Here is a 72089-nt window from a genome sequence, read left to right as displayed (position 1 = left end):
ATGAACACCTCTAAAAGTTTTTTCTTCAACTGTAAAATTTTCCAAAGTGGAGATTGCTGACTTTGCTTCTAGGGATCTCATCTGTAGCCTTTCCATAGATGAAATCTAACTGCCATTTCAACACGTTGGCAAATTACATTTTGGAAAATATTTAGCCGCCTTGACTATTCCTACTTTAGCTGAAACCGTAGAGTGTTTAGAGCAGATGTCCAGTTAGCCTCTACCGTCTCTGCAATTTCGTTACTGAAGATAATGCCCAATATCTTGCAGTGGTTTACAATTGGAATCCTGGAGCTGTCAAATATTTGTCGATTTTCATTTGAACCTGATGGCAATAATAAGGATTTGTTATAATTCACTTTTGCACCTGACACCTTACGGAAGGCCTCTAGAGTCTCCTTTGCATTATTAGCATCTTCGTCACTGGTCAACAGTAGGTAATGTCATCCGCGTATACGCGTACTGTGAAGCATTCGTTGTTAATAGTCCGGTTAATGAATTTGTCAAACTTTGAACCAGGGGTTCTATTGTTAAAACAAAAAGTGTCACGGATAATGGGCATCCTTGTCTAATTGTTTATTGAACATTTTGCTGAGAGAAATACATTAATCGTATCTTGTGAGGATGCCTTCTGGTATATGCACGTATTGTTTCTATGATACTATTTGGAAACCGAAACTTTTTTAAACTTTCCAAAGATAAGAGTGTGCTATCCTATCAAATGCTTTGCTGAGGTGAGTGCTATCCAGTGCTCCTGAAACACTCTCACACATTGAATGATATATAATGACATCTCGAATTGCCAGTAGATTATGTAATATGTTTTTCCCAGGTACAGTGCAAACCTGTCCATTATTAATTAATGAAGGGAGGATCGTTCTGATTCTGTTCGCTAATATCTTGGCCAGTAGCTTATAGTCCGTATTTAATATTGTAATAGGTCTATAGTCACTGGTTTACATGCACCTGGAGAGTTTGGGAATTACGATGATAATTCCCTCTGTAAATGAATCACGTATCGTGTGACTGAAGGCATAATTAATAAATTGTGTCAGGTCTTTACCGATAATGTTCCAGAATGTCTTATACCATTCACACGGGATCCCATCATAGCCTGGCGTCTTATTTGGCGCAGTATAGTCTAACGCTTGCTTCACTTCTTCTTCGGAAATATTATTAGTAAGGTGCACGATATCCTCTCCTTCTAGATGACTCTGGAGATAATGAAGGTGCCTATCAATATCGAACTCTGAGATGCTTTCTTCTGCAAACATTTCACGGAAATATCTCTCACTTTCTGCAAGAAGTTGTTCCTTAGTATTGAACATAGTCCCATTTCCATTATCCCATCGATTTATAAATTGCTTATTTGCTAATGTTCTGATCTTGGCAATGTGATAGAGAGAGATTTTCTCTCTTTCTTTTGATGTAGTTGTTCTAAGCTGCTTTCCGTAATCCCTAAAATAATTATCTTAATAGAGTTTAATGCAGAAGAGATATTTTTGGCCTTGCTGTTCCTCGTAATGCAAATCAAACATAACTCTGTCATAAAATTCAATTTTCCTACTTGTATCCTGATTGTGTTCATACGCTATTGTTCTTCCTAGCGATCTAATTGCTGGTTTAAGTTTGTATGTCCACCAGTCCATAATGCTACTGTAACGATTTTGCGCTAATTTGCATTGGTGATAGCACTCTGTGAAACGTTTGATATCCTTAATATTTTTGAAAACAGACCTATTCATCTCCCATATTCCTTTCCCAATGAAGCATCTTTCACTCCTTGTTGTCTTCATCAGTAGTAGAACGCTATGGTCATCGCTGAAGGCCACTGGAATCACCTTACAGCTATCGAGGTGCTGTACTTTTGACCTCGATACGTACATCCTATCCATCCTGGATTTAGAGTTTCCACGGCAACATGTAAATTCGACATGTGATCCGTGTAGCTGCCGCCAAACATCCTTGAGCTGCATGGACTGTGTAAGTGTCTGAAGGCCTGGACAAATATTAAAAGTACCTGTTTGGTCTCATGGGTGCAGAGTGCATTTGAAATCACTTACTAGAACTATTGAAAGGGTGTCACTAAATGGGGCACGATTTCGTTGGTAAATAATAGGTTTCGTCCCTGTTTGTACTGTATATACGTTTATGAGTCTTGTGTTATTATCGGTGGCAGACAGAAACCTTCCCGCAGTGTCCATGATGACATCGGTGAGCTGAATTCCTTTCCTGTATACCATTGCAATTCCTCGGAAGTTATCACCTACGTTCGTCATATAGTCATATAACAAATGGAAGTTTGTATCATTAACTTCTTGGAGGAGTAAGATATCCATATCATATTCCGTCACGAACAGACTAAGCAGGGCTTGGGTTGTAACATTTCTTGCTCCATTAATATTAAGGGTGGCGTAAGTTGTGAGAAGACGAACCATGAAAAGACAGAGAGGGAGAGACTAAGGCCAAGATGCTATATTCATTTTGCGTAGGCGGTTATTGATAGGCACGACAGTTAGTGGTTAGTGCAGAGTCAGTTCGGTAAAGATGATTTAGCATTAGACCCTTTCCACTCGGCGTTCTTTCTTGTGTGTATACGTGGGTCCCTTTGGTTTTAGGAAGTGTGTGACAGTTGACTGTCCTCAAAGCTTTTGGCCACCGTGGATGACGTACTGTGTGATTTATGTTTTGCATTCTACGCGAATACACTCTGTTTTTCTGTTCCATTACACCCTTCGTTTTCCATACCGTCCTCTGCCACGTCAGTATCTATTAGTTCCCTGTCGGGTGTATCTGCACTGTCCAAACATTCATTTTCCGTCTTAGAGGGAAGGATCAAGGATTAAGATGATTCTTGGTGCATCTAGCACGTAATTCACGGACTCCTGGGCAGGTGTGGAGCTTTCTGTGCCCAAGGATATGGTAGGGACGTCTTTAATTTCACTGATTTGTTTACAGATTTCATGAGGAAGGGATTTGGAAATGCTAGGTTCCAACTCAGTCTTCAGACGTTTATTCTGACTACGTGACCGTAGAAAATTCTTTCCTATCAATAACCGGGTTGTGTGCTGCATTTTCGGCATTGTGTGTATCTGCCCACTCAACACACGATGACTGTTCTTTAGTTCGATTCCAGAGACAGTCCAGTAATTCACATATTCGCATGCAGTGAACAACTAAAGAGCAACAACTCAGCAGTAATTCGACAGCAGGGCGATACTCACAACAGCGAATATTAACACAATTTACCCTCACTCTCTCTCATTGGCTCACTGTGATCCTTAGTCCACAGAAATACACAAACACACAGTACTTTCAGGTAGTACACGTCTCCCGTTTCGTCGTCTCCAGCCCACCTATACACTGGATTCTCCGACACCACAACAACAGCTTCTCGTTCAGACCCCGGTGTGACACTAGCGACAGCCTCTGTCGTCTCAGCAAGTCACCGAACCCCAACACACTGAGTCTCACACTGATTTCACCACGGAATCCAACACTGACCCCGAATCCAGCACCAACTCCGACTCCACCACGGAACCCAAACACTGACTATAGCTCCACCATGGAACCCAAATCTGACCGACTGTCCGCGGCTAGCCTCCCTTTTTATAGCTCGGCTGATTTGAGCCATAATTTTCGCGAGGTGGCTAGAAGCAGAATATTCCCGTTGAATCTCCAAGAAACTCACAGGTAAGCCGGCCGACGAGCCAGCCCCACCCCACAACCCGGCTGGGAGATCCCCGGTCGTCTGAGTCACTAGTCCCTCCCTGGAAGTACCGAGAGGGGCTACCACACGAAAGGGATGACACGTAACAATATCGACGTGTTAAACCACCCTATGCATAGTGTTTTATATCACCATATACCCCATGGTATGGGATAGAACAAGTTTGTTTCTTTCATCGATCTGTCTTGGTCTGATATTTGGTTTCGACAATATGAACGTGATATAAGCGATGCTAATAACATTCCAGTAGGTTTGGCAGACTGAAGTGTAACACCACCTCCTTGGTGAGGAAAGTAATAGGAAAGTATCAGTACCTCCCTAGCACGGCTCTAGGCTAGCGCGCCGGTCTCTCACCGCTGGATACCGTCGTTCAAATCCCGGTCACTCCATGTGAGACTTGTGCTGGACAAAGCGGAGGTGGGAAAGAATTTTCTCCGGGTACTCCGGTTTTCCCAGTCATCTTTCATTCCAGCAACACTCTCCATTAGTCTTTCATTTCATCTATCAGCCATTTATCATTGCCCCAGAGGAGTGCGACAGGCTTCGGCAGCCGGTACATTTCCTATCCTCGCCGCTAGATGAGGCTTCATTCATTCCATTCCTGACCCGGTAGAATGACTGGAAACAGGCTGTGGATTTTTCATGCTTTTAAAGGTTAATCATTTCCAAGTAGCAATTGAATTTCGTAGATAATTCAGTCTTAGATTGCCGTTGAATTAAAGTCATAAAACCTATGCTTTTTTCTTTCTTTCAGGGACAAATAGTTTGCCTGCGGTGAACATTGCCTGAGGAAAGACGGGGCTTGTACACCAAAAGGAAGGAAAGGGAAAGCTTGTACTGGGCTTAGAAGTTATTTCCGGTGTATGACGTCTGTAAGACCTCGAAAAACATAACTCTCTGGATCTTCCGGAATCACGTCACTAGAAGCATAGTCGTTCACAGCTCGTACCTGGATACCTAGACTTGATGATGATGATGATGATGATGATGATGATGCTTGTAGTTTAAAGGGGCCTAACATCGAGGTCATCGGCCCCGATACCTAGACTTACTGAAATTTAAACTTTTATTTATTTTCCTATATTAAAGGACTTACCTCTCCCATCTCCAGTCTTAGAAGCCATACAGGTCGAATTTAAAACTATACATAACTGAAGAACATAATCTTTGTTCATAAACATCCCACCAGAATGCGGTATTTGTAATAGTTGTCCAGTTTTCACACAATATACTCCTTATGCACAGTTAGTACTTCACTGTTATACGTACCACAAGTACAGATTATATCAATAAGCAGTGTCTCCATCTCCAACTTGTACGACTTGCCACACTACGCTGGACATTGAATCAACAAACATTGTGTTCTGAGAAAAAGCCATGCACAAATAATTCACTGAAATCCAAAATGAATCAACATTTTCTGGCAAATGGTTGTAGTCGTGCATCCATCCTTTGATCCATACATGTTCCATAAAAATGACTACCTAGCAGACAACAGTAGATGTAGAATATCGTCGCTCGACCGGTAAAAGGTTGTATTCCACAAAGCTCTTCCTATCAATTATTCTCCTTAAGACTGGTCACGCCTCCCAGCCACGTATGGATATGCAGTCCATCAGAACAAATTTTGTTGTGTTCATTTTCCTATGCCCATGTCTAAAGGAAAATGAACCTTACAGTACCGTACTGTAGGAATGTACGTTTGCATTACGTATTTACGCACTCCTAGTGTACAATGCATGTAAGGTTCATTTTCGTTTAATCGTCGACATAGGAAAACGAACACAACGGACATTGTTCTGATGGACTGCGTATCCATATGTGGCTGGGAGGCGTGACCAGTCTTAAGGAGAATAATGGATAGGAAGAGTATTGTGGAATCAACTTTTCACCTGTTTTTTTTTGTATTGCTATTACTAGCCGAGTGCAGCCCTTGTAAGGCAGACCCTCTGATGAGGGTGGGCGGCATCTGCCATGTGTAGGCAACTGCGTGTTATTGTGGTGGAGGATAGTGTTATGTGTGGTGTGTGAGTTGCAGGGATGTTGGGGACAGCACAAACACCCAGCCCCCGGGCCACTGGAATTAACCAATGAAGGTTAAAATCCCCGACCCGGCTGGGAATCGAACCCGGGACCCTCTGAACCGAAGGCCAGTACGCTGACCATTCAGCCAACGAGTCGGACGTTTTACCGTTGAAGCGACGATATTAATTGGCAAGTGAGGCCGCCTGGCATCGTCTTTCTGAAATTTGATCTGGGAACTTCCCAATATAGCACAGATACTCACTAGAGGTGATTTTCTGACTATTCCATAGCATCACAGTACATAACAACCTTCAATTCTTGTGATACGTCTTATGTGAATACAGTCATATTGGCGTCGTTACTGCACGTCATCTGCCCACTCAAAGAGAAGCGTGATTCATCGGAAACCACAGTATTCTGCCATTCCAATTTCCAGTCACGTCGTAGTTGGCACGCTTATGATGATATGAACCTTGAAGGGTTACGAACACGTGCCGTACTATAATGCACGGCGGGGGACAATTGCAGAAGTCATTGGATGACTTGTTACTGTTCGGACACCTATGTGGGCTATGGAAAGCATATTCCCACATGCAATGAAAGAAATTTATATCTCAGAACTCTTCAATCGGTAAAAAGAAGTAAATAATCTCACAACAAATCAGAAAATTGCACAATAAACAAAGGAAATTCATGTAAATTGTATATAGACTTATAAAACGTTGATTTCTTACCGTATTCTCACTTCATAAATCTTGTTCACAACAGGCGTTACGCTGGCACAATATCGCTCTTCAGACGTTTCCCAAAGAAGCTAAAGATTCCAAGGAGATCAGAATAGTTCCACAGTTATTCCCAAGAGTGCAGCACACATCAATACATGGGAAATAAACTCCCAGCGCCCAGAAATGACAAAAAAGCGAGGTGGGAAAATAATTCCCACCACCTTATAATGGATTAAAGGCATCAATAAGTTTCCAGTGGACTATCATTCCAACTCTAATGTATGGATGACTGCCCTGATTTTCAAAGAATGTCTACTGAAATGGGATAATAGGTTGAGCCGTAAAATAGTTTTGCTGGTTGACAACTGTGCAGCACACATTGTGATTTGTGAGCTCAAGAACATCAATGTGGTTTTCTTACCGGTGAATACGACTTCATTAATTCAACCATGCGATCAAGGAATCATTCGCACCATGAAAGCGAATTATGGCGATGAATTTATTTATTTATTTATTTATTTATTGTGAACATAACAGGTCATTAGTCCCAATTACAATGTTCACGACAATTGTTACTTACATGTTAAAAATACATATTAAGAACAAAAACCACTACCTAGTTAGAGTAATCCTAAAGCTAATTACTCTGACACACAAGTCACATTACTAAAATAAAAAAATAATAATTATGGTTAATATAACTAATAATACATTACATTACTAATACATTCTAATTAAAATCAGTATAATATTTAAAACAATTATTTTAACAGGATTTCCACTTGGAATGTAATACATTTAAAAAACAAGGTTTACAACATTTATACTAGTTTATACTATTTTTCCTTTTTTTAATCTTCATAATCTATTAAATTATGTTCAGAAGTACAGTGTTACATGTCGAAATGAATGTAGCTTCAGCCATACTAAAAATATCAACATAAGGATGAATATTGTTGTAGAGCCTCATTGCTCTGTTAATTGGGGACAGGAATCTTAGAAAACATAGAGGACTCACATAAAACTAATGCCAATGCCCTTGCCAAAACAACCAGCCTTCTCGATGCCCTGCATGGGATAATGTCTGAGCACATACAATAAGGAACTGTTTCCGGATGGGGGATTTTTAAGAGAGTTACCAGAATTAGACGAGGATGTCGAACTTTGTCCAACAGACTTAACGGAAGATGAATTTCAGGAATGGATGAACATTGATGAGGGCATCATTACTGATGCGAAACAGACAAAGACGACATTTATGTGAGGCAGTTACTTCCGCAGAATTAGATATGAGAGGTGAGGAACACGGAGCAGAAGATAGCAATGCTGATGATGTTGCCGAAACTTCCCGAACAACAACGAATGTTGAAATGCGACAGGCGCTAGTTATTAATGGACTTTTGAGAGACAACCAGAAGCAAACAGCGATTAGAGACTATTTTACATAGCTGAAAACAGTTAATGGTATTGCAGTGCTGTGTACCGGTATCTGCTTATCAATTTTTATTTTTTCGGCTACTATTATCAGTCGGTTAATGTTATCAAATAAATTATCTGCGTCCAAGAGTGATCATAATAAGCGGCGGCATCCACTGTATATCAAATTTTACGGACTCGTGGAAGGGTTATATAAAATTTATTTCAGGTCATATTAAAATACTGAAAGATTTTAACATATAGCAGCTCAGTAGCGGCGATTGGGGATTACAAGTGTGGTGGGGAGGGAGGAATTGTACAGACAACAAACATTACCCGGGTTTGTGGGGTATAGTGGTCGGGTAGAGGGGCTGGGGTATATACATTAAAACTGAAAAAAACTACAAAATGGTAAGTTTTTATTTAATACTATAAATTAAACCTTTCGCCAAAGGAACAATATTACGCGTGTATTACAATTAAATAGAAGTACGGCATTATTATACAGTTCAAATCATTTAGAATTTGACTACTCTCTTAGAAGCTAACAGACACTAAAGAGACTGCCAGACTGACGAATACACGCGGCAAGCGGATGAATCATACCTCAGTGTCCATGACCTTGGCAAAAAAAATACCCCTGTTACCTTCCTCACAGCACATGCTAAGTCTCCACTACTTGCTGTGGCGCTATACAAATTGGTTAGCCCCGAAGAACGACATTTTGTGCGTATTTTTGCAAAAAAATGTTGTTAACAATTTTTTTTTTTTTTTGTGCAAGTTGCTTTACGTCGCACCGACACAGATAGGTATTATGGCAACGATGGGACAGGAAAGGGATAGAAGTGGGAAGGAAGCGTCCGTGGCCTTAATTAAGGTACAGCCCCAGCATTTGCTTGGTGTGAAAATAGGAAACCACCGAAAACCATCTTCACCGCTGCCGACAGTGGGATTCGAACCCACTATCTCCCGAATACTGGATACTGGTCGCACTTAAGCGACTGCAGCTATCCAGCTCGGTTGTTAATAATTAAGGAGAATAAACGGAAGAATTATTTGATGACAACAGGGTTTGAACAAATTGCTTTTTTTAAAATAATTACTATAATTCCTAGTTTTAGCCAGCTGAAACGGAATTAAAATGTAATATTTCCTTCACAAAGTGGGGGCAAGGGCGTCGGCCCCTTCCCAATCGCCGCTACTGTAGAGAGTCATAAAAATATAAAACCTAATCTAAAATAATATGTTTAGAAAATAATAAAACAACGTCTTCTTTTGGAGAAAATCTGGTGAATGCAGTTTATCTCTCACACTCATTACTTCTTATGGTGTCTTCATCACGCAGACGTCGAAGAAGTAAAATTTCCGTGTCAGATGTGCTTTGCTCCTCGAAATAATGAAATAACGATTCACTTAGAAATGGCAAGTCCAATCCACAGAAAGAAATCCGGGCAGCTACTGCGTGCCATTTAATCTCTATAACCCATATTTTCTTGTGAAGTCCACCCCATGTAATGGCTACAGAGAGTACTGGTTGATGACTGACGGGTGAATTGACGCTTCAAAAGCTGCTACCTGGAGTTAAGTAAGAATGTTCACATACAAGTCACCTGGAACGTTGTTATGTATTACAGTATGTTCCAAACTTTACTGCCCTAGAAATACCACTTGACCTGATAAAGGACAGAATTACATAATTTACCCACTGTAAGAAAATATGAAATTTCAGATGTCGACTTGTACAGAACGCCAAGTTACCGAAAGTCGAGTTTTCGGAAATCTGCCCTAAGAGGGCTACCGTTCTTAACACCTACACTCCCCTCAAAAACCAACTGTGAAAGTCCTGGGTGTTTTAAGATATGTCCAATCATTCTACCTCTTCTTCTGGTCAAATTTAGCCTAATCAATCTCCTCTCACCAATTCGATTCGGTATCTCTTAATTCGTGATTGTATCTACCCACCTCACCTTCAGCATTCTTCTGTAACACCGCATTTCATTTCAAAATCTTCTATTCTCTTTCTTTCTGAGCTAGTTATCGTCCATGTTTCACTTCCACACAAAGCCAGGCTCCAGACGAAAGTCTTCAAACACATCTTTCTCATTCCTATATCAATGTTTGAAGTGAACAAATTTATTTTCTTAAGAAAGCTCTTCCTTGCTTGTGCTAATCTGCATTTTATGTCCTCCTTACTTCTACCATCGTTAGTTATTTTACTACTCAAGTAACAATACTCATTTACTTCCTTTATTACTCCATTTCCTAATTTAATATTTACCGCATCACCTGAATTTGTTCGACGGCAATCCATTACTTTTGTTTTGGACTTATTTATTTTCATCTCGTACTTCTTATCCAGGACTCCATCCATACCATTCAGGAATTTCTCTAGACCTTCTGCAGTATCAGATAAAATAACGATATTATCGGCAAATCTCAGGGTTTTGATTTCCTCTCCTTGGATTGTGATTCCCTTTCCAAATACCTCTTTGGTTTCCTTTAGCGCCTGTTTTATGTAAACACTGGAAAGGAGGGGGGGGGTGGGCAAAACGCAGCCTTGCCTCACTCCTTTCTGGTTTGCTGCTTCCTTTTCAAAGTCCTCGATTCTTATCACTACAGACTAATTCTTATACAGATTTTAGATAATTCCTCGTTCTCGATATCCGATTCCAATCACTTCCAGAATCTCAAAATAGCTTGGTCCAATCAACAGTATCGAATGCCTTTTCTAGATCTACGAACGCCCTGTACGTGGGCTTGTCTTTTTTAATTCGGTCTTCTAAGATCAGACGTACAGTCAGGATTGCTTCACGCGTTCCCACATTTCTTCTGAAGCCAAATTGATCTTCTCCCAACTCAGTTTCAAATTGTCTTTCCATTCTCCTGTAAATAATACGTGATATAATTTTCCAGGCGTGAGATACTAAACTAATGGTGGGGTAGTTTTCATACTTGTCAGCACCGGCTTTCTTGGGAATAGCCATAACAACATTCTGCCTAATATCAGATGATAACCTCTCCATGCTGGTATCTCCTAACGCAGTCAGTATTTCTGAGGGTATGTCATCGTTTCTCGGTGCCTTGTTCCTACTTAGACCTCTCAACGCTCAGTAGAATTCTGACCTTAAAATTGGGTCTCCCATGTCATCACCATCACAGCCTCTTCTTGTTCCAGAACCCTACCATCTACTTCTTTACCTTGATACAACTATTGGATATGTTCCTGCCACCTTTCTGCTTTGTTTTCTTTCCCTAGAAGTGGTTTTTCCATCTGAGCTCTTGTTATTCACACACCTAGTTTTCCTTTCTCCGATGGTTTACTTAATTTTCCTGTATGCAACATCCACCTTTCCTAGGACCATACAACCTTCAATATCTTTTCACTTCTCCTTCAAGCACTCTTCCTTAGCTGTCCTGTACTTTCCATCTACTTCATTCTTTATCCACCTGCATTCGTTTAATAATAATAATAATAATAATAATAATAATAATAATAATAATAATAATAATAATAATAATAATAATAATAATAATAATAATAATATTGGGTTTACGTCTCGCTTACTAAATTTACTATTTAGGAGACGCGAATATCCCTGAATTTTTTTCCCATAGAAGTTCCTTTACGTAAATATACCAACACGAAGCTGGCGTATTGAGTATATTTGAGCCGGTATCGAACCTACCACCTTGGGCTCAGAGAGCCAGCGCTCTACCATCTGAACGACTCAACTCCGTAGTAGTCACGTAGTCCTTGTTACGAAATTAGATTTTGACGAAGGCTAAATCATCTATGAGATTATCTTGACGTTGTTTCTTGAGACTGTTGAAATTGTTTATTTAATTCGACAAATGATTGCTTGTAATCTCCACGTGTTTGATAATTTTGCTTGTTTTCATTGGAGAATGCTGGGCAGAAACTCCTAAAACCACGGCATGCCTCCCTTCATCTCTAAGATATGAGTGTGAGGAAACTCTCGTTATCTTCTCCACGGTTGTAATTAAGACTAATCTACAGATGGCTCCTGTGATACGCCGTACACATTGTCTTACAGTAGTTGAGAGATTTTTAGCACGAAAGTACAGTCACACAGGCTAACTAGACCGTACGAGAACAGTAGAAACGACATTTTTACTACAGAAGTATGGTTTGGAAACTTTCTGCGATAATAATGCAGTAATCCTGAGAAATTGTGTAATTTATGTTCGATAATGAAATTCTGCAGATAACATTTGCAAGGTATTGTTTGATGAAGGACCCTCTGAAGGATTTGAAGATAAGTTTAACCACTTGCATATAGCTACATCACAATGGACGTCTCTTTTCTCTTAGAGAACTCCTATGGTCAACTTCTTCACATGATTATCAGCTGCTGCAATGTGTTGCAGAAGAAAACATTTAACAAGGATTATTCAATGTTATACTGTCTTAATATAGGTAGGTTTGTGTACAGTGGATGTACGGTTTGTCTGATTGGAAGATAAACTGATATTTAGAAGCTTGCCCTTGCACTGGACAAATACATTGTATCAAAATGATGAATGATAGTTTGAGAAAGTCTAGAGATACCATCCCACCGTTCAGGCACCTGTCCCAACCCTGAACAAGTTTCTGTATACCCTCCACCATGAAGGACGCTGCTCGCTGGTTGAACTATTCTTCCGCAGCATCAGAAACAGCTTCATCATTGCTGAAACGCTTAAACATCAGAGCTTGTATCAGTAGATCGAAAAGATGAATGTATTTAGGCTATAATCCCCCTGTGGGTGGTGGCCATATAATAACACACACGGTATCCACTGCCTGTCGTACGAGACGACTAAGAGGATTCCCAGAAGCTCTCAACTTAGGATTGTGGGTTGGTGACCATAGGACCCTGGCATTGCTTCTGCTTACTTGTGCCAGGCTCCTCACTTCCATCCTATCCAACCTCCCTTGGTCAACCGTTGTTCTTTTCCGACCCCGACGCTATTAGGTCTCCGAGGTCTAGGGAATCTTTCAACTTTCTTGTTGGCGCTTTCGTTGGCCGATATCATCATTTTTCGAAGTGTCGGACCTCTTCTATGTTTTCCCTCTGGTTAGTGTTACTAGAGGATGGTTGCCTAGTTGTACTTCTTAAAACATTAATCACCGCCACCACTTTAGACTATAAGGTGGGCCATCCATAAGACCACAGCCAGGACAGATCCGACTGTCAGTTGTTGCGTTGGCAGCATGCTGACGTGCGTTACTGTGGAGCACGGGCGAGTACACTTCGTGACAGTTTTTCTCGCCGAAACACCTTCTTTGTGTATATTTAATAGAATCACGCCGCGTGGTACACATTTGGACATAACCATTAAACACTAATATTTCTTCAACGTTTTCCTCTATTTAACGACGCGTGTCTCAGACTGACCAAGTTCTGTGCTACATCAAATCATACGCAGTGCTGTCTCCTCTTGGCTGTCTCGTCAATTATTTGCAGTGTTGTCAGCTCTATCTGCTTCAATTGGAAAACCCTTAGAATTGTAGTATCTCCAACGTAGGCGAAACAAAACGACTGGCTTCTACCAGACTCAAAGAACACGTCCGTCACACCAAGAACCGATACACGAAAATATAAACAGTGACTACACCAGGGCCCACGAGAGTTAGGGTCCGGCGTTTAGAGCTAGTGGTGAGAAAAATTTGACTAACGATGCTCGAATGGCCTGTTTCCATGGCAACGATCCCAACGATGCCATCACCACAACTGCTGTATTAAACTCCTTAAATTGTTTAAACGTACCAGGTGCTTCACGTCGCAGAGCCATCTCGTGGCGTTTCAGCAAATTCATTTTCCGGTTAGCCTGCAGCTCCTGCAAGCTGACAATGTCTCCGATTTTACGTTGTTGCGTGCAGCCGTTTCGTTCATGACAAAAGCTCCTACAGTTGACCAAGGCATACAAACCATTCTATGGCAAAGTACGTATTTGAAGCACCCTGGTACAACTACGGAGGCCCTGCTTATGATTCCCGGCCTTAATTTCTTCCTGATCCCAGTGCTCACTATGCTAAAGCTACTGTTCCGCCTCAGGTGAATTTGCCACTTGTACAGAAGGAGATAATAGCTTGGCTCAGTCCGGAGTTGGTATTTTAACCGGTTCTCCAAAAAAGAAATTTACTAAGATATTATATTAGAAGATTCACCTACGCTTTGCATCTAACAGACTGCCTGGTGTTTACCGATCAAATTGGTTCACCATCTCATTTCATGCAGCAAAAGCTATAAATCTTCCTTCAACTTTTCAAGTTATCCAAGATCAAGGTGAAATATTTAACTTTCATCCCTGAAATGTTTGAATGATGTAGGCTATTTAATGCTGTTTAAAATGTCCGTCAAATGTATTAATTTATCTCATGTTCGTCAATATTTTCTTTCTTCCTTTCTTTCTTTCTTTCTTTCTTTCTTTCTTTCTTTCTTTTCTTTCTTTCATTTTTCTTTCTCTGTCTTAATCCATTTACACTCCAGAGTTGGATTTTCCCTCGGACTCAGCGAGGGATTCCATCTCTACCGCCTCAAGAGCAGTGTCCTGAAGCGTGAGACTTTGGGTCGGAGGGATACAGCTGGGAAGGAGGACCAGTACCTCACTCAGGTGGCTTCGCCTGCTATGCTCAACAGTGGCCTTGTGGGGGATGAGAAGATCGGAAGGGATAGATAAGGAAGAGGGCAGGAAGCGTCCGTGGCCTTAAGTTAGGTAACATCCAAGCATTCGCCTGGAGGATAAGTGGGAAACCACGGAAAACCACTTCGAGGTGGGAATCGAACCTCCTCTCTACTCAGTTGACATCTCGAGGCTGAGTGGTCCCCGTTCGAGCATTCGTATCACTTTACAAATTTCGTGGCAGAGCCGGGAATCGTACTCGGGCCTCCGGGGGTGGCAGCTGATTACGCTAACCACTACACCACAGAGGTGTACTCGTCAGTATTTAATGTAGATAATTTCTAGAAAGAATCGTCCCTACACGCGATGGAAAGAATGTTTTTTCACCGGGATTTAAGACTATGATCGTCGGATTTATTTCCTTTAAAATCAATTTTAGGGCAACATTGGCAGTATTATTTATAATCACAGCACTAACACTCCTTCCATTTATCCATAGCCATTATGAGTTTGGAAATTACTTATATTTATCCCAGGCTGCGAACGTATTTCGAAGATATAAGTTGACCCCGAAGATGAAAACTGTTGGTCGATACTGGCCTGGGTGAAAGGTGGATCACTCAGTATGAAGGTGAAGAACTAATAGAAGAAATCGAGATATCAACTTTAGACCTGTAATCTTGATTAAACTGTCAGTCCTCTTATCCAAAACTTCGGAGATCACCAATGTGTTGTAAGGGAGAAAATATACTTGTACAATAACGTTGAGTGAGTTAGCCAGCTATCGAACCTAGGAGGCAAAGTGAAAGGCTCTCGAGATACTTGATCTTATTGGACCGATAACTATCGTCTCCACACTGCCGGATATTGTAATGAAAACCTTTCGATTCTCTTCTCTCTTCAAGCGGAAATCAACCCCACCTTCATGTTCTTCCATTCAGACATTTTAAAAGAACGAACTAAGTCTATGCAATAGCCAATGCTTTCTAATAGACTTCACTGTCACATATTCGTTGGAAAGTTGTATCATATTCCGTGTACACGCAGTGCATTTTCTAGTGTATGAAAGTAAACTTCTAGCCGTGGTGCTATGTACTACAATTAGAAAACTTCAATATATATATTATTGATTTAAGCCCACTAAGGAGCGCTGATGACTAGTTCTTCCTCGATGCTCTTCTTCGTTCCCAATATCTCTTGAGCTCTGCTGATAATTTCTCCTCTCTTTTGAAAGGGGCTTCCGACTTCTAGGGACTCTAGGTGGTGGGGTCCAAGACTGTACCATAGCACTAAATTTAGAACGATCTTCTATATCAATGTCTGAAATCCCAGCCGAATCCAAGTCCTTCTGTACTTCATTAAGCCACAAGTTTCCAGTCTTGTAGCTTTCAACCAAAGAGAATTTGGAATTTGTAATGATGCGCCGAGATTTCCGACACCACATATCTTCGAAAGGATATTATTTTCGCATCACCATAAAGTAGTTTGATTTCCCGAAGTATGTGGTATTCCTCCCGTTTTGCAAGATAAATTTCTGAGCCGTAAGCGCTGGTCAGCTAAATTTGGGTTGAAAGGTATTGGCTCAACGCTTAGACTGTGTGTGGTGGATATAAGGATCGGTCAATTATGAGCCAAGATCTGCAATGCAACACTTCATGAAATTCTGCTGAAACTGGAACTGTGTGGGCTACTCTCGAACTTCATGAATGAGTGACAGCAAGGAATCCAAGAACGGGTTTATTTTCTTCTTTTCCAGTGAATTTGCTGCGGGTCACTCTAACGTGACACTTCTCTGTCTGCTTACTTGCTGTTTATAATTTAGAATAATAATAATAATAATAATAATAATAATAATAATAATAATAATAATAATAATAATAATAATAATAATAATAATAATAATAATAATAATAATTGCTTGTAATCAAGGATTAGTCCAGTGTTTCCACTAAGAATTTAGGACCAGGGATTGCTAGTTCCTGGAACGTAATTTGTGCAGCCGTACCTACTAGGTAAACAGACGCTGACCACTTTGCCGCTCGATCCGTCAGACGCGAAGTGGATTTCATTTTTGGTTCTTCCGCTCTCTCTGCCATTGACCACAGTTCTATTCACCTCGGTTGATCTGCGAGTGCTTATTTGACTAGGTCTTATTCTCTCCCTCCTGTCCTGTATATCTACAGAAAACTTCCCCTATTAGCCATTGGGACGCGTCGTGTCGGGGTTGAGAGCCCCATCACAGTGTTTCACGCAGGGTTATGCTTAGCTCGTACTTAGTTCGGAACCAAATCCCCACGTGAACTGAACAGGTAATAATATAGTATGCTGTCCAGTATAGAAGTGCCACATTGCCGGTCTTAAAGATGGCTGACAATAGTGGCCGGCTGTGTGACCTAGAAAACGCTGAGAATATAAATAATCTACTACAATAAATCTCATCTTCAAAAGTTCGGCACGAAAAAGGTAAAGGAAACTAACATAAAAGAAGAATGGGAAAAGGAAAAGGCTGACATCTGGCAACAGTTCCATGGTAAGCTCTTTACGAGAGCTAAAGAGACGATTCCACTGAAGAAAAGTACGAAACACCCATGGTGGGACTCTGCACGTGAAGAAGCACTGGAAAAGCGAAAGAGAGCTTTTCAGAAATATAACTGTAAGAAGTCACTCGAGACTCAACAACACTATCTTCATACAAGGAAGGAAGTGTCAAAAGTAATCAGACAAACGAAGAGGAGATAAGTGAATGACCAATTGGATTCTATAGAAAAATATTTCCGAGATCACAATATCGAGACTTCTACAGGACTTTCGCAGGAAGAATTTGAGGATACCCACGGAACTTATGCTTCCGAAAACAAGACGGAAAACTCGCGCTGTCTAACCAGGATAATTGTAAGGAGCTGGGTCGATATTCCTCTGAATTATTAAATTGCCAGGAGCCAACATTACTATGGCCCAAAGAAACTCCTGTACACGTAGGCCCTGAACCTCCATCACCTACCAAAGAAGAAATCCAGAGACACATCTCCAGACTCAAAAATAATAGGGCGTCTGGAGAAGATGTTATAGTTGCAGAACTCATAAAGAACATATGCCCAAATACACTTCAGGAGCTCACACTAATTATCATGGACATCTGGAAAAAGGAAAACTACCTGAAGAATGGAAATGTGCACTTATCCATCCGTTACACAAGAAAGGTGACTGAACGGATGTAAGTAACTACAGAGGGATTTCTCTCGTTCAAGTCACCTACACGATTCTCTCCGCGTGTCTTCTTCAAAGAGTATAAGAACAGCTTGAACACAAAATAGGAAAATATCAAGCCGGTTTCCGACTTGAGCGTTCTTGTGCTGAACACATGTTTAACTTAAAAACGATATTGAAGTATAGAGCAACCCGAAGCTCTCCGATTATTTGTAGTTTCGTCGATTTCAAGAAAGCATACGATTCGGTCGATCGACAGTCTAACATCTTAGAAGAACAAGGACTCGATCCAAAGACATTAAGACTCATCAAGGAAACATTCACTGTCACGAAGTCAAAAGTGAAAATCATGGGTGAAGTATCGGAGCCCTTGGCCATTAAGACCGGCCTGCGACAGAGTGACGGATTGTCACAACTGCTTTTCAACCTTGTCCTACATAAAGTCATTCGAGAATGGCAGAAGAAATTGAAATCTAAAAAGCACTGGAAACCCATTCAACTTGGACGAAAGAACGATGACATAAAGGTCAGTTGTTTAGCCTCAACAGACGATCTAGTGATACTAACAGACAGTGACATTTCAGCGATCAAACAGATTGAAGTCCTCAAGGAATGCGCCGAGAAAACTGGACTACAAATCTCATTCGAGAACACCAAGTTTATTTGCACTAAATTCGACATTCATGAATTACAAACAAAATATGGGCAGATCAAACGAGTCCCATACTTTAAATATCTCGATGAGATCCTAGAACCAACAGGGTTGGAAAAGGAAGCACAGACAGTCCGATTACAAAAACTCAAAAGAGCATATTGGAGAACCAGCGACATCTACAACAAGAAATGCATGTCCATACATACTAAAATCAAACATTATAATATGGTGATTAAACCTGAAGTGCTTTATGCAAGTGAAATCTTGGTACTTAATAATAACGGTGATCTAGAAAACATCTTGAAGGAGGAAAGGAAGATCTTGAGGAAAATTCCGGACCCAGAGAAAAAAGAAGGGTATAGACTCAAATCACGCAAAGCTACGGAAAGACTGTCCAACCTTGCCGCAGACATCAGGAAACGAAGACTGAAATTCTATGGACACGTTCACAGACTATCGTCTTCAAGGCTAACCCACAAGATTTTGACATATACTGAAAAACTGAAGAACGTACTATGGATACAAGATGTTAAAAATGATCTGGAAAAGGCCCACATAGAAACATCAGAAATACTGGACAGAAACATTTTCCGTCAGAAGATAAATAGATGGGTAATAAAGCCAGAGAATGAAGTCCCTAAATGATAGGGGACTAAGTGGTCAGAGGAAAGAAAACAGGCACACAGTGAAAGAATGAAAGCAGTATGGTCTGTTAGAAAGGCGAATCATAAATGTAATGCGTGATCCAACAGGGTCCATACGCAAGTAATAATAATAATAATAATAATAATAATAATAATAATAATAATAATAATAATAATAATAATAATAATAATAATAATAATGGAATTTTGGTGCTAATGGTTCTGAATCTAGCCTTCTTGTGAAATCTAAATGCCGATAAGAGTGAAGAGTGATAACATACATGTTCATTATAGCCCTACATATGAGTGTATGCACGTATTCCCCCCGTCGATGGGGACAATAGAATACATTACCGGTATCCCCTTAGGTTGGGAGCGTGGGTTGATGGCCATGGAGTCCCTTCTGAGCATGGGATTGTTTCCACGTAGTTGTGAAGGTCTTCTATCTTTCCTACCTGACCTCTCTTGGTCAACTCTTGTTCTCTTCCGATTTCGGCGGTATTAAGTCCGCAAGTCCTAGGGATTCTTCCATTTATCCGCTTTCCGTTGCCAAACATTATTTGGCCGATTCGGACCTCTTCCATTTTCCCTCCACCATATGTTTGTTTGTTGGCCGATTCGTTCTGTTTCTTTGCTTTTTCTTATGAGTCCTCAACTCTAAGATTAGTTGTATCTCCAACAGTTCTACCATCAACAGTTTTAGGAAGCCCAAGCGTCACTTGTTGTTTAACGGGGACTAACATCGAAGGTCATCGGCCCGAAGAACAATGAACAGTAAGGTAGTTTCCCGTTGCTTTCCTCGCTAAGACAGAAGATAGCTCAGATAGTTGTCAGCCCGTATTAATTAACTTTGTTTCGGTGTAAACGTGTAAGTGGACTTAAAAGGAGAAAAGACATCATGGTACGAGAATTGATGACTGGTAAAGTAGAGATGACAATCCAGAGGATCCAGGGGCTCGTGTCTAAAAGGATGGGGTAGTCTGGTCCCCACATGCAAACAATAATGTACGCTTACTTAATTCTCAAGGATATAGGTTAATTTCATTAACGTTTAAATTCATTCTTGTACATAATTTAAAGTAATTATGACCAGCGCGTAAGATCATCTTGTTGGTCCAGTGTATGATTCCTTCGTATTCTAAGTTTCACGCGTTATGCGTGTCAGCACATTAAACAGTATATCACGTATTACGACAAATTTTATTTTATTAAATATTTGAGTATATAACTACCTATACGACCCGTCCGAGTGCCTCATGAGTAGGGATGAGATTTTGCCTATTTGCATACTTTATTCCTGTGTACATAAACTAAAGCTTTCAAGATATAGATCTGTTTTAGAATTTCTTTTAGCAAGAATTAGTTGGTCGTACTGTGCCTATAAGTGCCTATTTCAAAAGTTTTGTACCTATTCGGAGTATAATTGCCTATTTTATGTCCTTTGACAGCTCTTAAAGGGGCCAATATTTTTCCAATGCATTATATTCTGGCTGGCGTGGTCAACAGAATGATTTTCGTGTTTCTCAACATCCGTTCTCCCCACTAACAATAAGGAAAATTCTAGGAAGTCTCCAGAAATATCACTTGGAGGATTTCCTTCAGGACAAGCAAGGATCAGTTTAATCTCGAAGCTTTCCACCCCTCCCACTTCGAAAGATAATATGCGAGAACCAATGAACATTGAACTCTGCTGTACACACTCATCTCCCCTACCCTCGCAAGCTGAGAATTCTAGGACGCTTTGTCTTGAAACAGTACCGAAATCTACTTTGGAGAAGTGGGCTCGGCAATGCCTAAATAAAAATCTTGCAAGTCCTACTGGAGATCTCAGCTTCACTACAGACGGAAGGGTAGTCTTCTGCCAAACTTGCAGTAAGGAGGTAAGTTAATTTGTCTCTTTTATCCTTTTGTGATCAAGGACTAAAATCGCATTTCGATGTAGCATTTATAGGCCTAACCTAACCTAACCTAACCTAACCTAACCATTTATGTATTGTAGCAAGTGATTTTGTTACGACGCTATATAAGCAGTGAACATTCAGAAACTTGTATAGCTAAAATTTTAAAAATCATTCAAGTACTAGACGAAGAGAAACAACGCTACCACGAGTTCATCGCAGCGGTCTCTTGTTACGGTGTGGGTGAAAATTAACAGTCTGTATTTTGAACTGTGTTTCATTTACTGTGAAAATGAGATTTACAACTGAAAAGCAATTTATAAAACTCCTTTTTCAAAACATTCGTGAGTAAATTTCGTCAGGGTTATCTCTAGAATCTAGTGTGCTCTACACAATCCTCCCAACTTATGACTGAAAACGCTTTAAGGACATATTTCCATCTAAATTACGAATTAATACCCTTGTTCCCACTTTACTTCTGGAAACATTATCCTCTCTAATTATTTTTCTTTTTCGTGTGAAACAATATTGTATGTGTGCTAAGCATTATTGACTATTAGCCCAACAATAGAGGCAGAAAGTTAAGATACCAGTATAGGAACATTGTAACCTAATTCAAAATTACTTTTCAGATCAAACGCGAAAAAAGAATACCACATAGGTCACCACAAAATCACAATGATACATCTGAAACGAGTGCAGAAACTTCACAAACGCAGCCTTTCTTCCACACCACTGTCAACAGCAATAATTTACTTCAGATATGTGTACTGTAATGGTGGGAGACAATATCCCACTGCGAAAATTGGAACATACAGTGTTTAAGAGAAGAAGAAAAAGCCATGTCGTGGCTATCAGTTCGATCAGATTTGGCGTTCCTGAAGGAAAACTTCAAAAAGATGCCGGTAGATACCACAAACTTGGAGATGAGTGATATGCCCGTTGTGGAATCCATTAGGGTTATGGAAGAAGTTAGGGTAAGTCTTGAAGCAAGCATCTGGGAATGTAGCCGCTGTCAGGGAAGAATTTGGTAGGATTTTGGAACGAAATCCATGTTTCGAAAGATATAGTAAAATTATTCAATATGCTACAAGGTGAGGTAGGTGCAGCAGTAGACCTTAAACCAGATGAACTGGCTTCATTAAAGTTTTGTCTCGTCACTTCATGTGATGTTGAGAGATACTTCAGACGACACAGAAACAATTTTTCATGACAGCATCCATAATTTTAGAAAAGCCAAGAAAGCCATGCTGTGTCCTTCAGTTCGATCAGATTTGGCGTTCCTGAAGACTAACTTCAGCAAGCTGCCGGGGTCCACCACAGTGTTTAAAAGGAGTGATATGCCCATTGTTAAGTTCAATAGGGTTTTGGAATATTTTTGTTATGTTTCATCCATGTGTATTTTATTGTACGTGGTCCGAATCCGCATTTTTTTATGTTTATTTATTATATAAAGTCACGGTTAGTATACTAGATGGTAGGAGCCATCAACTGGAAGCGCAGTAGCAAGCCATGCCTCCTGACGCCACGCGGTACCCAAGTTTAGTACGCCAAAGCCGAGCGCTATTAGTCTAGTAGTAATGGTTTATGAACATAGGTTTATTGATGCTGAACATTACAGGCTTTCCGCTCAAATATATGTTCCCGTTACAAAGCAAAAAATAAATAAAAAATAAAATAATAATAAAAAATAAAAATAAAAAATCTACTATGTGCAGAAAACCGAGCCACATGTAAGCGCTACCACTACACTATGTGGACACTCACATGGGCGGAAAACTGGGCCACATATAAGTGCCACCCCTATAACTCTCAATATCCTGACTTAATTCTTGTGACCCTCACGCATGCGGAAATCAATCCATACGGGAGATGCCACCCCTATAACTACTGACCGGGCGTGCGTCCCACCCTGGTGAGGAAAAAAGGAACCACCCTTCCTGGCCCTCACCATTCCGTTTGGTGACAGGCTACCTGTGTGCTCAAGTTCAGCTCCACATGTACCCTTCCTCACTCTCTCCTTTCTCGACCTCTATCTATTAACATTTGTCAACTACATTTGGGGTAGGGCCACCCTATGCCTCCCTCTTTTGACGTTCCCTCCCCCTCTCCTTCCTACATAACAACAATAAAAAATAAAAATATACTAAGTCTAGTGTGTGGTCACTCACATGTTCGGAAAACCATACCTCATGTAAACGCCACTCCTATAACTAACTTACTCTAAACGCCTAACGTAATTTTGTGACCCCTCACACCGGCGAAAACCAGACCACATGTGAGGTGCCACCCATAAAACTGCTATGTCTACTATGTGGTCACTCACATGGGCGGAAAAACCAAGCCTCATGTAAGCGCCACCCCTACTACTAATTTACTGTAAATTCCTAACGTGATTTAGTGACCCCTCACATTGGCGGAGATCAGACCACATGTGAGGTGTCACCCCTAAAACTACTGGCCGTATGTGCCGTCCCCTCTTGTAAGGCACGACACGTCCGACCCCTCATTATAGTAACACTACCCATTTATCTCTCTCTTATACATCTACCTTAGCTCTTACACACACTTATTTACTCAAGACCTGCCGTCCTCAGCAGAGCACTGCTTTCCAGATCCGCTGACTTAATATTTCGTCATCCGCAGCACATGTGCCCGCATACGTATTATATTTCGTCTTGATCACCTATTGACTTAGCAGTTCCTACTATTATGTAATCACTGACCTATTTCCAGATAAATTCGAATTCTCTTGTGCGTCAACAGTTGCGTCATGTCTTTCATTATCTAACTTACTTACCACTACTATTTAAATTATACATTCATCTCTTGCCATAGCAATATTAAAATGTCCTACCTTTATCACTTAAACCTTCCAGAAATACAATATCTTACCACTTCCCCCATCTTAATTACACTTCACAAACCTTCCACATTTACAATGTATCTCCAGGTTTAACAATCAGGTATAATCGAATCTTCTAACTTTTTGCCCTTATCTTAACAATCCTTCACTCACATTTCACACACGTTTATAACCATACTTATCTTATTTAACCGCCCCTATCTCCTACAAATCCTTACATCCAAATTTTACTCATCACTCTTACACACTCCTCTAATTCATTCTCATTTTACACTCTTAGCTCTTTACACTTTCTTTCACATCCGCTTTCAAGTCTTACACATTCATGACTCACCAATAAAATCTCACCACCGTCGCTTAAATAATTTCAAACCCAAATAACATTATGAATTTTCCTCTTTTAACTTTACTTCACAAATTCTCCTTACCACACATAAATACCTATTTAATTCCTCCCCGTTCTCCCACTCTTGGATAACCACCCTCTGATTTTTTGCTCATCGCCTTTTTTCTAATAATTCCCTTTTATTGGCACTCAAAAGTTTATTTCTTATATTTTCCGTATCTTTACAATTACCTATGAAGTGTAGATCATTTCCTGATGCCCCATATAATACGCATAGTGAATTCCCTTTACCCTTTGTCCATCCCTTATTCGTGTACAATCCCATCAGCCACCATAGTAATCCTCCTCTGTTCAACCTATCTACATTTCCTAATATTTAACACTGACACTTCCATTACTTTGTTAAAAGCACTAAGTGATCCTCTGTTCCTACACTATTCTATCTATTTCTATGAATATATCTGACCCTCCTTAAAAGAACCCTCTCTCCGCTAACGTCCTTCTTCTTCTTCCAAACCTCTTCCCACATGTATCCCATTCCCACCCTCTCCAAGTATAGTTTAATTTTTCCTAGCCAGCACCCCTTATACATGTTTTTCTTTTGTTGTTCGTACGCAGCCTGAAGCACCCTCCCTCCTTCCCCTCTTTTCAAACGCATCCAGTATTTGACTACTATTTTTACGCACTCAACCTCTATTTCTTCTCCGCACATTAAATCCACCCCAGCATTTGCCGTGCACTGGGGGAGCCCCATTACTGCCTTACCAAATTTACTCATAATTTGTCTTAAGTTAACCCTCTTTTCCTTCAGCACCATACTTCTGCCCCATACATTACCTTGTCAAATACTACTGATCTTAAGACTAACCTCATAGTTTTATAGCTTATTCCCGGAAATTTAGCCACTAACATTTTGACTAAGGGTAAGGCTACCATCGCCTTTCTCCTTGCTCTCTTAATTTGATCCTCCCATGTCCCTCTTCTGTTTAAAATCACCCCCTAAATATTCTAAATTATTTACTTGTTCTATCCTCTCTCCCTGGACCATTCAAGCCATTTCTTTTTTCTCCCTTCTTGTTTCTGAATTACTAACACTTTAGACATATTCCCCTTAATTTTCATGGTCGATTCCGTTGCATATTCTGACACTGAATTTAAACTTTGTTGCATCCCACCAGCAGTTAAAATCAGCAATAACACATCGTCCGCAAAAATCAGACCCGTATCTCTATTCCATTTAGAACCGGTGCCGCCCAATCATTCCCACCATGACCATCCAAATGTCGTTAATGAATAAAATAAACAATATTGGGGATAATTTACAACCTTGTTTTAAACCCACCTTATACTCTAATAGCCTACTTAACCTGTTTTCCTCCAACTTAACACAGCACCTGACCTCCTTATATATCGCCTCCACTGCACGAATCATCTTCCCAGAAACCCCCATCCTACCCAATTTTTCTACTAACGCACTTCTGTTTACCTATCAAACGCTTTTTCATAATCGATTGTCGCAACATAAACTTTGCCTCTTCCCGTACTCATTTATTTATCTAAAATCATCTTCATTGCCATTATGTTGTCTACCGTTCTTCTTCCTTTTCTAAAGCCCCCTTAGATATCTGACAAAACCGAATTTGTTTCAGCCCAGTCTCTTAATCTGTTTGCTAAAACTCCTGTATAAATTTTACTTAGAAAATCTAACAGCGTTATACCCCTATAATTGTTAGTGATGTTTTTATTCCCATGTTTCTTGAATATTGGACATACAATTCCTGTTACCCATTCTTTTGGATACTTTCCTCCCTCAAAAATCTTGTAAAATAACTTCACTATGCCCTCTATCATCATCACAGTTTTGTTTAATTATTTCCAAAACTTATTACTAATACCATTGCATCCTCCCGCAGACCTACCCCTAATTTTATCTATCACTTCCATAACTTATTCTTTTGAAATTTCTTTGTCCAGCTCATATATCGATACCCCCTATCTCTCCAAATACCTTCTTCCCCCTTCTCTCTATACCATTCCTTCCCCCCACCCCGCCCCCAAGTAGTTCACTAAAATAGTTCACCCACTGCTCATCCTCGATACTTGGTTTCTCAAATCCCCTTCCACCCTTGTTAATTCAGTTTATTCTCTCCCAAACTTTTCCATTTTATTCGTTCCTACACTCTTCTGTTTGTTCTTTCATCCATATTTTTTTTCTATCACCAATTTCCCTTTTGTAGTCTTTCATTCATTTACAGAACATTTCTCTTTCTGTACTCCCACCTTTTTTCTATACTCTCTTAACGCACCCATAACGCTATTTCGCAATTCCTCACACTCCTTCCTGTACCAGCATTCCCCCTTTCTCTTCTTTCTCCTCCTGCCTCTGTCTATTTGAGCTACCCTTTTGATTGGGTATAAAATCAGTTCCAAAGCTCTATCTATGTTGTTTTCCTCCAACGCAACCTCCCACCTATACCTTACTAATTGTAACTCCTCTTTTATTATCTTATCCAATTCCCATTTTGCTTTCTCTGACCATTTAATATACCCTTTTCCCCGTACATCGCTCTCTTCTTGTCCCTCCCTATCCTCCTTTTTATCAACGCCCACATTGGAAAATGATGTGATTCAACCCAATTCCCTACCTCCATCCTTATGATTTCTTCTAACATATCTTCTGAACTTATTACTATGTCAATGTCCGACTCGTTGGCTGAATGGTCAGCGTACTGGCCTTCGGTTCAGAGGGTCCCGGGTTCGATTCCCGGCCGGGTCAGGGATTTTAACCTTCATTGGTTAATTCCAATGACCCGGGGGCTGGGTGTTTGTGCTGTCCCCAACATCCCTGCAACTCACACACCACACATAACACTATCCTCCACCACAATAACACGCAGTTACCTACACATGGCAGATGCCGCCCACCCTCATCAGAGGGTCTGCCTTACAAGGGCTGCACTCGGCTAGAAATAGCCACACGAAAAAAAAAAGAAAACTATGTCAATCACTCTTCCTCCCTGTTCTGTAACATAAATCAGCTTCCCCTTCCTGTCACTCTCTTTCCAACCATTTAGAATATATAAATTTCCCGCTGCACACATTTCTTAATGTTTATCTCCATAACTGTTTATGACTGTATCTTCACTTCTACTTTCCCTCATTTCCTATCCGTCTTCTTTACTGTACACTGGGCTCTGCTCCTCTATTCTCGCATTCCAGTCCCCAAATAACAACATACCATCTTCTTCAAACTTCCCTCTTATCATACTAATTTCCAGCAATAACTCCTCAAAACAGTTTTTATTTGTGTATAACGAACTCCTAGAGTGGTAATATTCAAATGCTAAACTTACATTCTTAACCCTCCCTTCTTCCCTCCCCATATATTACATCTAATGCAGATCACTTCTTGCATCTCTGTCTCAATATTCTCTGCTAGTCAACTAATTTCTTCCTTTATTAGAACCACTATTCTTCTCCCACCGTACTTCACGGCACACACTACGTAACACTTCCTCTCTCGCCGCTTGCTCAAGCTAGACTGTGTAGTGATGGTGTTCACCTTTGCGACAGTGTAGAAGTTTAATTTTTCTGTGCTGTGCTGTCGCCAGTTGCTCTAACAGCATTAGACACAAGAACAGAGTAAATTCAATCATACTTAACGAATACTCTCTCGTTAGTTTCTGGTGATCTGAAACTAGGAGAAGAGAGTATTCTATACCACCGCACTTTCAGTAGAGGTACTGGACAACTACCACAACTTTCGTGACCTACTGTATAGTGTATGAAATACTCCTTGCAGTTTTTATCATCCATAACCTGTTATGTTTGTCAAACTGGTCGTAATAATGATTTGCGTTTAGGCTTGCCCTCTGTCGTGTCGTAGAATATGTTAATTGTGAGGTTTCATCGTACACAAATATTCCCTTTTCGAAATATTTCAGGAAAGCTGCCAAACGTCCAAAGCAAACATTCATTTGTTAGCGAAATCTGACGAGAAACGCAACAGCATGGACTTCAGTTATAGAAAGAGTCAGGCTTTTCATATACAGTTCGTTGACGTTCATAAATAACATGTTAAGGTATTGATCATTGCCCGATTGAAAGGGCGGATTTGAAACAATATGTTTATTTTAATATACCTACTTCGATTTGTTTTTAATGGAACGTATACAGACTACGTTTACTCTCACCAAGACACAAATTCATACATTGGTGCCTTCAAAATGCCAGCCCGACGGTGTAGATGTAGTGTGTCTGGATGTCCCGTGTTAGATTCCCGGCTCGCCCAACTATTTTAATCGTGCATTGAGGGACGGAACGTGGTTCACTCAGCCTCGAATAAACAATTAAGGAGCTGTTTATATGAGAGGCAGTGGAGCAGATTATGAGAGCCACGTGACACTAATATCTACAGACTATGTGGATGGCCAAGGCCCTTAATGGATTAACGATGTGTTATCTTATTACCTAAGAAATAGATGCGATATGTTTACAAAGTAACTTACAAGTTTAGATTACCTATACTATGACTGTAGTGAATAAATACTACGCACACGACTTCATACGGTATTGTCACAAGGCATTCGTCAATTATGCAGATTAAAACTAGCTAAAATTGTGGAATATAACTGCCAGGCTTATTTCAGGCCGAGTTTACAACCTGTGCAACAAGTGACATCTTCCTTTATTATCAGGATAGACAAACTTCGTCTGGCCTTTAGTGTTACTCGAGTTGCAATCTATGCTACAAATGACTTGTCCTTTCATTTTCCTCTTACAACAGAAGAGGTGTATCGTGAGCGTGTAGTAATGTCAGTTTAAGACAGCGCCCATGCTGAAATCACGGAAATGTTACTAATTGTATGATCCTATCCTAGCTCAATGATTAAACTACTTCTCACCCAATAACAAATAAAATTTTAATATAATAATAATATTTTCTTTTTACAATTTGCTTTACGTTGCACCGACACAGAGAGGTCTTATGGCGACGATGGGATAGGAAAGGCCTAGGAGTGGGAAGGAAGTGGCCGTGGCCTTAGTTTAGGTAGAGCCTATTTGCCTAGTGTGAAAATGGGAAACCACGGAAAACCATCTTCAGGGCTGCCGACAATGGGGTTCGAACCCACTATCTCCGGATGCAAGCTCACAGCTGCGTGTCCCTGACCGTACGGCCAACTCGCCCTATAATAATAATAATAATAATAATAATAATAATAATAATAATAATAATAATAATAATAATAATAATAATAATATATAACATCCCTTCAATGGCTATAGGTTGCAAGAGAAGACGGCGCACCAATACTGGGCATAGAAAATATACTATGTTCTTAACGTGTCAGAAAATTGGTGATGGTGCTGGTGGTAGTAGTGATCATTGTTTTAAGAGGAGGTAGAACTGGGCAGCCATACTCTACTATTGCTAATCAGAAGGGGTAAATAAGGGAATAAGGGAAGTATTAGCAAAGAAAGAGAAGGGCCACTAAGGGCGTGAAAATGAAACTCCGTATGCCTAGCAAATCTAATACTGTCGGGGTCGGTAGAGAACAATGTTGGTCAAGGCAGGTCAGGTAAGAAAAATTAAAGTGAGGAGCCTGGCACAATGTCTGCCTCAGACAGAGAGGCCCCGTGGTCGCCTCTTGCGACTGGTAGGGGATACCGTGGATGTTCCCTACCACCCCAATTCACAGGGGAAATCAAATTGAATGACACACACGATATACCCAAATGACAACCGATTGTGCCCCGATTTAATCCTGCAACCTTGAACATAGGCCATTAAGCATTAGTTCTACTCAATCGGTCACCAAGAACAGAAAGAAGCGAATAATCTTGTACTTGTGGCTCAGATTAAGCAAAATGAAATTTAGTCTGTGGGTCTTCAAACAAAAAATATTTTAATTTTGGAATCTCTCAGCGACGTGGTCATCAGAGACTTATTTTATGTCCATAAGGTAACAGTATTCAAGAGCAAAGTGATACATGTTGACATTCTGATAACTGATGCTGGTAACGCACTAGTTGAAGAGAAAACAATGAAAAATGAAAATGACTAGTGCGTAGTCGTTATCTTCATCTACCGTTATTAAATCCGTGCGAATTTGCCCATCACTTGTAGTTGGAATTGAGGAATAAAGAAACAATTCCATAATTTTCAAGAATCGTCGATGAAGGAATTCGAATTCACTTGCCTCCCACTTCCATGATTACAGGCCAACGTGGTGACTACGTGAACACAAAGTTACCCTGGTTTGAGACTTGGAACGTTAAAACTTCTAATTCAGAGATTTACCGAAAGAACATGTCACAAAAATAGGCACTTGGAATAGCTGTCAATCGATTCTCAAAAAGAATATTATAGGGGAGGTTAATGTGAACGTGATGATGATTATGATGATGATGTTGATGATGATGTTTGTTGTTTAAAGGAGCCTAACGTCTAGGTCATCGGTCCCTAATGTAAATTAAGCTCAAATGAAAAGTGTATATATTTCATAGCATAAGCAATACTTTTGCAGGCGTACTTCTCCATACTTTTTTACAATACCTCACATTATGTGTCTATTGCCAGGCTGAGTGGCTCAGACGCCCAACTTGGCAGGTTCGATCCTGTCTCAGCCCGGTGGTATTTGAAAGTGCTCAAATACGTCAGCCTCGTGTCGGTAGATTTACTGGCACGTTATAGAACTCCTGCGGGACTAAATTCTGGCACCTCGGCGTCTCCGAAAACCGTTGAAGTAGTTAGTTGGATATATTATTGTTATTTTTTTATTGTGGAGTATGATTTCCATTCACTATGGCCTGTATACGGTCGGTGCAGCCTGCTACAGCAATTTTCCTCATTATTATTATTATTATTATTATTATTATTATTATTATTATTATTATTATTATGTGTCTATTTTCTATATAAGTACTTCGTTGTGCATTTTAATGAGCAATAAAAATCAAAATATCTAGGTACGTTTAGTCACAGATAAAACTGAAGGTGTAAGGCTTCTGAGATACATTAATTTTCTGAGCAGGTTCACAAACTCAGTCTACGGTCATAACACTCAATGTTTTAATTCCGAACTTCGACTTCGTAGTTCTAAAGTTTCTCTCTAACTTCCTCCAGCTCTCATACAACCTGAGTTAACCTGAGGAGGCCGGATGGACCTTGTTCCAACCCTCACACCGGGATTGAAAGTCACTTCGGGAAAGTATGTGCACTGCACTTAGGAGAGATCAAAAGTAAACTTGGCAACAATAAATGTGGGACTTGTCAATATTTTAGACCTATTTCTGAAAATGACCACATACGCCTACCAAGAAATCATTTTACATAGAGAAGGTTAAAGCTTTTAAATTCGAAATCTAGCGAGTTCTTTAAACTCGGTATCTACTGCATTTCATCAAAGAATCAAGAAATCTACTGTAAATTAACTGTTAGTACCATTAGTAGGTCTGTGTACAGAAATATATTATAGCTCTTATTCTATATTCTTACAGTTTATTTAATGTTCTGACGACGCTAAATTAATTAGGTACTAGGTACTACTACTCTAGTTGCCCTTATTTTCTCATAGAGGGAATGAAATAATTTTTGTGGTCATTCGCATACCATTCAACAGCTGTTTCCTCCAAAGAAATGGAAATGGCGTATGGCTTTTAGTTGCGGGAGTGTCCGAGGATAAGTTCGGCTCGCCAGGTGCAGATCTTTCGATTTGACGCCCGTAGGCGATCTGCGCGTCGTGATGACGATGAAATGATGATGAAGACAACACATACACCCAGCCCCCGTGCCAGCGAAGTTAACCAATGATGGTTAAAATTCCCGACCCTGCCGGGAATCAAACCCGGGACTCCTGTGACCAAAGGCCAGCACGCTAACCATTTAGCCATGGAGCCGGACTTTCCTCCAATGACAATGGCCCATATACTGTAATATACAAGAATAAGATACTCTCACACTAGCTATTAGCCATGTTTACTTTGGGAGATCATGCAGTTTTCATATGATAAGATCTCAAGACACAGCATGGTCTGAATACAAGTTTATTATTTCGCTGTACTGCTAGTAGCTAAGTTAATTGCCATGAGTCATCTATAATCATAAATACATTACGTAAAGTGTCTCACGCTTCTAGTTAACTGACTGAGATCAGAGTGGGTACAAGTCTTTCTACATAGGTTGGATAAAAAGTAATGGCAACACCGCTATAATTTGTACCTGGGTTTATTGGCAGAGGAAACTCATGTTACATTGCTCCAATGTTCTCCCCCCATTCCTACCACATGCCACACGTGTGCAAGACGTCATATTCCTATGCGCGTCCATCTCCGGTGATCTGCAGTGTTCACCCTATGGTTTGTCTTGTGTAGTAATGAATCCTACAGAGGGTTTCCTTTACTTTTACAAAGAGATCATAATCTCATGCAATCGTAACGGGTGAATACTACTAGCGAAAGTGTGCCTTGTACATGGTGGTGTTGTGAAGGTGGTGTTAATTGTGGCGTTATGACGTCCATTCACTATGGTCTGTATACGGTCGGTGCAACCTGCTACAGCAATTTTCCTCATTCAACAGAAAGCGACGACACTTGCTGTCAAGAACTCCCTAAATGACCTTTCAGTACAAGTCACGCTGTCACGCTGCTAATGCTGTGATAGAACACCTGCGTGCCTGGTGACGGGAGGTAATGGAACATCCACCGTACTTACCTGATATGGTTCCGTGTGATTATGATCTTTTCGCAAGAGTGAAAGAATCCCTTCACAGAAAACAATATGACACAAGCCAAGCCATCGTCCGTGCCACAGGGCGGACACTGCGAAACATCACCAGACATAGACACTCTGACGGTATTCGACTCTTTTCACAAAAATGACACAAGGTGGTAGAAATGGGGAGAAGGACGGGAGACTACACTGAAGCAAAGTAATTCGTGTTTCCTCTGCCAATAAAACTAGGTACAAATTAAGCGGTGTTGTCATTACTTTTTATCCAATCTTTGTAAATTACATTCCATGTGTTGATTATGGCACGAACATGTGACAGAAAATGTGGACTATTTTGTTGTTGTTGTTGTTGTTGTTTCATACTGGCTGTGGCCAGGATAGTTATCTGAACAAATAATATTGTACGTGTATCTATGTGTGCAATTCAGGTGAAGTAATAATAATAATAATAATAATAATAATAATAATAATAATAATAATAATAATAAGATAATAATAATGTTATTGGCTTTACGTCCCACTAACTACTTTGATGGGTTTCGGAGGCGCTGAGGTGCCGGAATTTAGTCCCACAGGAGTTATTTTTACGTGCCAGTAAATCTACCGACATGAGGCTGACGTATTTGAGCACCTTCAAATGCCACCGGACTGAACCAGTATCGAATTTGCCAAGCTGGGGTCAGAAGGCCAGTTCCTGAATCGTGTAGGCCTAAGCCACTCAGCCCGGCTTAAGGTGATGTATAACTGCAGGTGATCTCTCTGGATATGAAATATACCTTCTGTAGTAAAACTTCACTCAAGATAGCTGAATAAACGAACAGCCCTCTACCCACGTTCTCTCCCAACGCAATTGGGTGTTTTAAAAATTGAATTGTCCGAAACTGAGCTGTTAGTGTAGAATATTACTACTACCTTCTATGACAGATGGCTTTAAGTGAAGATAGTTCAAAACTTTATGCACTGGGACATCATGTGAAAGTACAGTAGCTCATCTACTGGCTTTCCACTCTGAGGATCGAGGGTCGTATCCCATTTTGAATGCGGTGGAACTCACCTGAAAAGGTGAAACCGATTTTAAACACCTGATCAAAACCCAGTCCGAGACGAAGTGGCTTCAGTGATCTCAGAAATAACTAGGCTGGGCGGAAGACACATTGCCAGTATACAGAAATATATTTGTAGCACTTTCACCGTCCAGCCCCACGGTGTAGGGAGCAACGCGTCCGCCTGTCACCAGGCGGCCCCGGGTTCGATTCCCGGCCGGATCAGGGGCTTTTAATTGTAAATGATTAATATCCTTGGCCTGGGGACTGGGTACATTCAACACTCTACACTTCCGCAATTCCAGTTACACTCAGGTTCATATCATATGGTCCAAGTAGGGGCAAAATATCTCTATAGGTTGACACCCCGAACAAATAGCATTTTTTATCAAATAAAAAATAGCACTTTCTCACCTAGACGGCCTCTGATTGGAAGATAAAGGAATTCAAATTATTTCGAAACGGGCTACTTCTGGAGATGCTAACTACCCTGAGACTCACACAGCCTACAATAGAAATGAGTACGAGGAATAGGACTAACAATCCTATCACGCCCAAGTGCTGAGGGTACAGAAGGTGAAAGCCACAACCCTCCATTTCCGCAATGGCTTACATGGCCTGTACGGAGCTGACTTAGTTTTTGTCAGTCTGTCAGTAGTAGTAGTTAATGTTGTTATCTTTGTAAGTGAGCTTATTTACTGTAGTATGGACTATTCTACCGAAGCTTGGTCATCTCTACTAGACTAATATCATTACTGTAGTAGCCGACATACTGAGCCATTAACAGGTCACAGAACAAGTTGTCTTCAAAGCTGCATTTAAAATGATTTGGCGTTGAGCATTTCCTAGATGCTATAGATAACAAGTATGGTCACACAAAAAAAGCTATGTAATTGCCGACATGATTGAGATGATGTCAAAGAATCTGATTGTCAGAGAGGAGAGCTGTATTTAGCGAGAATTGTCTTATTTATGTGAAGTCTATTTTGATATGTGCATTCGTAATGCCTTCTGGCTAAGATTGGGAAGGAAAGAGGCATGACCTTGGAAATGGAAACTTCCCAAAAGTTAGTTAGAGTTGATATTATAGTAAGCCGCGAAGAATTATTTAACTGATAACTCAAGAGAACTCGAGTGGAATCGAATTTAGGTATAGCAAAGCATATGCTGTCAGCTTTCAGTTGCGATCAACGGTATTCTCTAAGAATGAAGTGAGCTTTCAGATGAAATTATCCTTCATTATTCTGTCTTCAGACCGTTCTTGCTGTAGCGGAGTGAAAACTAGGTAGTCTCCGGATATTTTATTTATAAGCTGTTGTAACAAACACGAAAGTAGCGAAGAATAATTTCTGGTACAAACGGATGGCATATTTGGCTACTGGAGGGTACTTGGAATGAAGAAAAAACAGCTAAGTTAGAAATAAAAATCAATGGATGTGTATTTGCCGGTTACGGCAATGTATTCGAGGAGGCGAATGGAGGAGGATAGGTTACCTAGGAAATTAATGGACTCGGCCATGGTGGTAGTAGGAGAATCAGAGGAAGACAAAGGAAACATTTTGTAGACTCAACTTTTAATGATTTAAAGAAAAGAGCTCTTGAACTAAAGGAGGTCACAGAGCTACTTGCAGATAGAGGATTACGGATGCGCTAAGTTCATTCACTGAGGCTTGCGTACTGAATGCTGAAAGATGTGATGAAGATGTATTTGAAAGGTAGTGGAATCACCGGTCTCTCTCACCTGTAGGTACTTACCGTACAACCGTGTGGTTTAACAAATTGAACTACCTTAGTAATTGAACTTCTTCAATGCTGGGGCTGTACCTTAGTTAAGGCCACGGCAGCTTCCTTCCAACTCCTAGGCCTTTCCTTCCCCCATCGTCGCCATAAGACATATCTGTGTCGGTGCGACGTAAAACCAGTAGCAAAGAAAAGAACTTCTTCAATGTTGACGTCCATTATGAAGTGATCATAAAATTTTTCGGGAATAAATAGACCTCACTGTTGTCTTAAAACGTAAATCAATTACTTTAGTAGGGCGCTTTCAACCTCTTTCTTCCAGGCCGTCCTCAGCAACTGACACAAATTTTGCGATCCTGGGAATCAGTTGTTAAAGAATGGCCGTACAGTAAGAGATTCAAGGCACCCCAAAGAATTAATTGGTTTAACAATGTATGACAGTAGTAATATCGGCTAAATTCTATTTTTGTTTATGTTATTGAAACCTGAAAAACTATTTAACTCGATAATTTTTCAATGCATTAAAAAGAAGTGAGACATTTCTTTTGACGTGCTGTTCCTGTCTTCCATAAAAATGACGCATTTTGGTCCTCTTCATTCTCAACCAGGAGGAAACCATTAATAAGAAATGGGGAATATGACATCCTTGAAAGACGAAAAACATACCATTTTGAAAGTGAGAATTCGTTACATCTCGGTCATTCTTTTTTCTAATGAATATGCATACATCCCGATCAAGAAAACACGTACGTAACATATAGAACACATGGAACATATAAGTAACATTAAATCTCAAGTACCGAGCTCGATAGCTGCAGTCGCTTAAGTGCGGCCAGTATCCAGTATTCGGGAGATAGTAGGTTCGAACCCACTGTCGGCAGCCCTGAAAATGTTTTTCCATGGTTTCCCATTTGCACACCAGGCAAATGCTGGGGTTGTACCTTAATTAAGGCCACGGCCACTTCCTTCATACTCCTAACCCTTTCCTGCCCCATCGTCGCCATAAGACCTATCTGTGTCGGTGCGACGTAAAACAAATATCAAAAAAAAAATTATATCAAATTATTTTTATTTACGAATTTGGATCACATCAAATTTTCATTTATTTCACATAGTTTCCTTCATTGTTGGCAATGGTATTCGAATCAAAAGACATGTTATGACGACTCACGGTATGTCAAAGAAAGTATATACATCTTTTAAAACATCCTCCATAACATGTATTTTCTCGATCATCTTGACATAAGTTGAGCTACGATAAAAAGTTACCTTTCATATTACTCAAAAATGTAAAACGATCATAAGCTCACACCATTATATGCGCTTAGAATTATGAAGGGGAGCCGCAATTCAATCTAAATATTCGCAGCAAAATATCTTGAGAATATATTACTGCTCGGGTACACGTATGCCAGGATAACCCTTTTGAAATAGTTCTACACATACACGTATCTGCGTCACTTAAAAAATTGATTTTTATATTAATTTTATTCTTTACTTTTATTTATAATTCGTCATCTTGTTTGTTACGGATATCTGTAACTTCTGTTAGATAGTCGACTTTTATGTTAATTGTAAATATTTGTATAGTAGATATTGGCTGGCTCGGTTGACGATCTGAATTGCTTGCAAAGATAAAATTAAATATATTCATTGAATTTAAACAATCATAACTAAAGAGAGCAAATGGGAGATTCTCAGATACCTAGTATATGCAAACTGAGTGGACGGGATATCTTACCTCTGCTAGTGAGGATTTTTGCAGTTCTTTATATGAGTCCATTGTCATCTCGATGAGAGTGAGAAGAAAAAGGTAATCTTGCAAGTGTAGAAACGGGGACAGACAGACGGACGGACGGACAGACATATAATCGGAAGCTGTATAGGCATATCAGAACAGCAGTAGAGGGGGGAATACTTTTCCCTTCCTCTGGCGGCAGCACTATATAAAGTGGACCCTGAAGTCTGCACCAAGCTTCACTCTCTCTCCGACTACTGAAGGCTCTCTCGTCTCCTTGGCTCCCTGCGACAGCTTATCCACACACAACGGTGAGTAGAATATATTTTGTGCTCAAAACTTGAACAGCTCACTCAGTTCATAGAACATTTAGTCACAAATAAGTTTTAACAATTCATACCTTCGTTAGTATCCAAACATAGAATTGTTCATTTTGGTGTTCAGTACTTTCTGTCTCCACAAATGTAATTCTAAATAGGGCTTTGTCCTCCCCTTTTCTTAAAAAAAATTTGAAGATTCTGTCTAAACTTGAACATTCTACTTCATAAACATTACAGGAATATGAAGTCACGTATCTTAAAAATTCGTATCTTCGTTAGCACCGTATAAAAAGTATAATTGTTGTCAAATATGTGTAATTTGGTTTTACAGTTACTTTCTGCCTCCAGAAATGTCATTCGAAACAGTCGCTCTATTTTCTAAAGTTATGAAATATTCCGGCTTTCCAAGCACTGGAATTTCCTATTTCCATTTCTTAAATAGCTATCTTCTACTTGGCTTATGTACCAACATTTTTAACAGTGAATAAAATAAATTACTTCGGCATTTCTCCATTTGTAGCTAGGAACACCTTGGCCACAATTCAGTCTAATTTGGTTGTGTTAATTTAATCCTATATCAATTTTTCTCTTGGATTAAAAAACGTGTACAGCGACTTGGGATATGTTACTAGACTACCATTTGCATAGATTAGGTATGGTAAAGTGCCTAAAATCACCGAGGTCCGAGTTCAAACTACTCGAGCTGGACTATTTGGTCCTTCAACGATAATGTCTTCCCCTATCTAAAGGTGGATTGAAAGTTCGAATTCCTCAGTCATACATCGTCGTTGTGTCACAGGTCGAATGAAATCTGGTCGTTATAAAAGGATTAATTTTTAAAAAGAGGGTAAGAAAACCAGTTAACATTCTTTATATAACATACTAACGTTTAATTTTCTTTGGAATGAAAGTGATCATGAACTACCAAAAGCAAAGAGCTTTTTCTTCAAACTTTCGCTACAACAATCTATTAAAATATCCCAAATAGAACTTTTATTTTCTAGAAAATTTGAAGATTCTGTCTAAACTTAAACATTTTACTTCATGAACATGACAGGAATATGAAGTAATTATCGTTAGTATACAAAAACGCAGAATTGTTTTCAAATATGTACATTTTTGTTTTACATATTTTCTAAAGTTATGAAAGGTACCGGCTTTCCAAGCATTGAAATCTCCTGTTTTCATTTCATAAAGAGTTATCTTCTGCGTGGTTTATGTACCAACAGTTCATAAAATAAATTACCTTGGCATTTCTCCATTTGTAGCTAGGAAAACCTTGGTCAAAGTTCAGTCTATTAATATAGGGGAAACTTGACTGTGTTAATTTAATCCTATATCTACTGTAGTTTGCTCTAGGATTTAAAAAAAGTTGTACAGGGACTTCGAATATGTTACCAGACTACCATTTGCATAGATTAGGTATGGTAAAGTGCCTAAAATCACCTAGGTCCCAGTTCGAACCACTCGAGCTGCACTATTTGTTCCTTCAACGATAACGTTTTACCATATACGGTTATTAGTGTAGATTGGGAGTTCGAATTACTCAGAATCATACATCGTCACTGTGTCACAGGTCGAATGAATCTGGTCGTTATTAAAGGATTTCTTTTTTAAAAGACGGTAAGAAAACCAGTTAACATTTTTTATATAACATACTAACGTTTCATTTTCTTTGGAATGAAAGTTAACATGAACTACAAAAAGCAAAGAGTTTTTTCTTGAAACTTTCGCTACAAAAATCTACAAAAAAAAGAGAACTTCTATATTCCAAAAAACTTGAAGATTATATCTAAACATGTAATAAAAGATTCCTGTTTTCCAAGCATTGAAATCTCCTATTTCCATTTCTTAAATAGTTATAATCTGCTTGGTTCCTGTTCCAACATTTTGAACGGTACATAAAATAAATTTACCTTGGCATTTTTTTCATTTGGGGCTGGTGACATCTTGATCACAGTTCAGTCTACTAATGTGGAGGAAACTTGGTTGTGTGACGTGAATCCTGTATCTATTTTGCACTAGGATTAGGAAAGATGTACAGCGACTTGGAGTAAGTTACTAGACCACGGTTTGAATAGATTAGGTATGGTAAAGCGCCTAAAATTACTGAGGTCCGAGTTCGAACCATTCGAGGTGGACTATTTGGTCCTTCGACGATAATCTCTTACCATATACGGTTATGAGTGTAAATTGGGAGTTCGAACTACTGAGAGTCATACATCGTCGTATCAAAGTCGAATAAAATCTGGTCGTTAATAAAGTAGTCATTTTAAAAGAGTGTAAGGAAACCAGTTACTATCCTTTATATAACATACTAACGGTTTATTTTCTTTGAAATCAAAGTGAACATTAACTACCAAAATCAAAGAGCTTTTCCTTGAAACTTTCGCTACAACCATCTGTTAAAATATCCCAATATTATTAAAGTCTCTGTTAATTTGTAATATAATCATAACTGTAGTGTATCATTGTTTCTTTTTAAAAAAAACAAATATAGAGTTATAAAATTATTAATAGTTTTTCTTTAGATAGTCCATGTAAAATTAAAAATTATTTTTATAGAAAATGGGGATTTTAATGACGCTCGTTGGTTGGATGGTTTCATTACTCGTTTCAAAATGACCAATTACGATCAGGTTTTATTCAACTTCTGACACAGGACGTTTACTAATTCTGTAGCATAACAAGTGCAATAATTTATAAAATTATGTTCTTTGAAATTATTCTAGATTTGAATTGCTACATGGCAATACTTACATTTCTGGAATTATTATTTGAACGTCCACTTGTGTACTTTTGTTTATAATTAATTCATTAGCATTTACTTCTTCTTCTTCCTCCTCTTCTTCTTCGTAATCTGTTTACCCTCCAGGGTCGGTTTTTCCCTCGGACTCAGTGAGGGATCCCACCTCTACCGCCTGAAGGGCAGTGTCCTGGAGCGTGAGACTTTCGGTCGGGGGATACAACTGGGGAGAAAGACCAGTACCTCGCCCAGGCGGCCGCATCTGCTATGCTGAGCAGGGGCCTTGTCAGGGGATGGGAAGATTGGAAGGGATGGACAAGGAAGAGGGAAGGAAGCGGCCGTGGCCTTAAGTTAGGTGCCAAAATCAGAGAGGAGAAGTGGAGAAGTGAGAAACCACGGAAAATCACTTCCAGGATGGCTGAGGTGGGAATCGAACCCACCTCTACTCAGTTGACCTCCCGAGGCTGAGCGGACCCCGTTTCAGCACTCGTACCACTTTTCAAACGTCGTGGCAGAGCCGGGAATCGAACCCGGGCTTCCGGGGGTGGCAGCTAATCACACTAACCACTACACCACAGAGGCGGACTTGTTTAACCATTCTATCACTTTTTACTCCAACAATACATTATCATCAAATCCAGTTGTTGCCATTTTGAAATTCAATTTGCAGGAGTACAGTGTTTTCCCAATATATCTCTGCCATTGTCACCATTTGTACATTATGTTCGGGGCACTTAAATACAAGGACCTTCTATGTATTAAAATCCGAGGTGGTAAAGGCAGGTTCGGTTCACCCACAAGGACTTCGGTTCCGTTCCCTGTCAGGAAGTCTAAAAGTTTAGAAAGGAAATTTCCATTTCTTGGGAGCCACAAGACTCTGAAGTTTCCTCAGCCTACACCAGTCTCTACGAAGTTAATTTCTGATCACAAAGGTGACCGGACAGAGAGCTAACTATTCTATGCCACTTAGTGCCGAGGTTGTCCGTCCCCGCAGTGTAGGGGGCAACGTGTCCGCCTGTCACCCGGCGGCCTCGGGTATAATTCCCGGCCGCGTCAGGGGTTTTTAATTGTAAATGATTAATATCTCTGGCCTGGGGCTGGGTGTTTGTGTCGTCCTCAACATTCCGCAATTCCACTTAGATGCAGGTTCTTCTCATATGGAGAACGTAGCGGCAAAAGATCTTCATAGGCCACGAACAAATATAATTTTAAAAAATAGTGCCGAGATTACGAAAATTTTCAACTTCATGGCTAATTGGTTTATATGAAAATTAGTTGAGAGGAAATAAAATTGGTTTCCTCCTCATTTCTTCTTCTTCTTAATCCGTTTACCCTCCAGGGTCGGTTTTTCCCTCGGACTCAGCGAGGGATCCCACCTCTACCGCCTCAAGGGCAGTGTCCTGGAGTGTGAGACTTTGGGTCGGGGTATACAAGTGGGGAGAATGACCAGTACCTCGCCCAGGCGACCTCACCTGCTATGCTGAACAGGGGCCTTGTGGAGGGATGGGGAGATTGGATGAGAAAGGCAAGGAAGTGGGAAGGAAGCGGCCGTGGCCTTAAGTTAGGTACCGTCCCGACATTTTCCTGGCGGAGAAGTGGGAAACCACGGAAAACCACTTCTAGGATGGCTGAGGTGGGAATCGAACCCCCCTCTACTCAGTTGACCTGCCGAGGCCCTCGTACCACTTTTCAAATTTCGTGGCAGAGCGGGTAATCGAACCCGGACCTCCGGGGGTGGCAGCTAATCACGCTAACCACTACACCACAGAGGCGGAACTCCTCACTTATTAAGGGACATTATAAGGCGACTGAAAGTGATTTTAACAAACCAGTATGCTAAATTTCGTAAATGTATTATTCATGCTTGTCGCTTGTGAGGCATCATGGCAATGTGTGACGCGTTACGTAACGGGGGTCCATGAACAATAGAAAGCATTGAAACAAAAATAATGGAATCGTGAAGCGGAGTCAACACAAAGAAACCGGTTGGATAGAGTGCAATCAGCTCTGTCGGGTTTTGGCACATGAATAGCAGTGAAACTCGTCGCAATGAGAAAGTTGAACAATTACACTGATGACTAATGCTTGCAGCATACATCTAAAGATTAATATCAACACGAACGTCATCGTAAATAATAATTACGTATAACATACACTTATTATGGGAGCTAATTATGTGAGGAAATTGAAAGCTTCAAATATATGTAGCATGGATTAGGTCAGTTAATAAACTGATATCTAGCCGTAGTTCGACGGGTGATTCTGTGAAATACTCAAACACGAAATAGCATCAGTAACCAAACACGAACTTTAGAAAACTCTATGAAATCCCGCTTTGTAAGCCACTGGTTTATTGCATCGCTTAACCGACAGCAGACAGCTATGAACATCACTGGACTTAAACAAACGTGCAAATACAGTCCGAAACAAAAACTCAACAAACACCTCAACATTTCCTGTAAATGTACATAAACCAGAACTTATCTAAAAGCAAAGCAAAGTCATCTCCGTACAGGCCATGAAGGCCCTTGGAGGGGTGGGAAGGTAAAGGCGTCCACTGTCAGTAACCTCGGCACTTGATGGGGTAGAGTGGTTTACCCCCAGGAATTAACCTGGTACTCATTCTTGTTGTAGGCTGAGTGAACCTCAGGACCATATGCACCTCCGGAAGTGGAAATCTCGTTTCTTAAAGTTTACGACTTCCTGACGGGGATTCGAACCCACGTCCTTCCCGGCGAACCGAGCACACCTTTACCGCCTCGGCCAGGCAGCACCTATTTAACTTTTATGCATTTATAAAATAGAATGATAGACATAATGGCATTATTAACTAAGTGTGTAATTAAAGGCAATATATCGTTCACTTCTGAATCGAAACAAATGTTCAGGAACCAAAGTGAGCATGCATTCACAATTTTTCCCTCTCATATAAGGTTTAATACTTCGTGTTTCCGCCTTCTGGAGATATAACAGCTTCCAAAAGCCGGGATATCAATTCCACTAGGTTTCCGGTGGCTCCTGGTGAAATTTTATTCCATACTGTTCTTATGGAAAGTCGTATCTTCTCTTGATGGAATATGTCCTAATCTTCCTATGTATTTCTTCTCAAATGAGGTTTGAGGGTCGTTGTATTGTTGAAAGTCCCAGTCATTATACAGTCCCATTTTTCAACAGACTGCTTCAGATTTGCCTTTAATATATCCAAATACTTCCATTCACCAATTTAATGTTCAGTAAACACTAAATTGCCTATCCCAGCACCAGACATGCCATCCCAGTTAGTCTTTTTTTTTTTTTGTTTGCTTTACGACACACTGACACAGATATGTCTTATGGCGACGATGGGATGGGAAAGGCCTAGGAAGTGGAAGGAAGCGGCCGTGGTCTTAATTAAGGTACAGCCCCGGCATTTGCCTGGTGTGAAAATGGGAAACCACGGAAAACCATCTTCAGGGCTGCCGACAGTGGGGCTCGAACCCACGATCTCCCGATTACTGGATACTGGCCGCACTTAAGTGACTGCAGCTATCGAGCTCGGTTCCCAGTTAGTCAATTAGGTCTCGTCTTTGAGTACTTGTTCATTGTCATGAACAAAGTCAGATGTCTAAATTGTCTCGCTGACCTTCCTAGGATAAACTGCTGCAAGCTTTGAGGTTCATGGTTATCATTCTCTTAGTAAATCTGTTCGTAAATTTGCCGGAAGTCGGTGTATACTACAATAATTTGCTTGTTTAGGTAATGCCCTGATACTGAACATCGAAGGTCAACGGCGAACACAACGCCAAAGTGGAAAAGTCCAGGCACTGTGCCGTGTTACGAGTACAACTCTTATAGTGTCCGACTCCGTGGCTAAATGGTTAGCGTGCTGGCCTTTGGTCAGAGGGGTCCCGGCTTCGATTCCCGGCAGGGTCGGGAATTTTAACCTTAATTGGTTAATTTCGCTGGCACGGGGGCTGGGTGTACATGTCATCTTAATCATCATTTCATCCTCATCACGACGCGCAGGTCGCCTACGGGTGGCAAATCAAAAGACCTGCATCTGGCAAGCCGAACTTGTCCTCGGACATTCCCGGCACTAAAAGCCATACGCCATTTCATTTTATTTAACTCTTATAGTTTTCTAGCCGGCCCCGTGGTGTAGGGGTAGCATGCCTGTCTCTTACCCGGAGGCCCCGGGTTCGATTCCCGGCCAGGTCAGGGATTTTTACCTGTACCTGAGGGCTGGTTCGAGGTCCACTCAGCCTACGTGATTAGAATTGAGGAGCTATCTGACGGTGAGATGGCGGCCCCGGCCTAGAAAACCGAGAGGAATCGTCGTACTGACCACACGGCGCCTCGTAATCTGCAGGCCTTCGGGATGAGCAGCGGTCGCTTGGTAGGCCAAGGCCCTTCAAGGGCTGTAGTGCCATGGGGTTTGGTTTGGTTTGGTTTGGTTTTATAGTTTTCTAGGATAATTAAACAATAAGGATCATTTACAGTGGCGGCTGCTCGCCATCAGACTTGATAACAGTGAAAAGTGTTGAAACTATTATACATCGACTGATGTTTCCTCAAAGAAAAAGCCAATATGCGTGTCTGTGGTGCTGTAGAATTGTAAACACCTACCATGAGCACTCCCTACCACATTTTTTTTTCTTTTTTTTTTTTCGTATTTTGCTTTACGTCGCACCGACACAGATACGTCTTATGGCGACGATGGGTAGGAGAGGCCTAGGAATTGGAAGGAAGCGGCCGTGGCCTTAATTAAGGTACAGCCCCAGCATTTGCCTGGTGTGAAAATGGGAAACCACGGAAAACCATCTTCAGGGCTGCCGACAGTGGGGCTCGAACCCACTATCTCCCGATTACTGGATACTGGCCGCACTTAAGCGACTGCAGCTATCGAGCTCGGTCCTACCACATTTGGGCCGACCGCTACTGATCGTCAACACACAACTGACCTACTAAGTAAAGGAAGAATTCACTTATCATACATGGCGGTGATGATTATTATTTAGGGTTAAGTACAACTAGGAAAACATATCCTCTTAAGTCTAATCCGAAAAGAAGAAGTCTAATACGTCGAAGAATGAAGATATCGGTAAGAGAAAGGGAAAGTCAACAAGAGTGCGAAGTTAAAAGATTCCCTAGACATCATAAATCTAATACCGTCGGGGTTGGAAGAGAGCAACAGTTAACCAAGGGATGTCTGATGGGAAAGATGAGATTTTTTTAACAAGTTGCTTTACGTCGCACCGACGGTGGGATAGAAAAGGGCTAAAAGTGGGAAGGAAGCGACCGTGGCCTTAATTAAGGTACAGCTCCAGCATTCGCCTGGTGTAAAAATGGTGAACCACCGAAAACCATCTTCAGGGCTGTTGACAGCGCTACTATCTCCCGAATACAAGCCGATAGCTTGTTCAGTAGGCCTACAGATGAGAGTGACGAACCTGGAAGTAGTGGGGACACTCCGTGGTCACCACCTCACGTTCCCAAATTGAGAACCGCTGGTAGTTTTCCCTTTTAGTCACCTCGTACAACAGACAGGTGATGTAGTAGACGAATTCAACGCCCCCCTCCCTTAGGGACATTTATCAAGAACGCTGAAACGAACGAAGAACATTTAATAACTTATTGAAAGTGATTTCCATTAAAAATGTCCTCTGTGATGGAATCTGTTCGTGTAACATATTATCTGTCAGCTATAAACGAGTCGCCAGCATTGCAGTCGTCTTGAAACACCCGTGAGATCTTCGCGGTTAAGCAGCATTGTGCGTAGTCACCACTTGGATGGTTAACCCACGTGCTGTTGACTAGAGGAGGAGCGGAAAGGAACTGTCCACCCTTCTGCAAGTATACTCCGCCCTGCCAGGGTTGTATTATTATTATTATTATTATTATTATTATTATTATTATTATTATTATTATTATTATTATTATTATTATTTATCGTCTCCCTTTTGCCGGCTGACACCTGGTGGGGGCAAATATGTTTCCTCTCCACTTCGTTCTGTTTCTCCACCATTCCTCATGTCCGACTCGTTGGATGAATGGTCAGCTACTGGCCTTCGGTTCAGAGAGTCCCGGGTTCGATTCCCGGCCGGGTCGGGGATTTTAAACTTCATTGGTTAATTCCAGTGGTCCGGGGGCTGGGTGTTTGTGCTGTCCGCAACATCCCTGCAACTCACACACCACACATAACACTATCCGCCACCACAATAACACGCAGTTACCCTCGTCGGAGGGTCTGCCTTACAAGGGTTGGACTCGACTAGACATACTTAAAACGTCTGTTTTGTTCCAGTTTTTCATTAAGCTCTCGCACTTCTAGTTGTTTTCTCACTCTTCCTCCTTGCCTTCTGTACCATACTCCTCAAGAATATCATTTCAGCTTCCTTTATCAGTTGCTTTTTAGTCTTTAAGTGAAAGCCGTAAGTTTAATTGATAAATTAACATACTACGTATTCTTCTTCTTCTTCTTCTTCTACTACCGCTTTTCCCACACCTTTTGGGATCGTGGGTATGAACTGCGTCGCACATGTGAATTTTGCCCTGTTTTACATCCGGATGCCCTTCCTGACGCCATTCTATCCGAAGGGATGTAATCACTATTGCGTGTTTGGTGGTTGGTAGTGTGGTGTGTTGTCTGAATATGAGCAAACACAAACACCAGTCCCCGAGGCAAAAAATTAATCATATGCGATTAAAATTCCCGACTCGGCTAGGAATCGAACCCGGGGCCCTCTGAACCGAAGGCCTCAATCAAAGAGTCCGACAGCACACTACGCATCGATAATCGTAAATCGTAACAGAAGGTAATAATAGTTACAAAAGAAGGTTCTGCACATTTATGGTGTCTAAAGAAAGGTAGGCGTCTGGAACTCGAAGGGCGATGGGTGTGGTGTACAATACAACACCATGCCCTCTACCGCTGACGTCACAATAACTAGGCATTCATATCACGATATTCCAATCAGCCATTTTCTCATACTAGGCCAACTATTCCGAGACGAAAGTGTTCGTTACAGGTGAAAGGACAGGGAAGGACGTCCACTTTCCATAACCAGCTGCTGCGGGTGGCTCACTTGCAGTAACCTGCATTTTCTGTGCCGCCACAAACTTTTTCCATTCACGACATCACAATTACAAATTCCGCAAACTGGTGACTACTGACTTTCTAAAGTAAGGAATCCTGAATTCAAGTTAGTGTACTGAAAATTCCATTGAGACGTGGCGAAATAGTGATTGTACGACTTAATTTAACTCAAGAAGGAAGGTTATGGTGGAGTCGAGGAGAGACTAGCACACATATCATCGCAATATTTTCTCAAGCATTATTTATCAACCGGAGCATGATCTCAATATAATAGAGGATGGAAAATAATTAGTCAGAGATGTAACATTCTTAAGTTCTTTGAAAACATTTTAGAAAAGACTAGGTGACAACTGATAGGGAATCTGTCACTTGGTCGACAGTCCCAAACGTAGATCAGTTATGATTGATTGATTGATTGATTGATTGATTGATTGATTGATTGATTGATTGATTGATTGATTGATTGATTGATTGATTGATTGATTGATTGACAGTCGTAATATCTTAATTACTGCGTTCACAACAAGTGCCACTCGCGCGGAATGAGATTTCATTTCTGAGTTGTTCATATAGAATTCAAAAAGCATTACTGTATTCCTATAACAAAATCAATTCTATTGCGTATTATTTTCATTTCTCTTTTCCTTTAATTTTCGGAGCATTTTCACAGAGAACTTCTTTGACATATTCCGCAATCTTAAGAGTCTAAGGAAGTTAAAGTTGAATTTGGGAAGTACGAAATTACACGAAGAAATAAATGTAGCTTTTGTCGTACTGAAGATATCAACGTATGGAAGAATGGCCTCATTGCTCTAGGAATTGGGAAGTTCTTAAGAATTTCAGATTTAGTTTTGAAATAGAGAAGATAATTTTGGGTTAACCTCTACAGTGTATATAAATAGATTTATACATCTTCTCACTGCCGACCGAGCTCGATAGCTGCAGTCGCTTAAGTGCGGCCAGTATCCAGTATTCGGGAGATAGTAGGTTCGAACCCCACTGTCGGCAGCCCTGAAAATGGTTTTCCGTGGTTTCCCATTTTCACACCAGGCAAATGCTGGGGCTGTACCTTAATTAAGACCACGGTCGCTTCCTTCCACTCCTAGCCCTTCCCTGTCCCATCGTCGCCACAAGACCTATCTGTGTCGGTGCGACGTAAAGCAACTAGCAAGAAAAAAAAGCTCACTGCCGAAAATAAGCCATAGACTGCTTAGAGGTTTGATGGCTCTCATCAATCACCACTGATCTGCCTTTAGGGCAGATGGCAGATTCCCTAAGAGGTCTGTTCTTAAATACTACATACTAAACCTGCGTAGCCGACTATTCTTACTAACATCTCCCATTATTTGAAATTTTATCTTAGTGTGAATTTACATACAGCATAACAACTCATAATTTGGCACACTACTGCACATTAAATTCATCTTTTTTTAAAAAAACAACGTTGTCCTTCATTCCAAAGGATTTCTTACCAAGTGGACAGAATCTATGTATTGAAGCCCATGAACAATAACGAAAATACCTACCGTGCAGTCCAAATAACGTACAAAACAGTAATAAAGATATTAACTTGAAGTGGAGCCATGAAGGATGGGCACCGAATAGTTAGGTAACATTGAGTCCTGTTACAAGTTATAAATTCCTACTATAACTTAAAAGATACTAAGCTGCTGCAACAACGAATTGCTGTATTTTTAATGTGACTTAACACGTTGAGCAACTATGAAGAGTTGATCACGGATAAAGCACATGTAATTCGTTTACGTCTCGGAGAGTACACTACACTAGGACATGGAATAATCAGGGCAAGTGGCAGATTCCCTAACAGGTCTGTTCTTAAATGATTTCAAAGAAGTTGGAAATTTATCAAACGAATATTTGCCCCAATTTGTCCCGCTGGTGGGTAGTGTATGTGAAATCTGTGAAGGTAGTCGTGTGTTCGATCTTTTTTTTTTTTTTTTTTTTTTTTTTTGCTATTTGCTTTACGTCGCACCGACACAGATAGGTCTTATGGCGACGATGGGACAGGAAAGGCCTAGGAATGGGAAGGAAGCGGCCGTGGCCTTAATTAAGGTACAGCCCCAGAATTTGCCTGATGTGAAAATGGGAAACCACGGAAAACCATCTTCAGGGTTGCCGACAGTGGGGTTCGAACCCACTATCTCCCGAATACTGGATACTTGTTCGATCTTTGATTCTGCTTAGAAAGGGTTGGCTGTGTTTCGCGATATCAAGTAAGGAGCTATCTAATACGAAAAGTAGCTATCTTCTTTAAGTAAACACCGGGCTGAGTGGCTTACACGGTTGAGGCGCTGGCCTTCTGACCCCCAACTTGGCAAGTTCGACCCTGGCTCAGTCCGGTGATACTTGAAGTGCACAAATACGTCAGCCTCGTGACGGTAGACTTACTGGCAAGTAAAATAACTCCTGCGGGACTAAATTCCGGCACCTCGCCGTCTCCGAAAACCGTAAAAGAAGTTAGTTGGACGTACATCCAATATTATTATTATCATCATTACTTAATGGAAACCAACATTAACACTAGTAGGATTCACTATATTGACAAAGTGCACTTAGCACTGCCTTAAGTAAGGAAGTGGTCGATCCTTGATCCTACGAAGAGAAGCTGTGTCTTCCTCTTTTATTTGAATTTAATCCGCAGATGAAATTTAGCAAGTCGGAAATATATATTGCAATTCCTCTTTCTTTCTTTCTTTCTTTCTTTCTTTCTTTCTTTCTTCCTTTCTTTCTTAATAGATATTTACTTTGGTCGTGTACATTATTACTGCTCATTACTATCATCCATTAGATGTACGCCACATGCACAAGGAAATTTTAGACTTGTTCTCCTGTAACAAACTATAACCGTGTTGTTCCTTTGTTTCAGATCATGAAGTTCTTCCTGTGTTTGTCTGTGGCTGTCTTGGCCGTTACACTGACTCTGGCTGCGGACGAGAAGAAGGAAAGCGAGAGACCCAAGACCTTCCAGAGGCTGATCCCTGCCGATGTGTTGAGAGGTACGTAGCCATTGATTCAGAGCACGCTGTAATTAGACCTTTACTAAGAGGCACATCAAACCATATACAATCGATTCAAACACTACTGAGAAAGCTTTCAAGCGGAAACCTTCATTTATTCAACGTGTAACCGTGGCATTGACTGGGCGAATTCTTGTAAACTGGCTCTCTCTGCTTTTAATTCTTGATAGAGACCTTGCAGCGTTTATATAAAGGTCCAGCTTAACTCATTCCTTGGTTATTTGAATTAAGAACGCAAACGATAGAAAATGCAATATAAAAGAGAGGTGACAGAAGACAGAGAGATAATGTTGTGTAGTCTGATGGGCCGCATAGGAAGTTGGAAATGTTGAAGTTATGTTTGATCAATATATATAGCCACTATTTAAACATTCACAATTACTTAAATAAACGTAGTAGTTGTGGCAGAATAAGAAATGTCTTGTTCATCGTTGTCAGGGCAATGTTAAGTAAACTGATACAAGAAGAAGCGGAAGTGAATGTATCGGCAATAGAAAGGAATTCATTGAAAAAGTTATTAGACTGTTAACGTGAGGAATAGTTGCTTGTGATCAAACTCCTTTCATTCTGTAAGAAAGTTGCTCGTTCCTCTTTTGAGTGGAGCAGAAACATTCATGAACTAGTCACACAACATCCCAGCTAGAGAAACGTGTTACATACAAAAGTTAACAAATCGAACAAATGAGTTTGTTAACCAATTATCAGGTTTATCCACAACACTAAAGCTCGAGAAAAATTGACTAACTGCAAAGATAGCTTCTTTAGTAATTCATTAAGTACATCCCTATCCATATTTAGACATTTACCTACATGTTAAGCCCCTTTAAACAACAAGCATCATCGTGATCATCATTTTTTTTAAATTTAACATTTTTTTAAAAAATTTAACAGACTTCACTTATTAGGAACCCGTTAGAATGGTAATATTCCTGCAAATATACCACACCTTCACGATTAGAAGTAAGAACAGTTCACCGCCAGGAGCCGACATTTCTGTGGATCATTACACATTACACCAACACACAGTTAAATTATCATTAAACTCATTTCTGAACATTTAAACTGAGAAGAGGTTTTCCAATAATATCGTATATGTAAAAATAAATTATAGCAACATCCTGTTCTCTGCTATGAAGCGCTTCTGTATCTGCTTAAATGTGAGCTTTTTAAATGAAGACCAGGAGCAAGTAATTATAACAAGGCTGACGCTGTTGTGGCCTATTATAATATGTTTATCAGCTAGTTTCAAGCTTCCAGACGTTCTTATTTTATTTTTCACGATTGGACAACTTTTTCTTTCTTTCTTTCTTAATCTGTTTTCCCTCCAGGGTTCGTTTTTCCCTCGGACTCACCGAGGGATCCCACCTCTACCGCCTCAAGGGTAGTGTCCTGGAGCGTGAGACATTGGGTCGGGGATACAACTGAGGAGGATGATCAGTACCTCGCCCAGGCGGCCCCACCTGCTATGCTGAACAGGGGCCTTGGTGGGGGAGGGAAGATTGGAAGGGATAGACAATAAAGAGGGAAGGAAGCGGCTGTGGCCTTAAGTTAAGTACCATCCCGGCATTTGTCTGGAGGAGAAGTGGGAAACCACGGAAAACCACTTCCAGGATGGCTGAGGTGGGAATCGAACCCGCCTCTACTCAGTTGGCCTCCCGAGGCTGAGTGAACCCCGTTCCAGCCGTTTTCAAATTTCGTGGCAGAGCCGGGAATCTTACCTGGACTTCGGGGGTGGCAGCTAATCACACTAACCACTACCCCACAGAGGCGGAAACGATTGGGCAACGCCTGGTATAAACAATTAGACTTCACAGAAGATGACGATGAAAATGATCTCATATTAAGAATTAATTTAGAATCTTCTCGTCACTGATATGAATAATGACTTACATACATGAAGTGACTTATCGGAACAATTCTCAGGTTTTCTTTACATTGAATTTCACTTTCGTTACTGGTTCAAGTGGTAACACTAACATTTGATGCCTCGCTTTCAGTCAGTGATATCAATGAAAATAATCTCACATACTAGCTGCCTCTGTGGATCAGTGGTAGAGTTTCGGCTTCCAAATCCCAAACCCGGCAGGGCAGTCGGATTTTTGAAGGGTGGAAAAAGTCCATTCGGCATGTAAAAGATCTCTGGTGACACATTTGGCATTTACCCGACAAAATTCATTAAATCTCAGCCATAAACGCCCAAGAGAGTTTTGGTTTACTCGGTCTGCCATCTAGTAGGCCTAGAGTAAAACGGAACGTCGAAATTGACGAGCAGACAGCCAGAGGGCATTAAATTGAAATGTCTGCACACGGTAGCTGAGGCCATTATTATTATTATTATTATTATTATTATTATTATTATTATTATTATTATTATTATTATTATTATTATCTCACATTCTAGAATTGTAGTCTACAAAGTGAACATGAATATCTTTTGTCCTTTGACACCAGAATAGAAGAAAAGGTGTGACGTGGTTTCTTTTACAGTAAACAGAATAGTTTAGGCTAAAACAATACAATACAGTAAGTAGTATATATGAAGCGAATATCTAAAATGATTTCACCATTATTCATATTTTGTGCGATGTATTTTATTTTGTTTTATTCATCAGAACATTTCTTCTTGCTAGTTGTTTTACGTCGCACCGACACAGATAGGTCTTACGGCGACGATGGGACAGGAAAGGGCTAGGAGTGGGAAGGAAGCGACCGTGGCCTTAATTAAGGTACAGCCCCGGCATTTGCCTGGTGTGAAAATGGGAAACCACGGAAAACCATTTTCAGGGCTGCCGATAGTGGGGTTCGAACCTACTATCTCCCGAATACTGGATACTGGCCGCACTTAAGTGACTGCAGCTATCGAGCTCGGTCATCAGAACATTTATGGTTAGTCTGATCAACTCGAAGATTACATTGAATTTCACTTTCATTACTTGTTCGAATGTTAAAACTAATATTTATTGCTAATTTCTCGAGTAATATCTTATCACTGAGAAGTCCCTTACGTTCTATGTTTTTTGGGCGGCAAGATATGCACGAAATTATAACACAAGAGTAGGCCTACTTTTACCATAAAAGAGTATAATATCCGTAAAAGGCGTGTGTCTGGTCACATTAAACATCAACATTCCACAAATTGTGAGATCATCTTGTCTTTTTCCCGTGTGCATGTCCCCTTGTGGGTAGTGGCGGTAGAATAACACCCACGCTAATAATAATAATGTTATTTGTTTTACATCCCACTAACTGCATGTTTCATGGTTTTCGAAGAAGTCTCTGTTGTAAGAGGCGACTAAAATGGGCTCCAGGGGCTCGTAACTTGGGAGCGTTGGTTAGCGACCGCGGGGAGTCAGTCCTAGCTTTGCTTCCACTTACTTGCACCAGGCTCCTCACTTTCGTCTATCCTATCCGACTTCCCTTGGTCAATTTTTACTCTTTGCCGACCCCGACGGTATTAGGTATCGAGGCCTTGAGAGTTTCATTTTCACGCACTTCGTGGCCCTTCTTTGGCCAATACCTTCACTTTTCGAAGTGTCGGATTCCTTCCTAGTTATACTTCCCCTTAAAACAATAATCACCACCACCACCACCACCACCAACTTGTGCATGTTCGGTAACGAGTGTTGGTCACGGTGAAGGGGCTGCCCCGGGAGTAGAGACCGCCAACACAGTTTCTTGTGCAATTACAGAATCAAGGTCTTCTTAAACAAGGCAAGAAGAGCATGAAGGATCAAAGAACTTCCGGTTATTGTCCTCGAGGAGAGTGACTCATGGCTGAAGAAAGCCGCTCCCGGCAGAGGTGAATTCGACGACAGTTTTTCTTCTCTGCCTACAGAATTAGATATGTAGTTTCCTGTTTTTTAGGTATAATACTGAGCATCTTTCAACAGGAATCTGGCTACGATTACCAACTGATTCGGTTCTGAACAAAAGAATTTACAAAGGTTCATGTTTGTCAAAACCTAAATGTTGGCATATTTATTTATGTATTTATTTTAATGCATTTTTTTACAAGTTGCTTTATGTCGCACCGACATAGATAGGTCTTACGGCGACGATGGGACAGAACAGGTCTAGGAGTGGAAAGGAAGTGGCCGTAGCCTTAATTGAGGTACAGCCCCAGCATTTGCCTGGTATGAAAATGGGAAACCACGGAAAATCATCTTCAGGACTGCCAACAGTGGGGTTCGAACCCACTATCTCCAGAATACTGGACACGGGCCGAACTTAAGCGACTGCAGCTATCGAGCTCGGTGACATAAAAATTAACTTTCCTTTCTGTAGCATAATTTTCTATTCCTAATTGAAAATGTGGCTGTGATTCAATCTCCGGCTCTGTCACACATTGAATATTTATTTGAGGGTCTGGAACGATATTTAGTCAGACTGTTGAAGACAATTGGAGTAGGATATTGTCGTAAAAGGTTACGAGACCAAGACCTTTTAATAAATAAAATTAAAATATACAAATTGAGGTTGAATTTTAATAATATACAGAGCGTGTGACATATTATCTCATGGTGCCTAAGTGAGTGGTCGGTGTGTGATGTGGGAGGGGTGTTTGGAAGAGGACCATAGAGAGTTCAGTCACCAAGGAATCGGAATTATGGTACAGGAGATTACCGCAGACCGACTAAGAAAACAGATTTCTATGAGACGAGCAAGGAACAGAATTCGAAGAAGTTTACATTATGTTACAAGCACAGCTTGCAATACATGTACTTACACCCACACCAGCATGTGGAAGAAGACCGATTGCACTACAGTTAGTGGTTAGAATCTTTCAAAAATTAGCTGTGTGCAAAAAAAGTTACTGATTGGTGCATATTAATGCAATCGAATGTTTGGCTCAGGTGGTTAGTAGCTCCTCTTCAAGATTGAAGTTTGTGAGATCGAACCCCGACAAAGTCGGTTGACATTCACGTCAAGTGCAAGAGACTCGTGTCAGTAGATATAGTGATGCGTTTAAGAGCCCCTATTCTGTATTTAATTCCAGCTTTATAATATAATTTTAAGGTCAGTTACAGCTAAAGGGACGTAAGAAACATATTCAGGGTATGAACTTCTTTCAAGCAACTGAAAATGACTTTAATGTAATTATGGGTATGTAATTACGTAGCGTTCTCTTTTGAAAACAAGGAACCACATTGCCGCAGTATCCAACAATGGTGGCCTAGCGTTATTCAGTTGCTATCCAAGTCAAGGCTGTCTAGGTAACAGTAACAGTAGCTCGTTTTAATGTTTTTATAAGGTCACTGGAGCTTTTATCTGTTCTATGCCACAAACCGGTCGAGACGAAAGCACTAGAACGGTTTCCGAGACAAAGTTAAGCAGATGCCAGTTGTCTGCTGCGCAGGGCGTGGCCCTCACAGAGGTAAAGCCTTAATATTTTCCACATGAAAGGTGGCATGGATTATGTTTCAAGGATAATCAGGCACTTGTCAACATCTCCGCGAAAGACTCTCCATAGCACCAATTATGACGTGAAAAGAACGAAGTATGCTAATGTTGGAGTGATGATTGCTGAATTTTATTTAATTTTAAGGCATATCCGTACAGGTCATGAGGTCCCTTGGAGGAGTGGAAGGTAAAGGCTAACTTACTGCTATCTGTACCTCCGCCACCAAGTGGGATGGAGTGGTAAGCTCTGTGCCCAGCCACATATGTCGCCAGGAATTAATCTACTTCTTCTTTGGTGTTGGCTGAGTGCACCTTGGGGTCAAATAACTCTCCAGAAGTAAAAAATTCGTTTCATTTCCTGACGGGGAACCAAACCTATGTCGTTCCGGAGAGTAAAGCACACCTCTACCAACTCGCTTAGGCAGCCTTCCTTCCTTCCTCAGCTCTCCCCAGTTCTCTCTGTAGTCACTCGAGCTACCCTGCCTTTGAGGCTCTTTCTGCCATAAAACAGATTTTCAAATGAAAATTCTTGTTCAAGGTCCGCCGAGAATATAATCTCACCCATCTCACTGGAAAGCCAATAGGTAAGCCACTGAGCTAATCAATGTTATAAGCGTCGACAAATAACTTAGTAAATACTGCCGGCCGCAGTTCGAACCTCCATCAGTACAAGTGGGGGTTTTGAAATTAACATTTTACATCCCTGTGGTTTAAATTCCACGTAAAATCCTGAAATATCTTGGCTATGATAATGATGTCAACAGTTGTATAAAAGTACAAGCTTGCTTGCGAGCCTCTGCTGAATCCATTCATTTTTATCACACTGGGCAACGCGTTAACACGATGTGCTTATCCTTCGTTTTCCATAAACGTGTATTCTGAAATTTGGTCAAGTGAATCTGAGCGTGTATATATTCTAACTTGTAAAAACCATTCCATGTTTTCAGTGATTTCTACTTCTAGTGGTGAAACAGTAATATGCAGACACTTACACTTCCAAGGGATGACTGTTACATTTCACATTCTATCACTAGAGACGAAGAGTGCCCAGACTGAAAATAAACGTGGTATCATGTACGCATTTCTGTATTTGTGAGCTGTCACGATGTTGGTTGAAGGAGACAAACAAATTCACTCTCAGTTTTTCAAGTGGTTCGATCTACTTTGCTACGACACAAATATGTTCGGACTGGAACTGGAGAGAGCGCGGCAGGTTCACCGTTACTCTGCAGTCATTGTGGGCTTCGAGTTCGAATTTCTCCTCGAGCTCATACGTTCAATCTTTATACTAGGCCTATATTAAGCCTCATCTAAGATAATGTGTAGTTGTAGTAAAAGAAATTCCGATCATTAGAGCACCATATCTTCACATGGCGTATTGGTGCTGGAGCTCAGATAATATCACATTTATCACTTATTTGAGACCAAGTGAACTTGAATTGCTTGTGGTGACCTGCTTTAATACCGACTGACCTTCCACTCTACTGCCGTTCTACATTGGATGACTGGCCGACGGTGGGGGTATGACTCCAATTTACATAGACTGCGTGTCGGAGATTACGAAACGGGAATTTTATTTTATAATCGATTACTGTTTACTAAACTGCTTCTTTCTAATCCTTGGTATACTGGCCACTAAACACTGTGCTACCCGTTCAGTTCTCTGTAGTCAATCCAATGGGAAATATTCCATACGTGTTCAATAACAGCTTATAGCTTAAGGAGTGAAGGAAAAACACTCGAACACAGCAAACCGAAACGAACCACAACAACATGTTATTCTACTTTATTGCTCCATCACTATAAAGTAAAAACCCTATGGGGATGAGACTCGTGTTGACTGATCAGTGATTACTCAGACATACTTTGGAATCTCTGGAAGTTTCTTGTACCAAAACATCCTCCAACAAAGTGAAACACCGACAAGTCTGAAAAGTACTGTCTGCATGTTTATATGACGACCTTTATTCAATCTTCTTCCTCTTCTTAACATCTGTCTCAGTTTCTCGGGTTCGGCACTTCGCGTGGATTGTACCAAATTTTACGGTCGGGATTGCCGTTCCTGACGCTAGCGCTATCTGGAGAGATTTGCGTGTTTCTGTGGTGGTTGGCGGTGTGGTGGGCCATTAAGACAATCACAAGCACCCAGTTCCCGAGTTAGGGGAATCAATCATGGGCAGTTACAATCTCTGACCCAATCGGGAATCGAACACGTGGCTCTTTGAATCAAAGGCCACTTCGCTTACCATTCAGTCAAGTAACCAAACAATATTCTACATCTGCCATTTTTTATAAATTTCCTATTTTTTGGATTTGAAATGTTCAGAGCTATATTTTCAGTGCTAAGTTAGGATCTAGAATGTTCCAGACTAGGTATGTAAAATCCGAATACATAAACACGCATTTAATTCAAGCATGATTATTATTCGTATTACTATTATTATTATTATTATTATTATTATTTTATTATTGAAACAAGAACTCAAAGCGGTGTGCTATTGAAACAAATGTAAGTCGTCGCGTAATACTCTTATGTCAATTATTTTTTCTTTAGTACTGCTGATTCTTTGAAAAACTACATCACTACCAACAAGTAATCGGAATCGGGCATGGAAGTGCAGTTTAAAACAGTGCTTTAATTTATTTCTTTTGCCGGTGATGGAAAAAGTGCAAGAAAACAGTAATTAGGTTGAATTATAGTTACCTGATAAATATTTTAACCGATTACAATTGCAAATTACTTTTTCAACAAGTAAACAGTAAAATTACATTTATTTCACGTAACGCCAATTTGGAGGAAATAACTGATACCCAAGTTTGCAAACAAAAATATATTTCTTCATATTGTGTGCTTTTATTTTAGCATAGAGACGTTGAGTGGCTCTTCTTCCCCATGGCCCTCTTCCCAATTTATTGAGGTCGGCATTTGTGGTGGGTTTGGCCACGTTTTGTGGCCGGGTGCCCTTCCTGACGTTAATCGTATGTGGAGAGATAAATTAACAATATTGTTGGTTAGTTTTGTACAACGTGCTTTACGTCGCACTGACACAGATAGTCTTATGGCGACGATGGGACAGGAAAGGCCTAGGAGTGCCTGGTAGTAATACTTTTGTGTGGCTATTTCTATCCGGATGCAGCCCTTGTAAGGAAGACTCTCCGATGAGGGTGGGCGGCATCTGCCATGTGTAGGTCTGTCTGTTAGGTCATCAGCCCAGAGGCTGGTTGGATCCTCAAATAGCACCGCCAAAGGATATGTAGAAAACCGCAAAAACCAATGGCAGAGCCCAAATTAGGCGTAGTAGGCAAGATGAGGAGTGAGGTAGTTTGCCATTGCTTTCCTCACTGGGCCAGAATGTGCAGCACGACTGACACTATGAGCAACACCTTACATAACACTCAGACACTATTTGTGCTCCGAATGTCATTACTCAGCACCACCCATACCCCAGCAGCTTCCACACTGTCACAGCCATTGATGATTCATTCATTCATTTAGACTGGGACTTCAGTGAAAGCTACACTTTGCTCTCTCCTGTGCCAAGAGACGGATACAAAAGTACTGCATCCTTTATGAAATGGCAACAGGCGGACTATGTGTAGGTAACTGCGTGTTATTGTGGTGGAGGATAGTGTTATGTGGGGTGTGTGAGTTGCAGGGATGTTGGGGACAGCACAAACACCCAGTTTCCGAGGCAAGGGAATTAACTATTTAAGGTTAAAATCTCCGACCCGGCCGGGAATCGAACCCGGGATCCTCTGGACCAAAGGGCAGCACGCTAACCATTTAGCCATGGTGTGAAAATAGGAAACCACGGAAAACCATGTTCAGGGCTGCCAACAGTGGGCTTCGAACCCACTATCTCCCAGATACAAGCTCACAGCTGAGAGCCCCTAACCACACAGCCAACTCGCCCGGTAATTGTTGGGTAGTAGTCTGGTATTTTGTGATGTTTCTAGATGAAGACAAGTGTATTAAAACGAACGCAAAATCTCAGTCTCCGAGACACAAGAATAAACCATACGTGGTTAAAATCCAGGCCGGGAATCGAACCTGGGACCCTCTGATGTCTGAACCGAAGGCTAGTACACTGACAACCCAAGCACGCTTCAGCCTCTCATATTCCATGAACAGTGGATGCTAGGCCTATTCCCTACAATCTAATGACGTCAAAGGACTAGTTGACGTCAGCAGCAAAGAATACAGACGAGTTTTTGCCCATATATGAATAGAAGAGGCCATATCCACCTGTTTCCGGTCACCATGATTACAGGATTTTAATAAGCAGTGTCCTGCTATTAACCCATTTTCCTAAACTAAAACATGAGACAATTGCTGTCTTATGACTGTGTATGATCTGCTATTGTATTCTAACCACTTATTCAGTCCCAACCAAACTACGCAAGGTCAGAGTGCTTACTTTGTACTAATATTTTCATATTAAAAGTCTTATTCTGACAGTTCTTACAACAGTTTGAATGCCACAATTTTTAACTTGTAGACTTACCCGCAGAGGAACACATTTCAAAAAATTATACCAGACTCCTTGTGAAAAATATGTTACATCTTAAGAGTATTTAGCAAAACTTAAGTTATCAGAAGAGAGATGTTATATTACTCTTAAGTTTTCTTTCCTGCATCGAATTCGTTTAAATAACAGAAGACATGGATAGCATTTTGGAGCTACTAAGACTTTTACAATTTGCTTTTCATCGCACTGATACAGATAGGCCTTATGCCTGGTGTGAAAATGGGAAACCACGGAAAACCATCTTTAGGACTGCCGACAGTGGGGTTCGAACCCACTATCTTTCGGATGCAAGCTCACAGCTGCGGCTACTAAGACTGTTAGAGAAGGTAGCTCGATGGAGGGGATACTGATACTTCCTGAAACATTAAGAAATAAGAACAAGACAATTAACACGAAACTCTTAAGCAGCCCTTGGGGTATTAAGTTACATAAGTGACTGTTACGCCACGACAGGAAACGTGAATAGACTTCCTGGAGTACTATTCAAAGCCAGCGGGAACGCTAGGAGCGGAGAAAAGCCTGTTGCACCGCAGAGTACAAGCACCGAAGAGAAAGTGACCGCTAGGTGCCTACCCGAAAGTGACGACCTTCACGGAGACCAGTAAAGTAATGCTAAGAGAAAGTGCCGCTGAAAATCGGAGCCCGATGAAGTTCAAGGTTAATGGCTTCATTTCAGAGCAGCTAGGTCTTCAGTGCGCTATGCCAAATGATAGGAAATACTACAGTATACGACGTCAGGCGTTAGGCATAGAAGAACCAAGTTATTTTAGTCACCAATCCAATGTACTGACTTTGGTGGTGGTGGTGATTATTGTTTTAATAGGAGGTATAGCTGGGCATCATCCTTTCTTAATAATCAGAGGGGAAAATGGAAGAGGTTCGACACTTCGAAGATGACGGTACCGGCAAACCAAAGGACTGGAAAACTTACTACCGTCGGAAAAGAAAGAGAACAACAGTTGGCCAAGGGAGATCGGATAGGAGTAGCCTGGCACAAGTAAGTAGAAGTAATAGCAGAATCAAATTGGGGCCCCGTGGTCATCACCCCGCGCTTCCAAGATTCTCTGGGGAGCACAGGATAGAGGATATGTGGATGTGTTGTACCATCCCCACCTGCCTGTTAGACAACATATTATTGACACGTAAATAATATTACTTACATTTTATGAGTGTGGTTCACCGCAGTTAAAATTAAGTCCTTAGAAACTTTACATCAGGCTCTATCCCAGTATTTTCCTGGATGACTGTGACGAAATCGAAGCAAGTCACTCTCAGGGTAGCGACCAGACATTTCTGCGGCAAGGAATTCAGTTCCAAAATGATTTTCTAGCATTCACAGAGGAAGCGCGTTAAACTGCTCAGCTATAAAAACAGACGGGAAACGTATTGAGCTCCATTAGATTTTCACTTTACTATTCTTATTTCACAAATGACCTACAACACTGCACTACCATGACAGTCATAACGGACTCTGTTATATCGAGACAGCCTGTGATCTCTGGAAATGACTTGCGAACGTGTTTTCTTCCTAGTGTTTTAACGCTTCACTAACACATCAAAGATTTTCGGCGATGCAATGGCGGGAAAGGAATAGGATTGGGAAGGAACCGGCCGTGGTTTTAATTAAGGTATAGCCCCAGCATTTTCCTGGTGTAAAAATGGGAAACTACGGAAAACCATCTTCAGGGCTGCCGACAGTGGGGTTCGAACCCACTATCTCCCGAATACTGGATACTGGCCGCACTTCAGCGACTGCAGCTATCCAGCTCGGTAATAAATTTACTAAACTCAGACGGTTGAGACGCTGGCCTTCCGACCCCAACTTGACGGGTACGATCCTGGCTCAGTCCGGTGGTATTTGAAGGTGTTCAAATACGTCGGCCTCGTGTCAGTAGATTTACTGGCACGTAAAAGACCACCTGCGGGACAAAATTCCGGCACGTAGGCGTCTCCGAAAACCGAAACAATAATTAGTGGGACGCAAAGACAATAACATTATTAAAGAAATTACTTTCAATAGATTATTCTTAATTTGTCTTCGAACTTCCTTCAATGGACGCAGGCCCCGATTTCAAGTAGTTAGCGCCCTGGGCAAACAATATTTATCAGCACTCCCCCCCCCCCCCGCACCATGTCCTCTCTGCTCATTTTCCTGTTCCTCTAAAAATTAACTGTTTCCAAATTAAATATTACAATTTTAAAGATTATGAGTTAAAAAAGCACATTATGCAAATACAGTTAATTCTCATAATTAAACTTATCAAGCCAAATAAAGGTAACAGCCAAATAAGAATCGGGCTGTTTTTATTTTTATTTAAAAAGCCATTGGTTCAGTTTGATAGTTTGTATGTAAGTAAATAATTTTAGAAATAAGACACATTTTCTTCATAAAATTTAAATATGTAGATTAAATTCAGGTTTTAAAGTTAGAATAGTTTAAATTGTTTTATATAGGCAAATAAAATAATTGGAATAATTTGTGGAATGTAAAATTAATTTGAGTGTAATGAATTTAAGACGTAATTACGCAGGCCATAATTACTCGATCCGCCGGCCGCCGCCCCTCAAAACTGGCGCCCTGGGCAAATGCCCAGTCCGCCCATTTGTAAATCGGGGCCTGAATGGACGTCCAACTCCCCGTATCTGCACTGGAACACGTGTGCCAGGAAATAACACACAGCAAAATGCACGGCCATTTAAGTCATATGGACGCTCTACCACAAAATAATTCCACACATTTAAAGGGCATTAGCTTGACCCGAGTTATGACGACTGCCAGGACAATCCTAAACGTGTTTTCTCCGAATTTTTTTGACACTAATTCTAATTTCTGATGTGATACTTAATTTTAAGTTCCTACCCTAATCCTAGACTAAAATATTTAAAATAACAAATGTTAAAGGGGCGAAGAATAAACAACCATAACTTGTAAAACAGACACAAAAGTACAGAGATATTCTTGTCTTAAATTAATTAAAAAAGCATTTAAAAAATTATAAGTCATAATTTATTTTACACATTAAACTCACACAACAGTGCTTTAACGCCAGGAGTGTAACTTTGTCGAAAATACGGATTCTCTTCCAAGCTAAAGATTTGTAGGCAATAATCTCTGTGCTTTATGTGAATGTGGTCCGTACTCCGATAAAATTGGAAGTACTGAGATTTATTATCAACAGATTAATTGCACAAAGCTGGAAACAATTTTTTGAGGGAGAAGTGTCCAAATATCCGTTAGGATTCGAACCGTGGCTGCCCTGGTGAGATTTATGGACAATGATACTCAGAGAGAAAGAATGAGAGCACTTTCTATGAAAGTTGTCATAAAGAAGGAAGAATTTAGTTAGAAACATTGTTGTTTTCTTGTTGCAGATTTCCCCGGTATGTGCTTCGCATCCACTCGTTGCGCCACCATTGAGCCCAGCAAGACCTGGGACCTTTCTCCTTTCTGTGGTCGCTCAACCTGCGTGGCTGACAAGAGCGGTCACCTCATGGAGCTGGTGGAGGACTGCGGCCCTCTGCCCAAACCCAACCCCAAGTGCAAGCTGTCCGAGAAGACCAACAAGACCGCCCCCTTCCCCGACTGTTGCCCTGAGTTCGAGTGCGAGGATGGTGCTACCCTCGAATACCCCGAGATCCCCACCGTCGCCCCTCCAGCTGAGAAGAAGGCTTAACTTCTTCACCTCATGCACGAAGACGGCGCCTGCGTAGAGCGACAGCACTCCATACATCTTCAGTAATAGTGTAATGGTATTCCAGTTTACAAGCAAGATTCTTCATGACATTCGTCCTCGTCTCTCTTTCTTAAATCCCCAGAAACAAGTCACAAAAATATTTTCGAAGTTGAATAAAGAATTACGTCAGAATTTTATAGCAATGTCTCCATAAAATATTGTTCGTGTAAAATATAATCTATATTTCGTTTTCGGAGAACTTCGCTCTTTAATGGTTGCCCTTTCAATGAGAATTAATCATGAAAAGATCTTCATTCATTGGAGATACATCATAATAGCTATTTAAGAAGCAATGAAAAGCATAACATTTATACTTTTCAGCGAAAAAGAAACGTATTCAGGTTGTATTTGACACTAAAATATATGTCTGTTCCTTCCAATGAGTGCGATAACTTAAATCTTATAGAGGCAGGTGCCCTAGTATCCTCCACTAAGAAAAGACATGTATCAAACGTACATTAAGACTGCTGTAATATGACGTGATGTTAAAAAGAACCAAACCACATTTTATTTGTACATAAATAAGTACATAAAACTTTCAGTGTCAGAGTCTGATGTATAAATGTCTTCTTTTTATAAAAGCAACATTAATTTTAAAATGATTTGCACATTTTAACTGTTGAATGCACTGTGATTTTATAAACTGAACACTTTATTAAGGAAGAGTGTGCTAAGTCAGTCACCTGAACTTGGTACTTATGTTGACCAAGCTCGAGAAAATGCGGAATGGTTTCATGTTTTATAAAAGTACCTATTTCCAGCAATGTTATATTTTAGACTAAAATTCGCCACCTTTTGATATTATTGGTAAATAAGTGAAAAAAATTAAATTACAATACTGGTAAGTTATCATCCTTTTGTTATCTGTATGTAAATTCCCGACGGTGGATGTGTAAAAAGAATGTTACACTGACAAAAAATGAATAAAACTTGTATAAAACGTGATTTCATGTTTAATGAACAGAGCCCGGATTTATATGCAGTGACAGGTTAGATTGCAAACTAATTTCGTTAGCAGTGAGTGTCGGCCACCCGCTCTTTGATAATGTAGCAAGAGTAACATAAATCATAGGGGTTCTGATGGACCATACCCCTAATGTTTAGTCTATGCAAGCCCCATGGCATAATCGTTGTGAAGGCAGGCTATACTTGCTACTCGCTTCAGTAAATTTACATTCTAACCTATTAATGCATACAAATCCGGGCTCTATTAATGAACTTGTAATTAATCATCAGTACCTCAACCAAACCCAGCATACACGGGAAGGGACTTATTCTTTTAGCGTATGACTTTTAGAGCTAGGAGTGTCGGACACATGCTCTGCTCGTCAGTTCTGTAGCTGCTCTTCCCAGTACACCCCATGGGAGTAAGCTGCATGTGCTGCTGTGTGAGGGTGTTGTCTCTAGATGTTGGTGTAATTGTACGGGCCTGGAAAGGAAATGAAGCGGCCGCGGCCTTGAGATATACCAATTTGCTTTTGCGTCGCACCGACACAGACAGGTCTTATGGCGACGACGAGATAGGCAAGGCCTAGGCGTGGGAAAGATCGGCCGTGGTGTTAATTAAGGTACAGCCCCAGCATTAGACTAGTGTGAAAACGGGAAACTATGGATATCCATCTTGAGGGCTGCCGACAGCGGGGGTTCGAACCCAGTATCTCCTGGATGCAAAACTTCAGCTGCGTGTCCCTATCCGGACGTCCAACTCCCCGGTTGACATATACCATCTTAGTATTTTCTGAAGTTGAGAAACCACGGAAATCATTTCGAGGATGGCCGATAGGGGATTCGAACTCACTGTGTGCCGAGTATAGAGCTATCAACCATAACTGGTCGTGCCGCAACGCACCATGTTCGGTGGGAGGGGATTATATTAGAAATACAGTATATAGTAATGATCACGTTTCTCGGTTCAATTTGAAAGGTGGGCGTCCTCTTCTGACTAGTTGGCAGACAAGTTCAAGTTTATCATACTCTTTTGTGCTTCATATCGATGTGTTCAAAGATATTCCGAAATCCCATCTGTCCTCCTCCGGACACATGCTCTGCTCTGCTCTGCTCTGTTCTGCTCTGCTCTGCTCTGTTCTTCTCTGCTCTGCTCTGCTCTGCTCTGTTCTGCTCTGTTCTTCTCTGCTCTGCTCTGTTCTCTGCTCTGCTCTGTTCTTCTCTGCTCTGTTCTTCTCTGTTCTTCTCTGCTCTGCTCTGTTCTCTGCTCTGCTCTGTTCTTCTCTGCTCTGCTCTGCTTTGCTCTGCTCTGCTCTGTTCTCTGCTCTGCTCTGTTCTTCTCTGCTCTGCTCTGTTCTCTGCTCTGCTCTGCTCTGCTCTGCTCTGTTCTTCTCTGCTCTGCTCTGTTCTTCTCTGTTCTTCTCTGCTCTGCTCTGTTCTCTGCTCTGCTCTGCTCTGCTCTGCTCTGCTCTGCTCTGCTCCGTGACGTAAGGATTTTCATATTTGAAACGGATTTGAAACGGCGTACACTCAGCTTCAGAAACATTACTGAGAAAATCTTTCACTTCAAATACAATGTTGAGCTAAATTTCAATTCAACTTCAAGCATATGCCAAGTGGTAAAAATTCATAGACCAATGCCACTTTTTTCTCAATCCTAGCTCCAAACACACACATCAGAGTCACGCGTGTGATCAGATGGGCTTCACACAAACTAAGTACATGATTGTTGTTGATCACGACGTGCTAAGTAACGACGACAACAACAATAACAGAACTTCAATGCATTATTTATATTAAACTAGAATAGCGTACCCGCCTGGTGGTCATGATCGTTAAGGCGCTGAAGCCCAAAACGGTCTGACAACGAGGTTAGCCGGTTCGAGTCCCGTTGGTCGAAAAAATTTTCACCATCAGAATGTTGGCCGGCAGGGTAGGGGAGGTGGTGGTATGCAATTTCTAATCACTAGATAGCGTGCCAAAAGCCTGGATTAAATTCCATATGGAGTGAGGGAATATGACGCTGTTGATGGTGATTCGTCCGTCGGATGGAGACTTTAAGCCTTGAGCAGACCCCTTGGTGGAATTCGACAGGAGTAGGCTATGTGCCGGCACCGGGTTTTACCCTCTCCCTACTATCATATATCACGTCATTCATTTCATCTCATTAACACCTCTGATGAAGTTGACGTCAGGAAAGGCATCCGGTCATAAAAAAACCGCCACGACAGATTCATTTCACCTCATACCCCACCGCGTAGAGAAACGGGACGAGGGTTGGACAAAACGTACCCGTGATGGATGGGTAGATAGTCGGTGACATCATTGACTTCTAATCGTACCCAAACTTTGCAACATTTATGTAACGCTACTCTTTTGTCAGAAATCACCCAGAACAAATCGAGCTGCTTTCCTTTGGATTCTTTCCAGTTCTTGAATCAAGTAATCCTGGTGAGGATCCCATAAAATAGAACAATACTCCAGTTGAGGTCTTACCAGATACTTATATGCCCTCTCCTTAACATCCTTACTACAACCCCTAAATACTCTCATAACCATGTGCAGTCCCATTTATGTGATTACCCCAATGTTTATCTTTCCTTATATCAACATCTAGGTACTTTTAAATCTTTCCCATAAGGAACTTTAAACCCAACAACTCAGTAATTAAAATTTAGAGGACTTTTCCTATTTGTGAAACTCGCAACCTGACTTTTAACCCCGTTTATCATTATATCATTGCCTACTGTCCATCTCACAACATTATCCAGGACATTTTGCAGTTGCTCACAAACTTAACTTATTTATTACTATATATAGAATAACATCATCCCGAAAAAGCCTTACCTCTGATTCCACTTCTTTAGTCATATCATTTATATATAAGAAAATATGAAGATCCAATAACACTGCCTTGAGGAATTCCCCTCTTAATTATGACAGGGTCAGATAAAGCTTCGCCTACTATAATTCTCTGCGTTCTATTTTCTAGAAATATATCCACCCATTGTCACTCTTTTTTCTAGTCCACTTGTACTTATTTTTGCCAGTAGCCACCCACAATCTACCCTATCAAATGCCTAGGGAGGTCAATCGCGATACAGTCTTTTTCACCTGAATCCAAAATATCTGCTATATCTTGCTGGAATTCTACAAGTTGAGCTTCAGTGTAATAACCTTTCCTAAATACGAATGGCCTTCTATCGAACCAGTTATTAATTTCGCAAACATGTGTAATATAATCAGAAAGAATGCTTTCCCAAAGCTTTAATACAATGCATGTCAAAATGACTGGCCTGTAATTTTCAGCTTTATATCCATCACCCTTTCCATTATACACAGGAACTACTATAACAACTCTCCATTCATTTGGTATAGCTCCTTCATGCAAACAATAATCAAATAAGTACTTCAGATATGGTACTGAATCCCAACCCATTGTCTTTAGTATATCCCCAGAAATCTTATCCATTCCAGTTGATTTTCTAGTTTTCAACTTTTGTATCTTATTGTAAATTTTGTTGTTATCATAGGTAAATGTTAATACTTAGTTAGTATCATTCACCTCCTATATCTGGACATTGTCCTTGTAACCAATAATTTTCACACACTGCTGACTGAATACTTTGCCTTGTGACGATCCTCGCATACACACTCCCCTTATGCATTAATGATTCCTGGAATGCCCTTCTTGGAAACTGTTTCTGCCATACTCTTCCATACATACATACATTACATACATTATCATTATAGACTGTTATGCCGTTCAGCGCTCAGTCTGCAAGCCTCTGTGAATTTACGAAGCGGCGCCACAATCCTCGATTTGCAACTAGTATTGTGGCCCATTTAGTACTATACCTCTTATCTTTAACTCGTTAGAAACTGAATCTAACCATCGTCGTCTTGATCTACCTCTACTTCTCTTACCCTCCATAACAGAGTCCCTTATTCTCCTAGGTAACCTATCCTCCTCCATTCGCCTCACTAAAAATGGTGTGGCTGAGAATTATGCTCGCCATCGTGTTGTCCTTAGCTGACTTCTTTTCTAGGTTCAATTTCCCTGTAAGTCCCTTCAATTTCTCCTTATTCCACAGCCATTTCTAACTCTATATCCTTCCAACCTGCACCTCCTTCTTAGTCTCTTTACATCTCTGTTATATTTTAGTGGGTCTTTACCACTCCTTACCACCTTTGAAGGTACAAACCTGTTTTCACATTCCTCAACAATTGCTTTAAACCCATCCCAGAGTCTTTTCGCATTTTTATTTACCGTTTTCCACCGATCATAGTATCTTTTTCAAAAATATCTCATGCCTGTTTTTTTCGCTAGTTGCTTTACGTCGCACCGACACAGATAGGTCTTATGGCGACGATGGGACAGGAAAGGGCTAGGAGTGGGAAGGAAGCTGCCGTGGTCTTAATTAAGGTACAGCCCCAGCATTTGTCTGTTGTGGAAATGGGAAACCACGGAAAACCATTTTCAGGGCTGCCGACAGTGGGGTTCGAACCTACTAACCTACTATCTCCCGAATACTGGATACTGGCCGCACTTAAGCGACTGCAGCTATCGAGCTCGGTACATGCCTGTTTTATCAGCCACATTATACTGCCTAATAGTCTTACTTTTAAGACCTTCCTCCCTATTATATTTATTTTAACTATGAAAATACAGCTTCGTGATCTCTAATACCATCCATTACTTCGGTTTCCCAATAGAGCTCATCTGGTTTTACCAGCACCACGTCCAGAATATTCTTCCCTCTAGCCGGTTCCACCACTTTCTGAATCAGCTGTCCTTCCCATATTCACTTACTTGCCATTTGTTGGTCATGCTTCCTATCGTTCGCATTACCTTCCCAATTGACGTTTGGTTAATCGTAATCACCCCAAAAATCACGTTACTATCCATATCGTTTCTCATACAGCTGATTACCTCATCAAATAATTCCAAAATTGTCAAACAATTCCATATTGTTCTTATTATTCTTCTACCGCTTTCCCCACATCTTTAGGGTCCGGGGTGCGAGCGCTGCCACATATATTGATTTTGTCCTGCCTTACGGCCGGATGCCCTTCCTGACGCTGTCGCTAACTCTGTAAGGAGGGATGTGATCGCTATTGCGTGTTTCTGTGGTGGTAGGTAGCATAGTGTGTTGTCTGAATAAGTGAAGAGGAAAGTATCGGAACAAAAACAAACACCCAGTCTCCCAACTGTAATAATTAATCAGACGCTATTAAAATACCCGACCGTCCGGGAATCGAATCAGGGACACTCTGAACCGAAGGCCTCAACGCTGACCATTTCGCAAATGTTTAATCATATCATATACAGTATATACGAAGGTTGGAACTTAAATAGTGGCAACTATTTATTTACAAGAGATACAAAAGCGTTAGATGTTAGCAACCTTTACTGTCCTTCAATGTAGTCACCAGCGTTGTGTATAACCCGTTGCCAGCGATGTGGAAGTCGTAGTTTACCTTTAGCAGAGCCTGTTCTGTTGATGGTGCGAATGGAGCGGTCTACTGCCAGTCAAATCTCTGCAACAGTTCTGAAGCGAATGCTCACGAATCGTCTGGTTTCGATCACTGCCCAGTAACGCGGCAAGAGCATGCACTTCTTCTTCACTGACGCTCGTAGGACGACCTGCCTTACGAATGTCCGCCACAGTTTGCCGACAATCGTTGAAGGCTTTTACCCATGGTGCCACTGTTCTGTAAAGCAATGCAGATTCCCCGCAACCATCTTGAAGACCTTGATGACACTGTCGTGCTGTACGGCCTTTGGCACATTCAGTCTTGATCCAACTCGGTTGTTCCTGTTTGAAAAACATAGTGACAACGTTATATTAGACCGCTAGCTCAAAAGTGACTGTGTTTCTCTCGCCTGTGCGCACGCAGGTGATGTGGGAAGGGCGAGTCCGTTTGCTCTGAGGTAAGGTAGGTATGTAACCAACGTGTGCTATCAGCGACAATATTAGATTCCGTTGCATAGCGTCTCCACAGCAGTGTTGCTACTATTTAAGTTCCAAGAGTGCTGAATATAACATTTAATTTCACAAATATAACATCGGATGGAAATCTTATGGATGAAGAACTTCGGAAAGTCAAACCCGGGCATCGAAGTCCCATCCTCCCCACGGCTACGCTAGAGAGCATACGGGTCAATGGTTCATTTCCATAAATAAAGTGGGTATCCTCTAGATTATAACATAACAACACAAATTTTATGGAAAAGCATGCCATTCTTGTGAGGAAACAATAATATCTTACATAATCGTCGTTGTGTTAAGACATAACGATAAAGGATCATTCACGCATAATTATCCAGCCATGAAAATAATGTCGTCGATTATCGCTAATAAGGTCTACATTATCACATTAATTATTATCACACTATCTTTATATACGCATTTCTCTGGGGTAATAATTAATTCTAATATTTACAAATTGGATACCTGACGTCGGTTAACCGGTAACTCCACAGAATCAACATACACTGACAAAGTACACAAAAATACAAGCACATATTACAGTGAAGCGTTATCCCTATAAATTCACAATATGTAATACATAATACACAGACTTTAATGCTCTTCTAAAATCTGTGACCCCTTTCACGTCTCCTGGTGCCGATCCAAGGACTTCGATATCAATCGGGTATCGGACCACGCTATTCTGACTTCGATGTGCTATCCGAAAATCCCTACTATGATCTCATTTAAATATATTAATTGGAGGAGTACATCACCTACCGAATCAATGAAAAACACACAGCATTGATGATAACAAATTATTGGCAAGTGAATGTTCAGTACAGTGTGAAATAGGAAGACATTTTATGTGGTTTGTGCAAGCGGCCGACCGACATTTAACGGGACAAGCAGCTAAGGGTCGGGCACTCACCCCTC

The 72089-nt window shown here is 40.8% G+C and overlaps 1 protein-coding gene across 1 annotated transcript; it reads left to right on the top strand.

The window, feature by feature from the left end:
• The first annotated feature begins 37617 nt into the window (after positions 1-37617).
• Positions 37618-65178, top strand: LOC136866133 (uncharacterized). The gene is made up of 3 exons (XM_067142829.1): positions 37618-37702; positions 50420-50549; positions 63872-65178. Exons 2-3 carry the CDS (start codon positions 50423-50425, stop codon positions 64171-64173), a joined length of 429 nt encoding a protein of 142 aa, XP_066998930.1. The 5' UTR covers positions 37618-37702; positions 50420-50422; the 3' UTR covers positions 64174-65178.
• The last annotated feature ends 6911 nt before the right edge of the window (positions 65179-72089 follow it).

This window comes from Anabrus simplex, chromosome 1 (assembly GCF_040414725.1).
Source record: "Anabrus simplex isolate iqAnaSimp1 chromosome 1, ASM4041472v1, whole genome shotgun sequence".
NCBI lineage: Eukaryota > Metazoa > Arthropoda > Insecta > Orthoptera > Tettigoniidae > Anabrus > Anabrus simplex.
The sequence above is the reverse complement of the archived record's forward strand: the minus strand, read 5'-3'. Positions and strand labels throughout refer to the sequence as shown.

What these genes read in the sequence shown, in the direction of transcription:
- LOC136866133 (XM_067142829.1), top strand. Translation starts at nt 50,423, where the DNA reads ATGAAGTTCTTCCTGTGTTTGTCTGTGGCTGTCTTGGCCGTTACACTG. An exon ending in CCCTGCCGATGTGTTGAGAG is followed by an intron (nt 50,550 to 63,871) that starts GTACGTAGCCAT and finishes TTCTTGTTGCAG; the next exon opens with ATTTCCCCGGTATGTGCTTC.